We start from the raw sequence: 50,523 nt of genomic DNA, 5'->3' as shown, positions 1-50,523 counted from the left end.
AAATAATCATTTCATCGACGAAATGACGGATTTCATAGCGAAATATCCCATGCGACACTTGGCATTCCATAGTTTTTGTCCATGGTTTAAACCAGGGTTTCATTTGTACCACCTTCGTGAATTCGGGCCGAAATGAGCAATTGTAGATTTTGTCCCAATAGTAGTGGTGTAAAATAATGTAGCATGTACACGTATGGTGTTACGGCAGTGATTTTGAGAATCTCTTCTATGTATGTTTCTCCAGATCTTCTTCCTTGATGTGTACGAAATACACGCTGTATATATTTGTATGTGTTGGCAGAATGATGATAAACTGACTAGGACTAGCAGTACCAACACAGGCATCTGAGACTATTTTCATTACATTATCCATAATTTCAATAATTTGTTGAGGTTTGGTGGAGAATATTTCTAGTGTCTAATGTTATTTCCTAATTTCCTCAAGTTATATAACGTTTTCCATGATGTCTGTGTGTAACTAAAATCCTGCTTTATTTTAGTGTTATTCTGGTGCTTTCCTGAAACTGTACACCTTTACTATAGACTAATGCAGGATGTTAGATTGTGTCATGTAGCATCTGATGTTTTGGACACAAATGTATGAATTATGAGACATTGGGTGTCAGTGAAGAGAGTATAGCCAGTGGTTATAATATGTGTACTGTATTATGCGTAATGAATGGTGTCAGGACTTTTTTTTTTTTGTTGTTTTTTGGGGGGGGTTTACCATATGAGTGTGCTGTGGAATGCACTTGTGTGATTTGTTAATTGCCAGTGCAGGTATACGATGTATTCCAATGTTCAGGCTGATTTGTTTAATTATATTTGCATAAAGATGACTGGTGTAATTGTGGTAACAACTTCTGTGTCTCCAGCAGCTAGCAATGGTCAGGTTATCTTACCCAACTTTGTGTGAAAATGAATGAAAATGATGAGTAGAGATGTTGCAAACATCACTGTGATACTTGAATACTTAGATGGTTTTGTGCCTACTTGACTTGTGGTCACATTGAGGGCAGATAAAATTGACACAAGGCTCATTTACACTGAAAAAAACCCCAGACTTTTATGCGCAACCTAGTTTCTTGTCTATGTTGTTTACAATGACATATCAACTCGAAGACATTTCCATTGGCTTGTCATCAAAACTTTTTGAACATATCATTTAGTGTTTGAGAGCGTGTAAAAGTCATGTGGCAACCTTCTAGAATTTTCCCTAGTGAGCACAGAGCAAGTTTCTCCATTGTAAATGCTGGCAGAAGATTGGCAAAGCTTGAAGAGAAAATAAAAATGCTCTTCGGACATGGGTTTTTCATTTGAATTGTAATTAACACCTGCCAACCCCCCCCCCCCCCCAAAAAAAAAAAAAAAAAGACTGAAGAATAGAAATAAACAGGGTATTTACTGCTAGCATATATGTCCCAATAATTATGAACATGTGTAAAATCTATGTTTAGAGAAAATCAAAAATATGTTGTATAGCATTCATCATTAGCACAGAACATTATACAGTTGTAGTAAAATTGGTAGCATTTTATATGGTCCATGCATATTAGTATCTTACTTTTGTTTTTTGTTTATATTCATGCGGACATGCAAAGCATTTAGTTTAAAAAGTTTGAAAGAATTTGAGTCATCTGTCATCATTGCCTACAGCTGCTTCCAGTAATCATTCCACATCTAGCTTTGTAGAATGAAGATTCTATCATGCTATGTCTGGTCTCACAAAACTTCTTATCTGGTGTTTAAGTAATTATTCTTGATGTTCATTCAAACAGCCAAGTTTCATCCGACTTTGAGTTCTTGCATTCCTTGCCAGCTGGTGCTTCACACTCTAAGCCGAGGTGATGACGAATGTTAATAAGAGCATCTTGATGTAACATATCATCATTGTGTATCTTGTTTTAACTTGGTAGCGCTGATGAGGTTTCATCAGTGTAACCTATCACCAAATGCAATGGCTGTGATTAACAAAGATGGTTTGAATTTAGGCTGTGGATTATGTAAATTTTGAGAGTATAAATGCCCTTGATTCATCACTTACCCTGACAGAGGTCCAGTAAACGAATGTGTGTCATGGTAAGATATGCTTCTTTCATGCTTATTTGAGGCAACAGACTGAATTCAAACCATGGATTTAATTTAAACCACCTTAGTGTTTTCAGGCGAATGTGCATTGTGACGTTATTTCTCAAAGAATTGCACCCATGCATAGTCATTACTTAGTCAACAAAAAGCTTTCTTTTGTATTTTTGAGCAAAATCATTTCTTTCCATAGCAGAGTTGCCTTATATGAATATGACAGTCTTCCTGCAACATAATTGTGTATTGATGGTTTGTTATTACAGTTGTATCAAAATCCTATGCACTTTCTTTTCCAAAGAAATAAAACATGCAATACAGTCATATGGGTACAGATAGAGTGTCTTTATTTGTCAAAAAAGTACATGAAGTTGTCATCGTGAGGAATTCACCCAACAATAATTTCCTTTACATTCAACAATCATATACATATATAGGTACAGTTCAACATATCCAACAAAATAGAGCAATTCATAAAGTTATCAGTCTGTGAATTACCGAATATGAAAACTTGTAAGCGATTGATATACTGGTATGCCTTATCGATCACTCATATATGTACACATACAAATGTCCAAGATTTAGTCAATAGATCAGTTGGTTGCACATAACGTGTGAAAGGGTCACTTAACCGGTGATTAGAAGCTTATGGGTTCAAGTAGGGGACATGTTTTCCAATATTTTGACACCTCATATAATGTAGGATCCAGTTGCTAATCAATAATGGAAGTACGTTTACAAGTGTGACTTTTAGTTCATTAACTATCAAAACAACAAATAAGAAGTGACATACACAATAGGGAGAATAAGGCAAGAGACAATGAAATAAGCCTATCAGGATTATGGCAAAACCAAGCCTTACACTAGATTGTAGTTGTCAGATCGGGTTCGAGACTACAGCAGGCTCAAGATCGGATCAAGCCTTAGTTGGCAAGCCTGGATATGGTCAAGTTGTCCATGTGTGGACTAATACAAACAAAGTTTAATCACAACAGAGTTGTAGTGAATGATTGACTGGTCATTGATCATTGTATGTGAGTCAATCAAAAATTGATTGGGAGTGAGTTACTAGAAATGTTTGTGAGAATTGTAGAAAGAAGAAAATATTGGTAAATAGTGAGATTTGATGGGATATGAGACTGGTTGCTTGTGGGTGTGCAGAGCTGACAGAAGTTTTGCAACTGGTAGGTGAAAAGACTGCGGCTCTACACAATTCTGGATAGCATCTTCATCGAAACGTAAATGAATGTACAGTATAAGAAAGGTAAAAGGAAGTGGTCAACATCTCAACTCTGATGTGACAAGACTTGGAAAAAGAACCTCGCCAACAGGAAAGCATGAAGTAAAGGTGCATTACAGTGTATGTTGGATGGGGGCATGAATATGACAAATGGAAAATTGCCATTGAAGTCATTTCCCATTCGCAAAATTCAGTCAAGTCAGATGCTTTAGACCTTCTAAAGCTGGACATTTTCTATAAAGGTAAAAGAAAGTCTTCATCTCTCAAGAGTAACAGACAGCCAGATTGCAATTTCCATACCCATCCACGCAGCTGCAGACAATGAAAGAGTTTATCTAAATCATCAAGGCAGAAAGAGGCACCATTAGGTGAAGCCATGTTACACACAGAACAAACACGTAAATCAATTTCAACCTTTTGAGGGAAAGATTGGTGGTACAGATAGTGAATCCAGCCCATGACTTTGCGTTTGCTGATGAAACAACAATCCGCCTATGGAAACTTGAACGGAAATGCATGGAGCAATACATAAAACAGGGGGAAACCTTCTGTAAAGAACATCTACACAGAGGTTACCTATTAGTGCTCAAATTTGTTCAGCAGGGTAAAAATTGTAAAGAAGTAAAAAAAATTGCACACTGTTAGTTGTCAATTTTTTTTTCCCCAAAGCATGCATTTGAGTAATTGATTTCTGTGATTTTAGCATGAATGTTAATGTTACATTCTTGATTTGCCTCTTTATGAAAACTTGAAAAGGTTTCCAAACATGAACTTTCTTATGTGCATTTTTTCTTTTATTAGGGACAAACTAATTGCCAGCCCAATGATGAGTGAGATAATCCCTGACCCCCTCCATCTTTATACCTATGAATTTTAGAACAATTGATGAGACAACTTAGACATTTCCTTCACACATCTGAAAATGTAGGAAAGAACCAAAAGAATGTTGACCCATGAAAATGTAAACATATCAAGAAATTTGAACAATTTGTTCAGAGCCTTGGGTATGATTGGTCTTTTTATGTTGACAAAGATAGTGTGTTCAAGTGTTCACATTTTACTGTTCCACAATACAAAGAGAACATATGTATTGAAGACATGTATGGAAAGGAAAACCCCAAAATCAATGTCATCAAAAAGCTTATGATTTACAGCACTAATTAATCATATGAAAGAGGATCTGCATAATGATGAAGTCTTATTTTTTCACAAATAAATTACAGAGTGGGTTCATGACTATTACAAAGCCTATACCTCTCAAGACATGACTCTTTTATGCATGTCTTTGCTAACCATGTGACGGATGCTGGCCAACACTATGAACATCTCTCTCAGTATTCTCAGCAATCACTTGAGAAGCTAACTGATCCCATCACAAAAATGGTACTTTCAGTCTACCAATCAATGCAGTCTGGAGGCTATGCCTCAGAATTCAACATTACCCAGTGATTCAATGGCCTTTATTTTATTTTCTTAAAAAAACAACAAAAACAAACAGAAAATATTATCAAGAATATCAGGGAAACGCCATTTTTAATTTCTACAGAGCCTATGGGAGCAGCGATTGCGGTGCTCAAGAACAGTTATACCCACTCATTGTGCACTTCTTTGACAGTGAAGTACACCGAGTTGTAAGTGTGCTTCTGGAGATAGCAAACCACCATCAAAAAAAAAAAAAAAAAAAAAGGAAAAAAAAAGACCAATGGGCCAGTACACTTTTCTTCTGCGAGACAATGCTTTGAAAGAGAATGGAATTTTCTGGAACAATGTTCTATGCTTCACAGCTGCTATAATGATGGGTGACGGGAATGACATTGCTGCCTTCAACAAAGAAGTTTCCCATGTCTTCGTCTTGGGATGTCTGTGTCATCGGCTTCATTAAGCTGCAGAAAAGGGGGCAAAACAACTAACCATTTTCCCCAAAGACATGATGGTTTCTATCTTTTAGAAATCAAACAAACGTCATGAGGAGTACAAACAAATCCATGAAGTGTGTGGTGCCGAGAATCATACCATACTGAAACATGTCTGTACTAGGTGGTTATCATTGGAGAGGGCACATGACAGATTGCTAGAACAGTGGGTACCACTACAACTAATGGTGTCAATTTTTTTGGTCTCTGGGGTGTAGTTGCTGCGCTTCTTGAGGGATTCCACTAGAATTATTCTATGGCTTTAATATGTTTGTATATATATTAGTGAGTTGTTATATTACATGTCTTAATTTGCCTTTTCAGGGGTCTTATCATACAAGCTTGCTTTTCTAAGACCCCTCCACTTTACATCTATAATGCATCTACATGCATTGTCAATTTATATTCAAATATTCTGCAAATTGTTTTAATCGCATATATTCAGCAATGTATTCCTTGTTACATATTATTGTTCTTATGTGATTTTTGTATTGTGGATACTTTGAATAAACTTGAACTTGAACTTGAACTTGAACAAATGTGAGGACTCTTCTGCTAATACTTCATCAAAGAAACAGAAATACTTTAGTTAGTAACTCCTCCTCGTACTGACCCCAAAGACAGTATTGCCAATAGCTCAGCCAAGAAGTCTTCATCTGCAGTAAGAACTGCAGGTACAAAAGTTCAGTCAAGAAATCAACAAGCAGCATTGGTACAAGCTTATCCCAACGGACATTGCCGACTAGAAGACACTGGAGTGGCAATTCAAGAAGGTTGGCTGACTAACTATCTTCTAGAGAAGAAGAAGACCACAGAAGAAGAAAAGGTGAAGCGCATCTTTGATGCCTTCTTTCAACCGAAAGACATGGCATTCAAGAATTCAACAAAAATGATGACAACCTGACATAATTTCCCCTCTGGTCACTCCTCCTATCAACATAGAAATGCAATATGGACACTGCTTTCAACCAATCTGACTAGAAAACACCGAGGTGGCAGTTCAAGAAGGTTGGCTGAGTAACTACAAAGTTGTATCTTCTAGAGAAGAAGAAGGAGGCCACAGAAAGAGAAAAGGTGAAGCGCATCTTTGATGTTGGTTGTCTTGTGATCGTGTGTTTATGTGGCGAGTCATCTGCGTTCCCCTCTGCAAGAGTGCATGCACAGATTTTTTGTCTGCACATGCCAGTGGCAGTACTCCACTCAAGTATACAGCAGTCAATAAAACAGGTGTGGATTGATTGCTCCTCCTTTCACCAGTCACATATAAACACCGATCAACAAGGATCTAAACGGCGGTCCCCAGATCATGCCAGCAATGATCCGGGGAGTTCCGGGATTTTATGAAGAATATACCGACACCAGTTGCATTGAAAGATCAACAAGTCACTTGATTATGATTAAAACTGATTTATCATCAGATGTCTCCATAAATTTTGTTCAAATGCACACATGCAAATATTCCTGTTGGTTCCTCTTCAAATGCTCCTGTTGGTACAGGAGTGGCAAGAATGCCTGCCCCTGCAAAAGTGCAGGAATGGCATATATTCATATACAAATTGTACCTGTTTGTGCGGCAGGAAAAGACCATGCACAAACAAGCAGCCAGATATGTCTGAGGGATGTTGTACAACAAAACTGAATTTGGTTACAAACTTGTGAATACAAAAAAAAAAAAATTAAAAAAAAATAAATAAAAAGTATGACCTACTTGTGATCCTGCATTTGTCACATAGAATTTAATACCGGTACACTGTATTAAGTGCAAAATAGAACTAGATTGACATAGTACTAGTATATGGCAGGGACACATTCAGACAAAGTCGTTGCACTTTGTTGTATCATTAAAGTCCACGAGCATAACAATTTTGCCAACGAATGTTCACACTGCCCTCAATTCCATCTTTGAGACATTGGGTAAGCAGTGTTGAAGTATGTCCTGGATTCTCATCTGGGGTGGTGGAACTGCTGCCTGATAAAGTCACAGCAATGCCATAGAAAGACAGCCTATGTTGTATCATTCGATGAAATGAGTTTACGGACAGGTCTGTCATACAATATCCCTGTAGAGGGATTAGAGGATTACGGATCCTTAGGAAAAACTGGACGGCCAGCAAATCACACGCTCTGGTATTCATGGTGCGGGGCTTGGTGGGAAGATGGAAGCAGGCTGCTGGGTATTTTCTTGTGTGAGATGCAACATCAGCCTCCAAACTGGAACCTCTCCTGAAGGAATGCCTACAAAAATTGAATGACATTGGACTGGGCCCAAAAGTGATTGTCTGTGACCAAGGGTCAAGTAATGTGCAGCTATAAAAACAACTGGGGGTCACCTGTGATCATCCTTTCTTCTTACACAATGGTGAGAAAGTCTTTTGCTTGCATGATCCCCCACATCTTCTTAAGAGCACCCAGGACAAATCTTGGAAATACATCTTCAGAGATGAGAGTAATGACACTCAAAAGCACATTCGCTGGTCACACATACAACAGTTCTATGAGTTTGGCTCACAGGTGCCAATCAGAAAGGCCCCTAAATCAGCCAAATCACACTTCAACCTGAACAGCTTTTCAAAGATGAGAGTAAACAAAGCTGGTCATGTCCTCAGTCATTCTGTTGCAGCTGGTGTGTACACCTATGCTGCCCTTGGAAAACTACCCATGGAAGTCGTCAATACTGCAGACTTTGTGCAGATGGTGGACAGCTTATTTGATGCATTCAACAGTAGCTTCTTTCAAGATTCAAAGAAAGTGAAAAGGCCATTGTCAGAAAAGTCAACAGATTGCAACAAACATGCAAAGGCCTTACCGGTCCCATGGAAGAAAGAGGAATAGTCAGGCCTAAGCCATACAGATAGCTGAGGCAAGATGGCAAGAAGCCATGGTACGTCTAGACAAAAAGTCGTTTGAAGTACAAACAGAAGATGGACTGTTAGATTATCTGTTAGATAAGGTGCAAGAATTTCAGGGAATCAGAATTTCAGGGAACTGGAAGTTCAGGAATACCTGATAAGTTGAAAGATGGAATTAACGGGGCAAAACTGCTAGCAGAATGGAAATTTTTGGAACCTGTTGCATGCAGCTTATCGTATTGTGGTGAAATCAGTGCATGGACACTTTGTAGTAAGTAACGTGTGCAGTTAGGGGTACCTATGTTTATATAGTCCATTTCAAGCAGGCGAAGCAGAAAGAGCAACATGTTCTCCATGCGCATGATTACCATTTCACATAGGCCATCTAGTACTTGTGCATGACATAGGACATGGTCCACGAACAAAGCGAAGAAATGTTGTGGAGTGAATCAAGACAGAACTACTCAGTTATCACAACCACTAACATAGCAGAATCTGGTAATCCTGCCACAGATTCAGCAATTTCTAACAGAAAGAAGGCAATCCTGCTGATGGAAATTGGACCTGAGCATTATGGCACTCTAACCAATATTTTGGCTCCAGTAAAGCCAAAAGATGCTCCATTCCAGATCAAAATCGCCAGACTCCAAAAGCATTTCTTCCCCAAACCATTGGAGATTGTAGAGGGTTACAAGTTTAGACCCGAATAAAGAAACACGTTGAGGGAAGGTCAGACTTCATCGTTGCCTTGAAGAACTTGTCACTGCATTGCAACTTTGGAGATTATCTTGAGCAAGCACTTCATGCAAGATAGCCTCGCCACACCATCCCACCACAAGATAGCTAGCCAGGACAACCCAATCCCAGCCAACCCGCTCCATCCAAACCAAGCCTGCCCATTCGGCCAAGACCAGGTCAGCACCACCAATTATCCCTGCCTTACAGGAACAGCCACATCTTGAGAAGGCGGCTGGTTGATGTGGAATAACCAGCGGAGCTTGAGCAGCACCATCAAATCAGCATCGAGAGTATATGTCACAATCACTGAAAGATTTTTAAGAATGAATATTAAAGTAGTAAAGGGGAAATGACTGCATGCATGCCTATGTACGTGCAGTTTGCATTCAAAAGACATATTAAAGCATTTGCATTCCTTTATCGTTTTTTTTAGATATAACAGGGGATATTGCATTACCATGAGTCCTACCAATGTACATGTTTGTTACATTTTAAAGGTCAAAGTCATGAGTTCATACAATCTCGACTGTGAAATTATGCTTCATTATTTTTCTTGATCTTAAAGTGTATACTGTACTTTGATTTCTGCCATTATATGTCAGGATAATCATCGGTTCATTTATTACCTCTTTAATTACAGATGAAGACAGGCCTAGACAAGGACTGACGAGTCCAGCCCTTGCAGAACTCCTTAATGTGAGAACCTAAGGTAATACAATGCCTGATTACTGCTGCCTCCCCACTCAAGCTGAACTAAAGGGAGTCTTTCCATGGAATTAAGTGTGGTCACTTAAATTAACAGGTTAACTATAGCATAATTTAGACTTATCAGATTCCTGATTGATAACTTTTTATCAATCAAAATTATCTATATTTTCATATTGAATATGAAAATAATGTATGCAATTGCTAACTTCTGTGGATTTTAGTAGGCAGTTGTATAAAGCATTTGCTCTGCACTCCTGGAAATTCTCCCCCCAACACAAGAGTGCAGATTCATTTCTACGGCATATGTAATGTAAATTAATTGGTAGGCACTGTGAGTACAGATGTGTGTTTGTGTCCTTAAAATCTATTTCATAAGGTATGAACACTGATTGCTCACTATAGCTCCTTCCTTGTGCCCTTGAATACGAGCCTTAAAGCAACTGCTTACAATAATAGAACAATTCACCGAATCTATTTCAAAACAGGCACCTACAGTAAAAGATACCATAAGACCTTATATATCGGGAGCCATAGATTCCTTCCGCCACTATCACCTCTGAGGAAGGAAGAGCGCCGTGACCGACCTGCTCCACAAGATCGAGAAGAGCGGGTCACCCTTGGGATGGAAGTAGAGGCTCTGCCCCCTTCAAAACGACATAAGAGAGCTACAGAAATCGGAAAGAAGGGGGTGGAGCTAATGAGCGAACTGGAGACTTACAGCTTTCTCCAGTATCCTGTGGAGGCCATACAGGTATGACTAATATCAATACATTACATCTTCAGAGCCTATTAGTTTTTTTTATTTATTTTGATTTAGTTTTTATAATCAACAACATATTTTTGAGGGGATGAAGCAGTTGGGGAGTTGACCAAATGTACAAATAAAGACATCGATTTAACATCCATGCTGAAAAACTTTATGGCAGTGATAGTCATGACAAGTACCTATTTTAATTTTTCATTCTGAGTAATATTGTTCATGGTTTATTGTATTTTCATCTTTTGTGTGATTGCTTTATTTTTTCATATTTTGAAAGTAATATATTTGTGGGGATTATCGGGCCCTTAACAACATCACTGTTCCCAATCGCTACCCGATCCCCCACATTCACGATGTCACATCGACGCTGCTCGGTAAGACAGTTTTCTAAAAAATTGACCTTATCCGTGCATACCACCAGATCCCGCTTGAACCATCTGACATTAAAAAGACTGCGATCACGACTCCATTCGGTCTGTTCGAGTTTGTCCGCATGCCTTTCGGACTGAGAAATGCAGCAAACACATTCCAACGGTTCATCGACGAAGTCACCCGTGGCCTCAACTTCTGCTACGCTTACATCGATGAACTTCTCGTCGCCAGCTCCGATCTCGATGAACACGAGCGTCATCTCCGTCAGCTGTTCGATCGACTCTCTTAGCTATGGCATCGTCATCAATCCAGCGAAGTGCGAATTTGGTGTCGAGAAGCTCGACTTCCTTGGCCATCGCGTTGATCACGCTGGTATTCGCCCTCTCGACAGCAAAGTTGCCGCAATCTGCGACTTCCCCGCTCCGTCTTCGTTGAAAAAGTTGTGTGAGTTCCTCGGTATGGTGAACTTCTACTGCTGCTTCATTCCACAATGTGCGGACATCGTCCATCCCCTCACCTCGCTCCTTTCGTCAAAAAGGCCGCAACATTTCGCCCTCAACGACGCTGCAATCCACGCCTTCAATGAAGTGAAATCTGCTCTCGCCAACGCGACTTTGCTCGCCCATCCACGACCCGACTCCCCTCTGAACATGATGGTTGATGCTTCTGATGTCGCTGTCGGTGGAATATTGCAACAGCAAGTTGACAACCACTGGCAGCCGGTCGCGTTCTTCTCCCAAAAACTGAAACCAGCAGAAACTCACTACAGCACATTTGGCAGGGAGTTACTAGCGATCTACCTGACTATACGACACTTCTGCCACGCCCTCGAAGGACAACCGTTTCACCTCTTAACGGACCATAAGCCTCTCACACATGCCCTGTGTGCATCTCTCGAGAGATATTCGCCACGAGAAATAAGACACCTCGACTTTGTTTCTCAATTCACATCAGACATTCGACATGTGAAAGGCACAGCTAACGCTGCAGCTGATGCTTTATCACGCATTGACGTCAACGCCCTCACTGCGTCATCGTCCGCCATCGATTTCACTGAGGTAGCTAGGCATCAACATGATTGCCAGGAACTAGCTGCCATGCGAAATAATCCGACAACAACATCCCTTGAGCTTGATGACGTGCCTATTCCAAATACCGATGTTAAGCTTGTGTGTGACACTTCGACTGGGCAAGCTCACCCATTTATTCCACGCGAGTGTAGACGAGCCGTTTTCAATGCGATCCACGACCTCGCCCACCCCGGAGTTCGCTCCTGCCAACGCCTAATCGCTGAGCGCTACGTGTGGCCTGGTATGAATCGCGATGTCCGTAAATGGGCTCGAGAGTGCACCTCTTGCCAACGAGCGAAAGTGCATCGCCATACCATGGCACCCATTGGTACCTTCGTCGCGTATTGAGGATAGACACACTGGCGAGCAGAGACTCGCGAATAATCATGAGAGAGTTTCTCTACATGATTACATGATAAGGAAACTGGTCGAGGAGAAAACGAAACAGCGGATAGGGTCAGTGACCCACAGAGAGAGAGGGAGAGAGAGATAGTGCATGTGTGGAAGACGGAGAGGTCGGAGCGGAGAGAAGGAGATTGTGAAGGAGAGAGAAACAGAGAAAAGTCGAGCTGCTACATTTCTATTTTGAAAACAACTGTTTCAATGACGCAAATACCAATATTGTCTGAATATGGTATACTTAAAACAATGTCACATTTTTAAAATCAATTACATTAACTTGTTATATAATAAAGACATCAAATCAAATCAAATCGATCACAAATTACCTTGACTTCTTTAACCTGCTTTGCCTTTTACAATGACTATATCGAAAACTTTTCAGTCTTCGCATTTTACAAGCTCATAATCATCTTTTATAATACTTTGTTCCTTTGAATATGAGCCTTGAAGCAACTAGTTAAAATGATAGAACAATTCACACAATTTATTTCCAAACAGGCACCTACAGTAAAAGATATCATAAAACCTTGTATATCGGGAGCCATAGATTCCTCCTGGCACTATCACCTCTGAGGAAGGAAGAGCGGCGTGAGCGACCTGCTCCACAAGATCGAGAAGAGTGGGTTGCCCTTTGGAAAGAGGTAGAGGCTCTGCCCCCTTCAAAACGCCACAAGAGAGCTATAGAGGTCAGAAAGAAGGGGGTGGAGCTAATGAGCACACTGGAGGCCTACAGCTTTCTCCAGTACCCAGTGGAAGCAATGCACACCATACAGGTATAACTAATATTTATATATTACAACACACTTTCAGAGCCTATTAGCTTTTATTTATTTCTATTTAATTTGTTTTAATCAATTATACATTTTTGAGGGGATGGGGCAGTTGGGGAGTTGACCAAGTGGTAGACATCCATTTAACATCCATACTGAAAACTTATATGGCAGTGATAGTCGTGACAATTGTACCTATATTCATTTTTCATTCTGAGTAATATTGCTCATGGTTTAATGCATTTTCACCTTTTGAGCAATTGCCTTATTTTTTCCATATTTTAAAAGTAATATCTTTATTTTGAATACAACTGTTTTAATGACACAAATACCCATTTTGTCTGAATATCGTATTATTAAAACACTGTCAAGCATTTAACCTTAATGAAATTAACTTGTTATACAATAAATACATTTAATCTACATCTCCTAGGTGGACACCGAAAGGACATTATATAAATCTTACATCCAGCATTCTAATGAACCCCACTAAGACAGACACGTTCCAATGTTTTTCTATTGTATATGTGTGCTATGTTTATTTGCTTAGTGTTTCTTTGTAAGTGTTTATTTCTCCTTTTTCTCTGAATTCTGAATAATAACGATGTTGAGGCCGTCGCCACAAAACTATTTCGGGTTATTACGGGAAAGGATATATCCATTGCAATGGAGCTTGGAGAGCGAGAATTCGGCAGGAGTTTCAACGCTCAAGATGTATCGCTCTCCAAAGCACAACTAAGATGTGCTGACAAAAGAGTTTCCAGAATATATATCCCTCCGAATATCAACTGGAAGCCTAAACATAGATGCCAATTACATGAACATCACAGAGATTAGTTACCTGGAAGTGTATGTGCAGTAGGCCCTACTGCGCCAAAGATAGTAAAGAACCATGTCATCTTGGACCATTGTTTTGACTTCTCTCTGTCTGCCCCTTTCTTTTCTTCAGAAGTAAACAAACCATGATACAATTCCTCACAAATCAATTGTTATTGCTTTTAAGTACTGCATTCATTGGGGCCATAGACATTGATTTGCTACACATTAAAACTTATTGGAAGTACATGTCCTTCCTGACCTACCAAAGCCCAAAGAAAAAAAAAATGCATGACATATTGGCGACTGAGCAAGCGTGCACTGATTAATAAAATCTTTAACTTCAATATTCTCCTTTCTCAAAGATCGTCAAACATCATGATGACACAAAATTCCAAGTCCGGTGCAGAAATTCATAAACGTAAATGAATACTATAATAATGATTTTTACAAAAAAATCTCCAATCAAATCCTTTCTGACAGCTCATAACTTAAGGTATCCTGAAATACACCTTGAATGGGTGCCTCAGGAAGGGACAAGAGGAAACCCTGTTTATGTTCTTTGACACGATCACCAAGCTTTGCTCCTATAACCCACCAACTGGCGAAAACATGGACAGGGTTAAGCAGAGACCTCAAGAGGCCTTGGCCTGGCTGGAAAGGGACTTTCCCCAACCATACAGGCAAGATTGATCGTGTAGACCAAATTCCTACTTCTCTGAGAATTTAAACACTGGACAAACACAATGTTCTCATGTAATCATTTATGAATCCAAAATCAAATCAAATCAATCGCACATTAACTTGTCTTCTTTAACCTGCTTTGACTTTTACAATGATTATATCAAAAACTTGTCAGCATTTGTATTTAACAAGCTCATAATCCTCTTTTATAATATTTTGTGCCCTTGAATACAAGCCTTAAAGCAACTACTTACAATGAGAGAACAATTCACAAAATCTATTTCGAAACAGGCACCTACAGTAAAAGATACCATAAGACATTGTATATCGGGAGCCGTAGATTCCTTCCGGCACTATCACCTCTGAGGAAGGAAGAGCGGTGTGAGCGACCTGCTCCACAAGATCGAGAAGAGCGGGTCATCCTTGGGAAGGAAGTAGAGGTTCTGCCCCCTTCAAAACAACATAAGAGAGCCACAGAGGTCGGAAAGAAGGGGGTGGAGCTAATGAGCAAACTGGAGACCTACAGCTTTCTCCAGTACCCAGTGGAAGCAATGCACACCATACAGGTATAACTAATATTTGTATATTACAACACACTTTTCACAGCCTATTAGCTTTTATTTATTTCTATTTAATTTGTTTTAATCAATTATACATTTTTGAGGGGATGGGGCAGTTGGGGAGTTGACCAAATGTAGAAATAAAGACATCAAGTTAACATCCATACTTACAAACTTTACGACAGAGCTAGTCGTGACAAGTGTACCTATACTCATTTTTCATTTGGAGTAATACTGCTCATGGTTTAATGCTTTTTCTCTTCTGAGCGATTGCCTTATTTTTTCCATACTTTAAGAGTAATATTCTTATTTGGAATACAACTTCGACACAAATACCTATATTGTCTGAATATCGTATCATTGAAACACTGTCAAGCATTTAACATTAATTAAATTAACTTGTTATACAATAAATACATTTAATCTACATCTCCTAGGTGGACACCGGAAGGGCATTATATAAATCTTACATCCAGCATTCTAAACAACCCCACTAAGACAGACACGTTCCAATGTTTTTCTATTGCATATGTGTGCTATGTTTATTTGCTTGTGCTTCTTTGTATTTATTTCTCCTTTTTCTCTAAATTCTGAACAATAATGATGTTGAGGTCGTCGCCACAAAACTATTTCGGGTTATTGCAGGAAAGGACGTATCCATTGCAATGGAGCTTGGAGAGCGAGAATTCGGCAGGAGTTTCAACGCTCAAGATGTATCGCTCTCCAAAGCACAACTAAGATGTGCTGACGAAAGAGTTTCCAGAATATATATCCCTCCAAATATCAACTGGAAGCTTAAACATACAATATTCCTCAGCACACCATACCTCACCTGCCACGATTGGAAGCAGGTCAGTACACACGATCAATACAGATTGGCAGTCACATAATTTATGGTCAGCTTCCACTGTACCTACCTAAATCTGTCACATTGTAACAGGTAGTTTGCAAGCACAAACCCTTGTTGGTCATAAAGGAGTCATTCCAATGGTGGTAATCCCTTACCACAGATGCCAATTACATGAACATCACAGAGATTAGTAGTTACCTGGAAGTGTATGTGCAGTAGGCCCTACTGCGCCAAAGATAGTAAAGAACCATGTCATCTTGGACCATTGTTTTGACTTCTCTCTGTCTGCCCCTTTCTTTTCTTCAGAAGTAAACAAACCATGATACAATTCCTCACAAATCAATTGTTATTGCTTTTATGTACTGCATTCATTGGGGCCATAGACATTGATTTGCTACACATTAAAACTTATTGGAAGTACATGTCCTTCCTGACCTGCCAAAGTCCAAAGAAGAAAAAAAAAAAGAAAAAAAAATGCATGACATATTCTTGACTGAGCATACATGTACTGATTAATAAAATCTTTAACTTTAATATTCTCCTTTTACAAGGATCGTCAAACATCATGATGAAATAAAATTCCAAGTCCAGTGCAGAAATTCATAAACGACACGTAACCGAATACTTTAATAATGTTTTTTTTTTTTAAATCTCCAATCAAATCCTTTCTGACAGCTCATAACTTAAGGTATCCTGAAATATACCTTGAATGGGTGCCTCAGGAAGGGACAAGAGGAAACCCTGTTTATGTTCTTCGACACGATCACCAAGCTTTGCTCCTATAACCCACCAACTGGCGAAGACATGGACAGGGTTAAGCATAGAACTCAAGAGGCCTTGGCCCGGATGGAAAGGGACTTCCCCCTAACCATATAGGCAAGATTGATCGTGTAGACCAAATTCCTACTTCTCTGAGAATTTCAACACTGGACAAACACAATGTTATCATGTAATCATTCATGAATCCAAAATCAAATCAAATCAATCGCACATTAACTTGTCTTCTTTAACCTGCTTTGACTTTTACAATGATTATATCAAAAACTTGTCAGCATTTGTATTTAACAAGCTCATAATCCCCTTTTATAATATTTTGTGCCCTTGAATACAAGCCTTAAAGCAACTACTTACAATGATAGAACAATTCACCGAATCTATTTCAAAACAGGCACCTACAGTAAAAGATACCATAAGACCTTATATATCGGGAGCCATAGATTCCTTCCGGCACTATCACCTCTGAGGAAGGAAGAGCGCCTTGACCGACCTGCTCCACAAGATCAAGAAGAGTGGGTCGCCCTTTGGAAAGAGGTAGAGGCTCTGCCCCCTTCAAAATGCCATAAGAGAGCCACAGAGGTCGGAAAGAAGGGGTTGGAGCTAATGAGCAAACTGGAGACCTACAGCTTTCTCCAGTACCCAGTGGAAGCAATCCATACCATACAGGTATAACTAATATTTATATATTACAACACACTTTTCACAGCCTATTAGCTTTTATTTATTTCTATTTAATTTGTTTTAATCAATTATACATTTTTGAGGGGATGGGGCAGTTGGGGAGTTGACCAAATGTAGAAATAAAGACATCAAGTTAACATCCATACTGACAAACTTTATGACAGAGCTAGTCGTGACAAGTGTACCTATATTCATTTTTCATTTGGAGTAATATTGCTCATGGTTTAATGCATTTTCACTTTGGAGCGATTGCCTTGTTTTTTCCATACTTTAAAAGTAATATTCTTATTTGGAATATAACTGTTTCATTGACACAAATACTTCTATTGTCTGAATATCGTATCATTGAAACACTGTCAAGCATTTAACATTAATTAAATTAACTTGTTATACAATAAATACTGTATTTAATCTACATCTCCAAGGTGGACACCGGAAGGGCATTATATAAATCTTACATCCAGCATTCTAAACAACCCCACTAAGACAGACACGTTTCAATGTTTTTCTATTGTATATGTGTGCTATGTTTATTTGCTTGTGCTTCTTTGTGTTTCTTTCTCTATTTTTCTCTAAATTCTGAACAATAATGATGTTGAGGTCGTCGCCACAAAACTATTTTGGGTTATTACGGGAAAGGACGTATCCATTGCAATGGAGCTTGGAGAGCGAGAATTCGGCAGGAGTTTCAACGCTCAAGATGTATCGCTCTCCAAAGCACAACTAAGATGTGCTGACGAAAGAGTTTCCAGAATATATATCCCTCCAAATATCAACTGGAAGCCTAAACATACAATATTCCTCAGCACACCATACCTCACCTGCCACGATTGGAAGCAGGTTAGTACACACAATCAATATAGATTGGCAGTCACATAATTTATGGTCAGCTTCCACTGTACCTACCAAAATCTTTCACATTGTAACAGGTAGTTTGCAAGCACAAACCCTTGTTGGTCATAAAGGAGTCGTTCCAATGGTGGTAGTCCCTCAACACAGATGCCAATTACATGAACATCACAGAGATTAGTAGTTACCTGGAAGTGCATGTGCAGTAGGCCCTACTGCGCCAAAGATAGTAAAGAACCATGTCATCTTGGACCATTGTTTTGACTTCTCTCTGTCTGCCCCTTTCTTTTCTTCAGAAGCAAACAAACCATGATACAATTCATCACAAATCAATTGTTATTGCTTTGAAGTACTGCATTCATTGGGGCCATAGACATTGATTTGCTACACGTTAAAACTTATTGGAAGTACATGTCCTTTCTGACCTGCCAAAGCCCAAAGAAGAAGAAGAAAAAAAAAATGCATGACATATTGGCGACTGAGCACGGGTGCACTGATTAATAAAATCTTTAACTTTAATATTCTCCTTTTACAAAGATCGTCAAACATCATGATGACACAAAATTCCAAGTCTGGTGCAGAAATTCATAAACAACACGTAAATGAATACTTTAATAATGATTTTTTTTTAAAATAAATCTCCAATCAAATCCTTTCTGACAGCTCATAACTTAAGGTATCCTGAAATACACCTTGAATGGGTGCCTCAGGAAGGGACAAGAGGAAACCCTGTTTATGTTCTTCGACACGATCACCAAGCTTTGCTCCTATAACCCACCAACTGGCGAAGACATGGACAGGGTTAAGCATAGAACTCAAGAGGCCTTGGCCCGGATGGAAAGGGACTTCCCCCTAACCATACAGGCAAGATTGATCGTGTAGACCAAATTCCTACTTTTCTGAGAATTTCAACACTGGACGAACACAATGTTATCATGTAATCATTCATGAATCCAAAATCAAATCAAATCAATCGCACATTAACTTGTCTTCTTTAACCTGCTTTGACTTTTACAATGATTATATCAAAAACTTGTCAGCATTTGTATTTTAACAAGCTCATAATCCTCTTTTATAATATTTTGCGCCCTTGAATACAAGCCTTAAAGCAACTACTTACAATGATAGAACAATTCACAAAATCTATTTTGGAACAGGCACCTACAGTAAAAGATACCATAAGACACCATATATCGGGAGCCGTAGATCCCTTCTCGCACTATCACCTTTAAGGAAGGAAGAGCAGTGTGAGCAACCTGTTCTGCAAGATCGGGATGAGCGGGTCACCCTTGGGAAGGAAGTAGAGGCTCTGCCCCCTTCAAAACGACATAAGAGAGCTACAGAGGTTGGAAAAAAGGGGGTAGAGCTAATGAGCAAACTGGAGACCTACAGCTTTCTCCAGTATCCTGTGGAGGCCATACATACAATACAGGTATGACTAATATCAATACATTACATCTTCAGAGCCTATTAGTTTTTTTATTTATTTCGATTTGGTTTTTATAATCAACAACATATTTTTGAGGGGATGAGGCAGTTGGGGAGTTGACCAAATGTACAAATAAAGACATCGATTTAACATCCATGCTGAAAAACTTTATGGCAGTGATAGTCGTGACAAATACCTATTTTCATTTTTCATTCTGAGTAATATTGTTCATGGTTTATTGTATTTTCATCTTTTGTGTGATTCCTTTATTTTTTCATATTTTGAAAGTAACATATCTATTTTGAAAACAACTGTTTCAATGACACAAATACCTATATTGTCTGAATATGGTATCCTTAAAACATTGTCACATTTTTAACATCAATTACATTAACTTTTTATATAATAAAGACATCAAATCAAATCAAATCAATCGCAAATTACCTTGACTTCTTTAACCTGCTTTGCCTTTTACAATGACTATATCGAAAACTTTTCAGTCTTCACATTTTAAAAGCTCATAATCGTCTTTTATAATATTTTGTGCCTTTGCTTATGAGCTTTGAAGCAACTACTTACAATGATAGAACAATTCACAAAATCTATTTCAAAACAGGCACCTACAGTAAAAGATATCATAAAACATTGTATATCGGGAGCCGTAGATTCCTTCCAGCACTATCACCTTTAAGGAAGGAAGAGCGGTGTGAGCGACCTGCTCTGCAAGATCGGGATGAGCGGGTCACCCGTGGGAAGGAAGTAGAGGCTCTGCCCCCCTTCAAAACGACATAAGAGAGCCACAGAGGTCAGAAAGAAGGGGGTGGAGCTAATGAGCAAACTGGAGACCTACAGCTTTCTCCAGTACCCAGTGGAAGCTATGCACACCATACAGGTATAAATAATATTTACATATTACAACACACTTTTGGAGCCTATTAGCTTTTATTTATTTTTATATATCTTTTTTTTAATCAATTATACATTCTTGAGGGGATGGGACAGTTGGGGATTTGACCAATTGTAGAAATACACACATCGATTTAACATCAAAACTGAAAGACTTTATGGCAATGATTGTCATGATAATGATAATCCTCTTTTACAATATTTCATTACTATAGACTTGTTTTAGCAAAAAGTTAAGTAGCCCTTTGGCTATAGCATTTAAAAGTGCACAGTTTTTGGTCAGCATTATACTTCATATGAAAAAATATCAAAATTATGATATACTTTGAGATTTTTTGAGATGTGAGTTGATTTGCCCCCTACAATACACAATTATGTTAGATAGTCAGTGGTCATGTTTTTGTTTTTTTAATAAAGTCAATATACTTGAACAAAAAAGCAATAACAACTGAATTGCCTTGCAGAGACATTCAGTATACTTCTCGCTTATATATTTTCGGAAAGTCACTAAAGGCATAACAGTCAGTTCTCACTGATTTGACAATGTTATAGAAGAATATAAAAAGGAGGAAATTTTACGAGCACCATGACAAAACTCATGATTCGTTGGTGTTCTGAAGTATATAACGAGGAGGTAACTTGCTCTGCATGTTTCCTTGTGTCTTATTTTCCCATTTCTCTCATATCAATATTCTTGCTTATTTCCATAACATTTTCTTCCTTTCACCTCGCTATACAGGATTACGTGTTTTTGTTCTTTTGTTCCGTTAAATATATATACACATATTATACATACAGGCGTTTTACACTCACCTGATGCACCACTTCCCCGAAACAATACGAAAATGTGGGCCGCTCATTTACTCATGGATGTAGTCATTTGAACGGTTTATGGCTTTCTTGAAAAAGAGAATTCTGAACAGAAGGCATCCGGAGGCGACAGCAGTCAAAGCTTATCAGGTATGAAATGGATATATTTTGCTATGCACGTTCTATAGTTTCATTACAAAACTCCACCATTAAAACTGTCGTTAGACAATGGTTTGAAAACAAGGAGAAAAAAAAATGTTAAAAGTAATGTGATAAGAACAAAAAGAGAAGTACAAAGAGAAATATAATGAATTTCGGTCCTGAAGGAAACTCCAATCATTATTGCCACTATTAGTATAAATTCATAATAAGTATAAGTAAGTTGTCACTATAAGTAAATTTATATATTTAACGAATTTACAATTAGCTATTTCAACATTTAGGTTTCTTTAACACCATCTAATATGACCCTTTCAATATTACACATCACATCAAATCAGACTCAAGAAATGACGACTTTCGAATCACTTTGCGGGGCTAAAAGCATTGATGATCTCCACTCACCTTCAAACGGTCAGAATACTTTCTTCTCTTTTTTTTTTGGTACATCAACACATAAAGGTCATGGGCCAAGCCTCTTTTTCGTTCAGGTTCGTTGACATGTTCACATGATATTGTTTTGATACATTGAAAAATAGGAAAGAAATCATCAATTAGGAAATGACTTGCTCACACTTTCAAATCTTGCATATTATTACAAAATATGTATAGTGAAGCTTCACCCAGTTCTTCTTTTGTCATTTGATAACAGTACCAGCCAGGTGAATTTAAAAATCAACTGGAGAAAATATCTTTAATCCACTGGACAATGAATTGGTTTCATGGGGCATTTCGTGGAAAAATTGTTAAAGTTTTGCAAAAAAAAAATATGAAAGAAACTACCATTCAACAGGAAGGATGGGTGCAATGCTGAATCACTCATTCGAGCTGCCTCCAAGCTTTTCAATGACAGGTTTCGGAGAAACAATAAAAGTGAGTGCATTCCTCACTAAAAAAGGGGTCAACCAGAAAATGCCATGTTTTGTTGGGAACAGGTTTAACATCTTGTTTCACAGCACAACTATTTTGTTTACAACAGGAAGTCACATCATTGATTATTTCCGAACAGTCCAGACACCATCCAATGACCTTCACCATGCCTTCGTTAGTGAATGGACAGCGGGTTTGCTTGAACATATACGCTTATGGCACGCCATTTGCCAAATAATGTTTATCAAGAATTCTGGAGTTTTCCTTGCTTGGTCGAACACCCGACTCATTTCCAGAATATTTGGATTGTTGCCAATGATTGGCATCCATGGTTCGGTAACTATCTGATCAATCAGCCCAAGGCAGCGTATATGGCACGCCATTTGCCCAATAATTCCGAAAAACATTGCTTATCGCCGACAAACAGTGTTTATCGACGATAAACAATGTTTTTCAATCGATAAACTAAATTTTTCGCCAGATAAACATAGTTTTTCCAGAAAAACTCTGTTTGTTTATCACTCGATAAACACAGTTTTCCAGAAAAACAATGTTTATCTAGTGATAAACATAGTTTTTTGAAAAACTATGTTTATCGATAGGCAGAGTTATTCGTACGCGAGTGGGAGCTTTTCAAATCCGCACTCGTCTGTACGTACTAGCGCTCGGGTCGCGCCCCGTGCTGTACAAAACAAAATGCAACTTTGCACATGGTACCAAGCCTAGCCTAGTGCATGTAGCTACTGGTATATAATTTGAGCCTTGAGGTTCGGCGATTAAGGGGCTGTGTCGCTTGGTCTTGCAATCTGGGCGAGCAGCAGTAGATCTAGAGACATTTAAATTCAAGGACTTTAACAACCACTTCAAGGTCATTAGCCACTTCAGAGTCTTCAGCAACCACTTCAAGGTCTTCAACCACCACATCAAACTCTCTACCTACCAATTCAACATCTTCAGGTACCACTTCAACTTCTTCAGCCTCTGCTTCATCTGCTTGGAAGACGTATCTTGCCACCTTCCCATTGCTTGATCCATGGCAATTTCCGAATTTTTCACAAAAAGTGTGCCTCAGATCGCTTTATTTCAATTCTAAAAACGCAAACAAATCCGTCGGATGTGGGAGGGAGCACCCCTTCCCACACCCTCCCCCACAGACCTTGTACATACACAGTGATGATGCATACGCAGAATAAGAGCCAAATTTCGTGATTTAGCTTTTGACACTTCCCTGAAAAAAAAAAAATCCTTATTTACTTGCATCATTTATTCATTTTTTCGGGAAAAAAAAACAAACATTTTAAGTAGACCCCTAATCCACCAAAGGTTTTGCACCAGATCACATAGAGAGGTCAAAATGATGTGAAATAAAGTTCCAGTACCAGGTATTCACCTTGCAGCCTTGTCTGAAAAGTTTCTTCTTTCAGTTGATCTTGACAATGTAACAAAGTCAAAGACATTTCAGATCTGCTGGCAAAATGAAACATTATTGATGGATATAAGGGATAGGAAAGAACACCCAGCATGTCGCTAGGGTGCATCAAGTGCTGCAAGAAAATGCACAACTGCAAGAGCTGCAAAAATCAGCAAAAAGACACAATAGCCACACAAACACAAAGGTGGAATCTGCTATGAAGTTAGCAAAGAAAGTAGATGCTTAATGTGAATGGACACCCTTGCATATCTTGAGGGTTAGTGTGATCATATCCAGCCACTGAAAGATAATGGCACCAGAATCCAGTACTGGTTTACCATCACACCAGTTCATTTACCTTTGGTATATTCTTCAATGCATATGATTATCAACAACTGACTTTTTTTTAATTCTTTTTTTTTTTAAATATCATCTTTCAGATTCCTTCTACTACAGACAAGACCAACATATCTCCAGCTAGTGGATCAAGTAAACAGCTTGGGAAAGATACCATCCATTCACCTGCTGCTGCATCTGCTATTCCTTCCACTCTTGCAGTAAGTGCCACATTCTGCAGTGATAGAAATTATTCAGTCAGCATATGTAAATGAAACAAATGATAAAGATATAGGTAACTTATGAATTATTTTGGTGCTATGTGTCTAATCATATAAAAAAAATCATGATTATAATTTCATTTATCCGTCATGAATGTAATGAACTTGAGATTAATTTAAATTGATTTTGCATCATGTAAATGTTGTAAAAGGATTAAGATCAACCAGTATGGTTTCCTGCTGACCAAAGACACTCTGGACTGTCTCAGTGGGTGCTCGGTCAGGGTTCTAACCCCAAAGAAAGACTATGATACCAACTATGACACCAAATTCTCCATCCACATCGGTACCAGAGGAATGCCTTTCTTGCGTCGACAACAGCGTACAGACAGAAGGCCCAGAGATGGAGCATAGTGGATTACAAGACCCACGACTGTTTCAGCGGGTTTTGCCTCCTCCCTGATCAGGCATTAAGACCAAACTCACGGATATCAGAAAGAAGGGAAAAAATGACCCAGTGAAAACCGACGTGAAGTGGAAGGTGCACAGGTTGTCGTCGACACTGGTTTTCCGCCAGGTGGTGGAACGCGCCTACCTGCCGGATGGCACAATTTATGAGTTGAAGTGGAAAGAGAACAAAATCCACCAGTAACAAGCAAGTCAACGCTGACATTTCCTTCCTTCATCATGGATAGGGTAACTGTTCTCACTTCGTTAACAAGTAATGGTATGTTTTATCTAAAACTGGGATGAGCTGTGGTAGTACCTTTCACTGTGTGCAGTTTAACATACAGGCACTGGTCCACACTCATTCAACCCAAACTGGATTCTGATATATTTCAGCAATTTTGGTTTGAATGATTAACAATAGTATTATAACAAAATAAAATAAGAGACAGTAATGAAACAAAGCTAGCCCCACATCTTGGCTCACTGCCGAGATTCAGGAACACAAACCTGGGCAAACGTAGTTTAGGATTAGCAACTACACAGACATGGTAGTTGGTGCTGAGGAAGATCAATGACACACACACACTGATTATGCTGCAGAGGAAGCTCAATGTCACAAACACGGTGACTATGATGCCCCCTTGAGAATGAGAATTAAGAAGAGAAATTCGAGAACGTTTTAGATGCAGAGAAGTCTAAAGAAACTGCAGGAAGATTGCAGGAAAAAGAAGATGAAGACAAATTGAAGACTGAAATCATGAAGATGAAGAAAGTTAGATATAAGTTCATGTTGATTGGGTGTGTTCATAAAAACCTGTAGGCCCGAATCATGGAGGTCCCAAAGATACGGTTGTATAATGTATGGAAATGTCTGACTTTGTATGCAGCTTATTTATTTGGAAGACTGGCAAAACAAGCAAATTACAGAAAACCCAGCATCGTCCTAACATTTCTGCCTGGAAATGGGGACAAAAGACCCACTAAATTCAAAGTCCGTGATTCAGGATGTAAACAGGGTATATTTTGTAAATAGCATGCTTGTAATCTGCAAGCTCTGCTGTCATCCAAAAGCATCACAGGGGAGCTATTGGGGATTCAACTTGATACAGTTCAATGCTATATGCATTTGATAGGGAAAGAGTAATGACAAAACATTTTACATGAACCTCCACAAGTCAGTTCCAGTTACTGCAGAGGGTAGTGTGGTAAAAATGCAATGAGTGCCTTTAAAATATGCAGCTCACACCGACAACTTTCAGACGCAGTGCAAAAATTCCATTAAGTTCACCCCCTGTGCTTTCCGATGGAAAAATTGTACATGAGATGTTAGCACACCCTACACTTTCATGACACTCTGCACAGAAACTTGAGGTAACACTCCCAGAGTAAGAAAAAAGGCCAGGAACTTGAGGGAAAAAGTCCAGAAACGTCTAAGCCATAGAAATAGACTTTTATAACATTCCAATGCACTTTGTGGGATGATGGGTTCAGAAGACAAAACTAGTCACTGGACTAGCTCGGAAAGGTATAAATACCGCAACCTCCCTCCGCAAGTTAAGCCTCCTTCTTGCAACCACTAGTCTTGGGCACTAGACCCTGCTGAATGGGTTGATATGTGGTTGAATAATAGAAGGGATGTGCATGATTTTAATGCACCTTGTGAGCGGTGCTGACGTGGAGAGTTAGATAGGCTGAGTGAGAGCTACTCGACTAAGATGCTGAAGTCCTGCTGATGCATTATTCCCTGGAAGTACACATCATACACATAGACATGTAGGGACAAGAATTGAGGCTCTCGGGCCTCTCCCAGTTTCGCTACACTTTTTGTTTTCTGTAAAAATGTGCATTGCAAAGAAGTGCACAGTACTTCATGCAGTGAATTTATACATGAGGATATGCAAGTTACTGTGGTCATGTGACCCCCAAAAAATGAAATCAATACTTCAATATTAGTTTCTAACAATTCCTTAAATTCTTAATCTGTCTTTGTAATGTCACTTTTATTTCGCACATGAATCAAAGGTTTTGAAAGGTCTTTCAAGTCAAGTATAAATGAAAAGCAGCATGGCTTTTGCCAACGCACTAAACTACCATTGAAAGTCTGTTCACTGGTTCCACAGTTTCAGTTTCTAATAATTCATTGTTTTTGCAGGACTGAATTTGAAAACATCACAAATAGTAATAATGTTAACAATAATAATGTTGCTCCTAGGAGATCATTTCAAAGAATTCACTGGATATGGAAAAATTGAACTCAGTATCACGTTTCAGATATTTGTACTGTTGTTTAGAGTGTACTCCTATTATAACGAACACAGTTATAACGAAATTCCAGTTACAGTGAAGTAAAAATTCAGGCCCCAAAATTTTCAGTTATATACCTTTATATACTTTGTTCGATTAAAACGAAATTCTGATAACACAAAAGAAAACTGCTGGTCCCAAGGACTTCGTTATAATGGGAGTCGACTGTATTTACCAATATGAAATTTGAGTACAGAAATATACTTCACATGATTTAACTAAAAAAAATTAAAAATGGACACACACTGATTAATTGACATCTCACACAGAGAAGTAGATGTAAGTATGAATGGAACAGATGTTGGATGGTTTGGGAAAGATGGATATAGCATTCATCTTGTTCTGTACCATTAATGCATTCATAGCCTTTTATCAATTTACTCCTTTCTTCTTTCGAAAATAGTTGACTCAAACATATATGATTTCACATACAATTCCAATCTTATTATCTAACCAAAGATATTCAATCCTGGAAGCACCATAACTGATATGTTGTTGGGTCTGTCACATGTTTGAATATTACAATCAGCTGAAACAAATGCAAGAAACATTGGCTCTCCACATCGAATTGGTGGATAAACTCATACAAGCAATATGGCATTCCAGCCTCTTTCAAAAATAAAAACTATATTCTCAATTTTGCAATTTGAGGCAAATTGAATGATATCAGTATTCATTTATCAAACTGATGATTGCACATTCATTAGCCAGTCGGCTTACTCACAAGCCAACAGATCATTGCATCCAAGCCTGCCAACTGCTATATGACAGCAAGCTGAGATCCTTGACAGCGTTTGCAATCCATACTTTGCACAAGGCCCAGCATAAACCGATAAGGATATACCTTGCCAACAGAATCTATTAAGCGTGCTGGGAGCTGACAATCTGAAGAGAAACTCATCTTGCCTCCGAGCATTGCTGCGTGCAGACGATACTATCACTTGTTCTTTATTTCCTCTGGCCACCATGATGGTCTCCTAGCAACCAACTCCGTGTCTTCTTTGCCTTCCTGAGACAACCACAGTTTGTCGCCACTGTGGTAAAAGAGCAATGCGTGCAGAAAAATTTGATAATTCTTTCATTATTAGTTTCAAATCATACACACATACTGTACATATTTATCTACAGATGACGTATACGAGGCTTGATCACACACAAATGAGTGATACAAGTCACAAACACAAGGACAAGTTGACATCTAAATTTGAAAGTACTGGTCAATTTAATCAGTTCCAGTTCTCAGTATCGCCATTGCACAGAAAATTTCTGCGCACGCTGAAGAGCTCTGTCACAGATGCACTGTGGGATTCCTCGGTGCCCTTGTTCACTTCTGGTTGTCTCACGCGAGTCGCAGTTCCCATACGATTCAATGGAGTTATTTGTCTGCTTTTCCATTGTTACCCCTTATTTATCTTGGCTATAATTCAGCTTAAAAGAGTTGAAAGTTTCTAAGTTTTATTGATTTGCAGTCACTAGAGTCATGGTTCACTACTGCAAGGCTTCAATGTGCTGGTCACATGATGGAAAGCGAAGAAATCTTCAACAAAAAAATACCTCTGGATAAAGACAGAGCTTGATCTGAGTGCATGTGCAGCCAAAACCTGGGCAAGTTTGTCCCGTGAGCTATCCCATAATGCATCTGAAACGCTGCTCTGCCCACGGCACCTAGGTACTGGCGATACCAAGAATTGCTTTCTGCTTCCTTCCCTCAACCATACCCAGGATCATGTACACACATAAACATTAAAATGTATTTATTGGTATACAAACTAAATACATACCTACAGTAATAAGATAATCTATGGCTGTGCACAACCAAAATGCATTCTAACATAAATCAGAATCTTCAACTTATAGCAGCTTTTCCCCTCTCTGGACACATACATCCCTCTGTATAGAATGAGCATTACTCAGAACATAGGGAGTACTCACATCAGAGCTGTGCGAAGCAAGGCTAAACCATTCTGATGGAGGTGACATCTCAGCTTGCCTACATTCTTCCCTTCATTTGTCTTGATGGTAGAGCCAGGTGGAAACACTGAAGATTCATTCCTGAACCCAGTAGCATTAAAAAAAAAAGGGAACTTAACCAATTTTACATGATGATATCAGATATCACACAGCCACTAAGACCATGGACCTACAACGAAGCATGTTCACTCAGACTTAGAAGATTAAAATGAGAAGTTTTCTAATATTTCTACACACAAGGAATCAGACAAATATTATTTGCACACTGTTGCACCATCACACCTGTCAGCATAATGACTTTGCTTGTTAAAGAAATGACAGGACTAAGGATACACTGAGCTATTACAATACCACTATTACAAAACTGCTATTAGTTTTTTGTTGTTATGATTGCTTGCTTGGTTTCACATTAAAAACAGTGGAAGCAGTAGCCTAAAGTTTCACTTGTTAACTACACAAATTGTCCAACTCGGCTCTCTCAAGGCAGACTCTCCACAAAGATGCTGATTCAGACAGTATGTTGCTTTGAAAACAAGTGAAGGGCCTAACTGAGAAATAACAAAGATATTATTATCCATATGCACATGAGCTACCTACAAACTGGCTCATTACTGCATCATGTCGGCCTGCAATTAATTTTTGATGAGGGTGAAGCTTTACAAATTCGTTCTAAATGAGCCTTCAGCAGCTGGACTAGCATGATTCTTTTGCAAATACCTCCTGAATTCCAAATTCTAAATTGAAATTGCGTCTGTAATCTAGAGTTCAAATCAAATATCTAAAATCCTAACCTGAGCAGCTGGACAGGCATGATTCTCTTACGAATGACTCCTGTGTGGTGAGTCCTAGCAGTCAGCTCTTGTCCGAGGTAGCAGCCTTTGGTGAAACTCACTATTGGAATAAAATATCAGTGGATGAACAGCAAAATGAAATGACTGATATGTTACTGAGTTTGCAGTGACTGACACCATTCCCATTGCATTTTCAAAAATGTATATTTTGACAGCAACCCATTTCTTTTGATAAATGATTTCCTTCCCTGTGTTATGATGCAATGTCATTTATCTTCTTTCACATCTAAACATGACAGGAAAAAGTAATACACTGCACCTCATACTGCTCGAGTGAAAAATATTATTTCAAAACAGTAGAATGTAAGATATCAAAAGTCCCTCCCTACAAACACCAAAGTATTCATTTTGGGGCTAAATCTATCATCCATTCACCTTTGCATGTATCAATCATATATATATTTTCATTCATTCATTTACTTTCACTTGAATAAAACCTCCACACATGAATTAATCTTCTGTTCATTACATTTGTTTTTCCGAAAGTCTTACCTCCATTCATCAAGGCAAGATTGGCTTCGAGGGGAAGTGATTCTCCAGGAGGGAGTTCGTTTACCCCTTCAGCCACACCCCACTGGTAACGGTGTGTTTGGTAGTCTTGTTCTGAGACCTCTGCAACTTTAGACACTGTGTTTGTACAAAAGGTGAGAGAGCCACAGCACTAGGGATCAGTTTACAAACTGCCTGCTAGCTCATGATTAAAGTGTACTAACTTAGTGAATCGATTTTGCGTGAGTCTCAAGCATGTTACCCTTCAGTCAGTTGAGAAAAAGCTGTAGATGTGAGATATTGGAAGGCACTTGTATTATTTACCTGAATGAGAGGCATAGTCAACAGCATCAAAAAGTTCCCTCAAGTACTTATCATCTTTCCTCATTTGTACCATCAACAGAATGTCGCTTTTCATGTTTGCCTGAATTAGCAAAGGCTGTGGCTGATCACAACAGTGTTTTGTTTTGTTTTTCTTTTTTTCACGAGTTTATCTAGGGATGTGTTCTTGATGAGATAATGTCAGTATCCCAAATATCACGATAGCTAAATTTTCTCGTTGCATCAAGGAGTTTAGACCTGAATGCTGTTGAGTTTTCCACACTTTCACTGAAAGACTTTAAATGCTTGTGCTGTTTACATGTGTCATACACATCTTTCTTTAATATGTTATTTTGATAACTTTAAGGAATGTAGTATCCTACATGTATTGCCATGTGGGAGGATGATCCTTTGACCTAGACCTTTGATCCTTGGGTCAGCAACCTTGTGGGAGTGGCAGAGATAGGAGTCTGAGGAAGCTTGTGGGGCAGGTGTTTCATCCTCCTCACTGAAGACTGACCACACATGGTACTCAGAATCCAGTGATGCAATGTCAACCTGAAAAGTAACAACACACAAATATGCCCACCTAATGAAATTAAAGGTATTGTTTACCATTGGGAGCAGTGATTAAAAATATGTTAGAGTTATCACATTTGATGCATATGTGTCGATCAGTTGTATCACAAAACATCCTACCATGTAAAAATTCCGCAATAAACGCTAAAATATAAAGAAATACCACTACTTTTCTCAATAAACCGTAACTGTAGATGGTTTATTCTAGAAACAATTTTATTATAACTATTGTTCATATTTTGCATATATTTAACAATGCTTAACATTGATTATACTGATTAATATTTTTACATTTGTTATTTCTATCCCTGACTCACACTTATTACAAGTACTGATAACAACTCCAAGTTCAGACTGACTGTCACTGACATGTTGTCTCTGAAGATTTACCTGTACATAAACCAAAGGTTTACAGCTACTGGTACTGTGTATTTTGGTTTTTAGTCCATATGGCTTGTTGTTGAATGATAGAAGTAAATTAAGTAGATGTGTCACTCTGGGGATTGATGTTCAAAGGCACAACTGTCATCAAATCATATGACATCAGAAGCTTAGACAGTTTTGACAACTGGAATTATCCAAGCAGAGTTGCCATTTCCTCAAGAAATGGATGTGTCCAGTACCTTCTTTCTGATGCGGTAGATTTTGAGATGCTTCTGCAGTTCTGGTGAGATGGTCGAGTCACACTCTAAGACATATGACAGAGGTTCACCTTCCTGACCTCCACCCCATCGATAGCACATGACATCATACAAGATGCGACCCTGTACAGAATGGGAAGATACTTTGTCCATTTTACACATTCACAAACATTGTGGACTGTTCACAATGATAGGCTTGGTAAAGTTGTTCCTAGCTTTTCAAGGTACATGATACTATTCATAAGGCACTACTAGGAAAGTGACTCAAGCAAGATGGCAACGCAGAAGTTTATTACTGTATTTATATTGAATTGAATTGAATAACTGAAACTGCACTGGTCTTGCACTCGAGACACAGTGAACAGTTCCAGCACGTTTATTTTCATATTTCACTTGACATCAATACATCCAAAAAAAGAATACAAACCAAGTAAGATACAAAATATGTCATACGTCGGGACATGAACAGAAAAAAGTGTGTCAGCATACACAATGTACATAAGACTATTCTCTATAACTTGTGAAATATGATGGAACCGCAAAAGCAAAGCTTGTAAACGCAGGTTCCATGAAAAAATACCGGTGTAAATTTGCTATGCAATCAATGGAGATAGGACACAAAGTAATAATGACGAAACGATTATGAAAGCTAAAATATCAAAGTACAAAGGGAAAAAGAAATAAGAGAATAAAAAGAAAAAGTGAAAAAACAAAACAAAAAACAAGAACCCAAAGAATAAGAACTAAATGAAAATATGGCATATATAATTAGGTACACAAGTATATACGTACACATTATCTATAATCAACTTCATAATGAGTTCAAAATGTTAATACAAATACGGGTGCAGTGATTATATAACGGGAGCATAAACCAGAAATATACATTGAACGAGGATACTGCGCATATAACATATTGAAATATTCTAATCAGACTGATTATATTCATTTATTAACATTAATTTCAATTTTTGTTTAAATGTAAACATACTAGAACAATTGATTAAATCGGCGGGAAGATCATTCCAGAATTTAGGTCCGGTAAAAACAATTGTTTTTTGAGCAAGGAGTGTGCGAGTACGTGGAAGGTGAGTGAAATGATTCTCTTTGTCTTGTGGGGTAAGCATGGACGATATAGTTTTTCTGAAACATATGAGTAAATATTGACATGAAGGACAAAAATAAAAAATATATTGACATGAAGGACAAAAATATCCAATTACACATTAATTTGTACGATGTACGTTACAGCATTTTGATACCTAAGTACTGTGAGTAATTTTATTCTAAGATGTGTTACATCCCTGCTCCACAAAGAAGTTGTTCTCACAGAAGCTTGTTTTGGCACAGTGACAAGTGTTGTCTTAAAATAAAGGGGTCTTGATAATATTGTCTCTGACCATATAAGAATATTAGGATACACCCTTTCTCAAGTGGTGTAGATTCAGGCACCTGTCACTGCTCTGCTTGTAAAATCCTTATATAAACAGTGTAAGTACATGTACCACCTAAATAGCTGCTTTGAGGTTATGAAATCCAAGGAGCAGAAGCTATTACATTTCATGTATAAGTAAGCAACGATAATGATTTTACATGTATACATGTATCTTGCCAGACTGTAGATATGAATACAAAGTCTACTTTTGGGAACACAGAGATAACAGTACTAGCTATAGATAGCTAGCTTTAATGACAAGACAGGATGCTGGTTGGGTCTGGGGTTGACTCACTTGTTTATTGAGAAACATGGAAAAAATTGCCGGCAGACCCTCATCATCCTCCCCGAGTAGTTCCACGTCATTGGTCATGAGACCCTGGAGTAGATCTCCTGCATCTCTCCCTCGTAGCAGGATTAGACTACGACTGACCAGTCTGGTCCCTGCACCCCATGATTGAAAAAATAGGTGGACATTCATTGATTTGCAATGACTTCTTGTCAGAAAAGGCCATCATATTTGGGCTATTTGCCATGTAGATTATGTCATACTCAGATATCAGTTTCAGCATTCATTCACTCTATTCAATTCAATTCAAATCATTTATTTTCATTCTTCTCTTTTTTCCCACAGAATACAACACAGTATAAATTAAAAATTATATCTCTAACGTATACATACAACTTGGCAAATGATATCAAATGATACAAATAAAGTTAAATGCATGCATACTTGCAAAAATAATACAAGGTTATGTTTTAGTCGAGAAAAAGAAAAGAATTGAATGGTCCACTAAAAAAAAAAAAAAAAATTGAGAGGTCCACTCTTCCAGAAAGAGGAATTTATCAAAGGATTCCCAGTGTTGCACATCTAAACGACATCATTCAACAAACAGAAAAACCTATTCATTCCATTGTAAATTCAAATTAATGATTTTTATACTTTCTCTTTTGGGGAGGGTCTTCTTTACAGATTTCTGTTTCTGGCCTACTATGTAGATCACCTCTGAACATACCTCGCAGGGCTGTCGCTTTTTGTTCTGGCACACTGTCAACTGCTGTGCAGTATCCTTTTCTCTGAAAACATGGAGGTGCAGTACAACACCTTTGATAGCGTAGTAGCTGGGAGTAGCCCGACAGGTTTTTGACACATCTCATACACAGGTGCTGGATGGGTGAAGCCTTGTGCACTAAAACATGTTTCAGTGCTTCCATTTTTCTGCATATAGGACGGACTGAAATAGATAAAAGAAGAATGGAATGAAAGTGACAATGGTCTATCATCATTAGGGGCCTACCATTACATGTATCATTATTCATATCATCACTATAAACTAATCATCAATTAAATAAATGAGATTAGCATCAAAACTCTCTATATTCATCACAGGTAAAATTATGAACAGCTCCTAAAATTTCTAGTTCATTATATTTTTTTCGTTTCTTTTCCTTCAACCACACCCACTTTGTTTTTCCCCCATCAAATCACCACATGATTACAAGATCTAGACCAACACCAGGGATAAAAACTAGCCTATTTTTCCTACTGGTCCAAACCTTATATTTACTGGCCCTGCGCTTTTTTTTTTTTTCAACTGGCCTTGACAATGTAAGTTTTGTTATCTTACTGGTCATGTCACACTCAGTAAACCTAGCCATCTAGCAAAAGTTGCTGGTCCAACAGTGATTTTTACCAGTCTGGGACTGTCAGACTCGGACCAGTGCCAGTGTTCAGCGTTGCCTACACAGTTTACTCCTACATTTGTGTATTGGACATTTTTTACAGGATTTAATAATAATAATGTGAAATGCTGCATTTTTTTTTTTTTTTTTTTTTTTACTATCAAAAGACTGGACTGTAGACAAAGACTTGGTTACTCCTTTCAGACACAATTTTTACTCTTACATGCAATTTCATGCTTTGTCCTTTCACTTTTAAATATTTTCTTGTTAATCTGGACTTACAATAAATTTCAGTTCTCGTTGAAACATATACCAAACATCAAGAACCCATAAACACAGAAAATGAAATATAGCATCTAGGTTGTTCTATCGAGTTTACTGTAGTGTACACTAGACGTCTATAGCTATACGCCAATATTTCGTGAGGTTTTTATTTTCAAGAATTTCGGAAGTCAGGTGCTATTTGCGCATAAAGACAGGCCAAATATTGACTTGAATGTGACATGCATGCATACATCTCTCCATTCAGTAGGGCAGAACTGTACTCCACAATGCAATTGCGAATTTAACCACTCGCAAAATTGTACGAAAGCCTGGTTCACACAAGACTCGCGAGAGGTTCTAAATAAAATTCATAGCTATAGGAACCTAGCGTTTACACTATTTGTTTAGACAGAGGAATGGTGAAATCTAGCCCTGATAAATGGCGAGACAGGCATCATTGCATCATCAGCCAGTGGCACCGACTTCATCAAAAATCAGAGACTCCAACTCTCCCGTTTTCGACGGGAGATCTCCCGCCGAAAGCCCATTTTTGCAAAATCTCCTGTTCTCCCGCTTGAGATTTATTTTCTCCCGCCCTGGCTCTGTGTCTCCAGCTTGAAATGATTTCTTACTTATTGCCATTGTATATTGAAAAAAAAAAGCCTTAGAATAACTTTAGATAGCAGGAGAGAGCATCTTGAACCCTAGACCCGGCCCCAGCCACAAGGAACTTTACGCTTTGCGCACATCAAGTTGGAGTCTCCCGTTTGCTTGGGGTTTCAGGCGGGAGAATCTCCAGATCAGAAGGTGCTTGGGGTTGGAGTCTCTGAAAAATCAGTTTCAAAAACAACCCGCGGAGATGTGCTATGGCGTATCTAGCATGCGCATGTCTGAATTGTAGAATTTCTACAATTCTGCAGCCAATACAGCGCAGCTGGTGTGGTGATATACATGTATATTCAACTTGGCAACAGTTCTTCACTAGCAGTGTCGCACTTTCTGTGACAGTATAATTCTATGGTACGGTTCCTGCCTACTTAGTATGGTTGGACCTACTACTCATCGACCGCCTAATGTTTATTTGCTTGATGAGAATATTTAACACTGAAATTTACGTAAAAAACTTGACCTACGTGATTGAGAAAATCCAGCACTATCAAATGCCGTTGTTCCCTTTTCGATTGGAAGTTTCAGTGCAAAAATATCGCCATCGAACTTGCGTGGCCTCGTTTCAGCTCCCCGCAGTAAAGCTCCTCGAGATCGACCGCTGTTTTTGCATTGACAATGCACGCAAACCGAGTTGTATTGAACACCGTGTTCAATTGTGTTGTATGAAGCTTTTTAGAAACTTCCATAGACATTACATTACGAATCGGTGAAAATATTCATTCAAAATTTTGTGAATTTTCGCATTTTCCCACACCATCCTCATCAACGGTCAAAGCCAATCCATTTTTATGTGCTCTGCGCGCAGTGAAGTGCATAATAAGCGTTCTGTGCGCCAATGTATATGCGGTCGGTTTCAAAAAGGGTGGTCAATAGTACTGTAGGGCTACCATACATGCATGCATGCTTTCTGCCACTAACACCAACACAACAGTGTTACAGATTGATTTTGTGGCACTATGATGATAACATGATGAATGAGGTGTGGAATGGGCATTTCATTGTGAGAGGGCGACACTACCAATTGACTACTACTACACTAACTGTTAGACTCAGATGTCCATTTAAACCAACGATAACCATCCATAAATGACCATTCTAACATTCTAGAGTCTACACTAAATGACTAAGTAGCCCTAATTTGAATAGTAGCACAACCGTAACTGAATAACAAACATAACATCCACCCGATATGATCGATGATGCCGAGTGGCGATAGCCTTTTCATGTTCACCACTACTAACTTATTCTAAGTAACTAGTTTACAGCGTTCACCCAGAGCTTATCAATCATGGTTCATGGGAGCGCCAGCAGTGTTATTTCATCTACGACTAAAGCCGGTTTACCCTACCGTATTTCGATCGTCAGAAGCCGCCGATGAAGCTGAAGCGAGTGTACGCCGGTGATACGTCCACGATCGACATTGACGATTACGCAATGTGTATAAAGAACAGATCAATCTTGTGGACCTACCTATTTTAACAGATTCAAAAATAAAACATACTAATCAATACAGAAATATTAATATTATTTTAGAATATATCTTTACTTTTAAATTGCATGAATTTGATCTAATTTCAAATACACAAATTTTAAGTCTTTTTTGTAAAACTAGCACTTGCAAGGTAACGAAACAAAGTCGGCCCCTGTTATGGTCGTCGACCAATACTGTACTGTACTTGACTTTTGATAGTTCGACCTCCTTCTCGAATTTTGCAAAGGTGGTGCAGTGTAGAGTTCTACATTTTCAGAATCTATTTGGTGCACTAATAAAGCAAGAAGAGCATGTAGAACTGGTAGTAAAGTCTTACTGCCGAGTTGTGGATTGTGTCGAGCAATTTGCATCAGCTCGAGTAAATAAGGCACGTGCGCACATATTACATGGACAATTTTGCAGCTGCTCTAGTAAAACGGCATGCACCAGACTCGGATGGAGGCTCGGGGATCGCTCGCTCGGCGATCGTACACGTGGTGAGCTCATTGCACCACCACCATTGCATTGCACATGCACTATGCACGGCGTCGTAGTCGGTGTGTACAAGATACCATCCGAGTAAAATTCTAAACTCTGCTGCAGCATTGTTGCCTTCTTACGACTAAGTCCCCGATCCGAGGAATAGCTGACGACTGTCGATTCTAATCACCCTAACAGGTAATGTAGATCCAGCCAGACCATCCTTCTATCAGTAACAGCTGGTTACGTTTATACTCGTACGATCGTAGCACAGAGACACAGTCAGTGACTTCCGGCACCCGGCATATTTATTAGTGAATAGCGACGTGGTGAGCTAGTGTTTCCACTACTTGTAACTACCACCTACGGCCTACCCTATTCTGAACATAATGACGCGACAGGCAAGAAAAAGGCACCATCGTGGATACACGCATATCAAGAAAAAGTATAGAACCAAGAGGAAGACGAAAGATCTCGATGAAATCGATGAAGACCTCAAGCCACTAAATGCAAAGAAATTGCTCAATCAGGACATTGATTTTGATAAACCAGGTTCTGCGCAACACTACTGTCTTCATTGTGCGTAAGTATTCTGTAAAAATTGTAACGTTAAAGATAATAAAAAGTTTTGGTACCTCAAAAGCTTCCCTGAATTTCCTTGTCTTGGTTTGTGTTTCAGGTTAAAGTACGTTGTCTGTGAGAATTACTCGCCCCAAAGTGCTCTCATGTCTTAGTAATCATGCAATAATGGTTTCGTACCAGAGCCGACGCTGTCCAGCGTCGATAAATATTGTACGAAACCACTAACTGCGACCAGCAGCGTGCAGCCCATTGTACGCATAGCTAACTGCGACCAGCAGCCCCATACGCATAGCGTAATGGGGCTTCGCATTGTAGCATTCAGGATCATGACAGAATTAGTATCGCGGGTAAATGTCAACTTAAAATCCAAAAATTTCTTCGATTTGAAGACTTACCAATTAAGTTGAAGTATTGAAAACAGGCTTCGAACAACGTTTGGTTCTGCCAATAGTCCCTTTCTGTTCGAATTGATGACTGAATGTGACTCGGTCGAGAGGACCTTGGGAGAGCTACATACACTGAATACCATGGCCAGCGCATGCGCACACAAACATCTTACCCGTTCATGGATTTGAAATTTGTGTGCATGTGATGTGTTCGCATGCACTGGCTGTAGTATTCAGTGTACTGTATGTAGCTCTCCTAAGGTCCTGTCGACCGAGTCACATTCAGTCATCAATTCGAACAGAAAGGGACTATAGGCAGAACCAAACGTTGCCCGAAGCCTGTTTTCAATACTTCAAGTTAATTGGTAAGTCTTCAAATTGAAGAATTTATGGGATTTTAAGTTGACATTTACCCTGCGATACTAAATCTGTCATGATCCTGAATGCTACAATGCGAAGCCCGATTACGCTATGCGTATGGGACTGCTGGTCGCTATGCGTATGGGGCTGCTGATCGCAGTTAATTGCATGATTACTAAGACATGAGAGCACTTTGGGGCGAGTAAGTCTCACAGTGTTAGTTATATGAAATGTACTTTAACCTGAAACACAAACTAAGACAAGGAAATTCAAGGACACTTTTGAGGTACCAAAACTTTTTATTATCTTTAAAGCCAGGTGTAAACGGTGTTGTAACCTGTAAATTTATTTTTAGTTTCAAGTAAGTCAAATGCAAGTGAAATGTATTGTTTACTTAATAGCCCGACCAGACGTAGTGTCTATGCAGACGCTGTGTCAAGCCTACCTAGAATTCTACACGTTTAAATTCATCGACCACCTATTTTTAGATCGACCACCCACGCGCAAAGGCTTTCTCACATATGAAATTAACAATACACGTGGGACGGGGCGCAATACGCTGGAACATTCAAACATGCATACAAATCACGAGAAATTAGGGAGATAGGTTTCTACACGTAAATAACCTGAGGAAACGGGAGGAAAAAGAATTGAAGAAAATCCTCATTTACATGTAGATCAATGGTAATTACATGTATTGTTAACATATATTTGCCTGATAACATGAGTGAAATTACAATGAGCGCTTTCCCGCGTCAAGTGAAAATCAAAGTCGGGAAGCGTTTTGGAATAAGAGGGAAAAATGCTTGCCCGAATCTGGCAAGCAAATAATTTAAAAGCCACCCCTTTTCCTCACATTTTCCCTCCAACAACATACCCATGAAATCATGCATACGCAAGCTCAAACCTGAACAACTGTTTAGCGATGTAACAATTGCAACCTTACTGTCGAACACTTTAGTACTGTCACTAACATGTTAGGTACCTCTCATCATGTTCTGTCCTGTACCATACAAATATTCTTTGCCTTGAAAGTTTCTTGTAAAAACTATGGGTCTTGAATTGATGCCTCTATAAAATACCACTCACAGGCGGGGTGGGCAAACTTGACTCCCAAACTGAGACTCCACAGCCACAGCACAGGGGCACAGTGTATACACTGCCTATCTTGACTGAAAGATCGGTCTGTATCTGGTCGTCGGGGAAATGTTCTGCGGAGACTGTGTCTGACTTCATGGATCCCCTCCTGTCTGTTTACAGAAGAGAGCTGATAAAATATTTTTAAAAAATGATAAAAGACTCCTTTTGACAGACAGATTTTTCTGTGTAATGAGTAACTTACTAGATATAATTACATGCATGCATTGTTTCAGTATTCACTATGATCAGTTTTTTATCACATTCAACTTTAGCAGGGGAGCAATATATGTTATCTCTAACTTCCAGTGATTCATGTCAGTATGATCGTGTGCACGTGCATTTGAAGCCTTGCAAAGCAAATTTCAGTTCATGAAATTATGTTCATTTCCTGATTGTATATCCTGATTTTATGTCTTGTAGTCTAGACCTTCAATGCTTTACCTCAAGACTTGTGAAGCAGCACTTTTGTGCATGAAAATGAAAGACAAATAAAGAAAATACAAAAATCTGTAGAATTGTGAATGTGGATCAGTTTGTTTTGCTTTCATTTTGCAAAGATTAAAAAAAAAAGGATTTGTTTTAATGATATTTTGTTGGCATTTTGTTATTCATCACTGTGTGTATCCCTTACATCTATTTCTGTTGATAGGAGATACTTTGTAGACGAAGCTGCTATGACTGAACACTTTCGAAGCAAAACGCACAAACGAAGGTAAGAAAATTTCCTTGGCAAAATTGTATCTTATATCAGCATCATCCTTTCTACTCAAGACTGTACACTTGTGTGAATAAGGGCTCTAAGAACAGTGACATTTTGATGGGATCATGAAAATTCAGATGTTTCTGATCTAGAAGTGTAGAACTGTACTGAACAAATATACATGTATTTTCAGTTACTCCAGTGTGAAGAGACATTTAATGACTATTGAATTTGAATGTTGAAATTCTAATCTGTCTTGTTGGATGTTGCCAATGTGTCATGCAGGTTAAAGGCTCTTGAGCTAGAACCCTACACACAGCAGGAGGCAGATGCTGCAGCGGGCATGGGATCATACCGTCCACCAAAGAAGAGGAAAATGGTGACACAGCAGCCTATTGGCGATGGAGACGAAATCATGAAAGATGAAGACAACACATAACCAGACTCAGAGTATTTCATACACTTCCTGCTTCTCTGACTGTAGATGCTGTGCACTTTGTTGCTTAAATATCTCTTACCCTTTGCAGTACATTTTTTGTACAATGTGCAAAGATAAAAGAGATGTATCTTATTGTATATCTACTGTAGTGTAAAGTCACAGTCTCTTCTGAGATCGATCCAGTAATATTTCAAGGTGTATTAATTCTACCCAGTTGTTATTAACTTCAATTGCCTCATTATGCAATAACTCTGGCATGTAATGAAATACCAGCTGAGGCAGTACCAGCTCAGACAGTGATGGAGTTTGGGTGCCTTCTGTATCCAGGAAACACTAGCCTCTAGCTGATCAAGGCAGTGCCAATTGCATGGAAGGCAACCTTTACCAAAAATATAACATTACATCTTGCCTATGGATGGCTGGACAAAAGTGACTTTTTATTCTCGTGAAACCTGCAAGAGTTGAATGACATTATACAAACATTCGTGTATTACATGGAATGAGGCATTATAAAGGCTGCGTTTATCTCTGTCAAGAGAGAGAGAGAGAGAATCATGTTTCAAAATACATTTTGAATGGCATTTATAGGCCTGTCTTCATCAGCCCGAAGTTTCAAAATACATGTAGTGCGCTATTTTGCAGTTACGAAACTAGCCCAATGTCAAAATAGAAAGTGGTTTGAAATGGGATTCTCATAGTGTAGTGTTCATCTAAACATCATACAATTGCCATTGAAGTATTGTCACTGTGCTACTGCTTTGTGCTGTTTAAAGTAGAGGTTAAACTGCATACCACCAAATATGCCTTCATCATTCATGCACAGACAGTGAGTAGAAAGCATAAATGGTGCTTGCTTTTCTCCACAACCAGAAACAGCTATAAGTTGACCTGAGCGGCTCAGAGATATAAATACGTTTCAAAATGGCAAAATCGCCCTTAGAATAGCTTTTTATAAATAGACGTTTCTAAACGTGTAAGAAAACACTGTTACATTAATCTATTGCCCCCAAATACCTTAAATGTACTTAGGATCGTAATTCTGTATCAGAAAATGTTTCAGATAAAGGCACCCAAAGTAACTATATATGGGGCCTAGCATACTTTGCCCTACAATCATTTTATGTTGCACTACTGGCAAAGAAATGAAGAATTATTGTTTTTATGTAGCTACAATTTTTGCAGTCTGACAAAGAGGGAAAGGAACTGAGAAGAAGCCAGGAGGGATCCAACATCCAGATTGTAGCTGAGAGAGTACAATGACAAACTGAGGAGACACAGTTTTCTCAAATGGTGAATTGTTGGGCAGAATAAAGTACATTATTGATAGATGTTGGTGATCTTAAAGGGATGGTATAGTTATTGGTTGAGAAGGGACTTTGGGTTTCCAACTTTTTTTTTGGGGGGGGATGAAAAGAAACTTTTTATGGAATATGAAAGACAGTGCAATTCTAAGGGGGATTCATTGTATATTTTGATGAAAATTCGAGGTATCTAAAAACAAAGAGGTCCTAATAAAAGGTGGGTTTCACCTTTTGTTGAGACCACTTTGAGTTTGTTTTTTGATGTCGCAGCCATTTCAAAACCAATTTTTATCAAATAAACTTTGAATTCCTCTGGAATTGTATGCTCTTTCATATTCCATAAGAGGTTTCTCATTATTTCACAAAAGGTTAATATCTGAATCCCCATCTCAACCAAAACTATACATTCCCTTTTACTTTGCCTCAAGCAAGCAGGCGTTTTATGTACGTTAGTATGTGATAATTCAGAATGAAGGTCCATCATTTATCTAGTGTGTATGATTTCCCTTTCAAGCCAAACCTTTGGAAAAGGTGTTGTTGACCAAGAAACTAATGGTAGTTTTGATGGAATGGTCACTGAGAACCACATTTTTGGAACCTGTAGGCATAGACATTTTTCATCTTTACCACCTCGGGTAACTCGTGGGAGTACACAGTTCAGCTGCACACTCTGCTTTCCAGACTCTATATATGGAAATAAATACAACATATGTCACCAAATTCCTGTTTTATTAAACACAGTTTGTCTTACATTGAAGTTTAAAAATGAACAGTGTTAAATGATGAGTGAGGTCTGTGTGTGTGTTAATGAATTGTATTTCATATCCAGTAGACTGTTGTTATAAAGAACACAGATACAACATACACCTGTACATGTACACTGTATTTTCATTACAACAGCCCTCTACCTGTCTCACCAGTTGTAATGGTGGAGAAAATAATTACAGTACAGTGTAACAGTATAATTTGCAGACGATTCTACATACTAGTATATTGAATATGTAGAATATATATATATATATATATATATATATATATATATATATATATATATATATATATATATATATATATATATATATATATATATATATATATATATATATATATATATATATATATCAGAATGTAATATCAGAAGTTATGTTAAAGACACCACAGACTTCTTGAACAAGATAAACTCCACCGAAATTACGAAGGGATGCACTCTTGTGACTATGGATGTGAAAAGCTTATATACCAACATACCTCATGAGGAAGGTGTTCAGGCTTTGCAATCCTTCTTGCGTCGTCATTCGGAATATTCTCATGCTGAAATTGACGACTTAGCGACATTGGCAGAATTCATCCTCAAACACAACTATTTCAAGTTTGATGGTGAATATTTTCTTCAAAGCAAAGGTACTGCAATGGGTACAAAAATGGCTCCCGCTTACGCAAACATCTTCATGGCCGAGTTGGAGGAGGACTTTCTCTCAAAATCCCATCTTCAACCCAGTTTGTACCTCCGGTACATAGATGATATTTTCATGATATGGCCACATGATACCAATGACCTCAAATCCTTTCATGAAAGGTTTGATTCACACGATGGTAACATCAAATTCACCATGGAAAGTTCAAAAGAGAAAGTCCACTTCCTTGACGTCACGGTCACTCTTTCCCCAAATGGGCAGAAACTCCAAACATCGGTGTACACTAAGCCGACTGACTCCTTCACCTATCTTAATTATAACTCATTCCATCCTACGCACATCAAGGAGTCAATAGTGTACAGCCAACTATTGAGGTACAAAAGAATAACATCCGACCCTCATACCTACGAATCGGATGCACTGCAACTAGGCAGGCATTTCATTGAGCGCGGTTATCCGATCAACTTGATCAAGAAATCCATGGAAAGGGTGAGCCGAAAAAGTAGAGAGGCTCTTCTCGTACAAAAAAGAAAAAACAAAGGGGAAGAAGCAGTCCCCTTTGTCTCCACGTATCACCCGAAAGGTCGCCAACTTGCCCTTACAATCAAGAAAGAGTGGCCCACAATCACGGTCGATGAAAAACTTGCTAAAATCATGCCTAGGGCCCCCTACATGCACAGAGGCAGCCGCCCAGTCTGAAAAGATTACTGGTGAGGAATCAGCTACCCGGCCCACCTCAACCTAGAGGTAACAAACAATGTGGCAAAACGCGCTGTCAGATATGCGCTCACATAATAACGGATAACTCCGTACAGCTCTCATCTGATTATACCATCTATCCTCCTGCTCACAACTGTGATTCAAGTAACGTTTTGTATTGTTTTCTTTGTAACAAATGCCCTGGAGTAGCCTATATTGGTGAAACAAGTACAAGTTTCAGAATGCGATTCAATAACCACAGATGTACAATCAGGCAACGCCGAACCGGTTTCCCAGTAGCCGAGCATTTCAGCCAAACCGACCATTCCTTAAGTGATCTTAAGATCTGCCTCTTCGGAGGCGGGTATAAATCCGCGGATGAGAGAAAATTGGCTGAACTGCGCGCTATAATTCGTAGCAAGAGTTTTCAGACTGGGCTGAACAGAGACCTGTCATGGCTAGGCAAATATAGTTTCTTTAAGTAGTATATCTCTTTGTCTCTGCGCCTCAATTTAGGCCCAATTCGATAAAGTTTACCGGCTATTACTCAAACATGCCTTTAGAATGTTTTATCTGCATATTTTAATCGTTATGCTCTCTTCGGGTTGCTATATGTTTTGCGCGGCTGGTAAACGATCAGTTTACCAGCCGCATTTTATGCATTTTATGATACATTGTTACGTCATAATTGAATTTAAGGATTTTGCACTCATGAAGAAAGCGCAAATTTTGAGCTAACAACCGTGCGTGTTGGTATGTATTTTGCGCGGCTGGTAAACGATCAGTTTGATTTGAAAATGTCTATGTCTTACTTCTTATGCATTTTATGATACATTGTTACGTCATAATTGAGTTTAAGGATTTTGCACTCATGAAGATAGCGCAAATTTTGAGCTAACAACCGTGCGTGTTGGTATGTATTTTGCGCGGCTGGTAAACGATCAGTTTGATTTGAAAATGTCTATGTCTTACTTCTTATGCATTTTATGATACATTGTTACGTCATAATTGAGTTTAAGGATTTTGCACTCATGAAGATAGCGCAAATTATGAGCTAACAACCGTGCGTGTTGGTATGTATTTTGCGCGGCTGGTTAACGATCAGTTTGATTTAAAAATGTCTATGTCTTACTTCTTATGCATTTTATGATGCATTGTTACGTCATAATTGAGTTTAAGGATTTTGCACTCATGAAGATAGCGCAAATTTTAAGCTAACAACCGTGCGTGTTGGTTGCTAACCTAGCTCATACTCTAAGCTGACAACCAGGCGCGTTTCTTTGTTATTATTATTATTTTCTGTGCTGAGCTTCAAATACAAATATCACTGTTACCCTGAGGAAGATCCGTGCAAGGGTCGAAAATTTGGTTTACAAATAAATGAAGTTGGATTCTAATGCATTATGTCAACTTGTTTGTCTTCATCGTCTTCATGCTCTTATTCCAACACGCGGATAATAATACCATATATATATATATATATATATATATATATATATATATATATTCATATATATTCATTTACAGTATATTCAACATACTTATATTTTGATTTACATGAATGAAAGCATTTATATTATTTTATGGTTAGTCAAAGACTTTGCAAATGATTCTTGATCAAAGCCTATGATGATTAATATATTTTTTAATCAAAGTAATGACATTGATTACAGAGTTCATTCATTCCTCCATGACATTGTGTTCTTTTCATATACGCGTGTAGCTTTGGTGGCTGCCTTGTGCCGTTTGTACTTTCTGTTTGATCAGTGTTGCCTTGGAGCAAAGTAACTTAATACAAGATGACTTTAGGTGTAGGCTAATGTATTGGCATGTTGGCATGTTTATGCACACACCATGCATGGATATGTAGAAGTTCTTGTTCTTGTGCGCTATCCATCTTTTTGCTGGTGCTTTCAAAGATTACCCCTCCACAGATATGTATTAAATTCACAAGCACTAGCTTAAAGGATCATGCATTTACATATTATGAAGTTAATGGGTCAAGCGCCATATTTGAACATTTCAAAGTAAGCACATCATCGGATATAGAGAAAAATAAGACCAGTTTAATGATACCTCACTTGTTGCATAAGAAGAAATATTCTTGAAATTCTGATGAAAATATTCCATATTTTCTTATTATTTTCTTTGTTTACAGCAGATCTTTTAATTCTCGGGGGAATTCTCGGGAGAAATCCTTGGCAAATGATTCTTGATCAAAGCCTATGATGATTAATATATTTTTTAATCAAAGTAATGACATTGATTATAGAGTTCATTCATACCTCCATGACATTGTGTTCTTTTCATATACGCGTGTAGCTTTGGTGGCTGCCATGTGCCGTTTGTACTTTCTGTTTGATCAGTGTTGCCTTGGAGCAAAGTAACTTAAAGGGAACGCAAACCCAAAAAGCAATGTGAATTGAGTGAAAGCAGCAACATTGGTAGAACACATCAGTGAAAGTTTGAGGAATATCGGACAATCGATGCAAAAGTTATGAATGTTTAAGCTAGTGCTTGTGAATTTAATACATATCTGTGGAGGGGTAATCTTTGAAAGCACCAGCAAAAAGATGGATAGCGCAATATATCCATGCATGGTGTGTCCATAAACATGCCAACATGCCAATACATTAGCCTACACCTAAAGTCATCTTGTATTAAAGGGAACGCAAACAAAAAGAACAATGTGGATTGAGTGAAAGCAGTAACATTGGTAGAACACATCAGTTAAAGTTTGAAGAAAATCGGACAATCGATGCAAAAGTTATGAATTTTTAAAGTTTTGGTGTTGGAACCGCTGAATGAGGAGACTACTACATGTAGATGATATGACGTATGAGTGGACAACAATATAAAGAAAATATAAAGGAAATTCCACAAAAATTCATTTTTCATTAAAATTACAAATTCCATCAACTTGATACTGACATATGTTATGGGTAGCAATTATTCCCTCTGCTTTCTGAAAGCGGTTAGTCAAGTGATCTTTCATAATGCTAGAAAAGTGAATTTTTGTTGAATTTCCTTTATATTTTCTTTGTATTGTTGTCCACTCATACGACAGAACCTCTAGTAATCTCCTCATCCAGCGGTTCCAACACCAAAACTGTAAAGGATCATGCATTTACATTATGAAGTTAATGGGTCAAGCGCCATATCATCGGATATAGAAAAAAATAAGACCAGTTTAATGATACCTCACTTGTTGCATAAGAAGAAATATTCTTGAAATTCTGATGAAAATATTCCATATTTTCTTATTATTTGCTTTGTTTACAGCAGATCTTTTAATTCTCGGGGGAATTCTCGGGGGAAATCCTTGGCAAATGATTCTTGATCAAAGCCTATGATGATTAATATATTTTTTAATCAAAGTAATGACATTGATTATAGAGTTCATTCATGCCTCCATGACATTGTGTTCTTTTCATATACGCGTGTAGCTTTGGTGGCTGCCATGTGCCGTTTGTACTTTCTGTAATACAAGATGAGTTTAGGTGTAGGCTAATGTATTGGCATGTTGGCATGTTTATGCACACACCATGCATGGATATGTAGAAGTTCTTGTTCTTGTACGCTATCCATCTTTTTACTGGTGCTTTCAAAGATTACCCCTCCACAGATAATATATTGTATTAAATTCACAAGCACTAGCTTAAAGGATCATGCATTTACATATGAAGTTAATGGGTCAAGCGCCATAGTTGAACATTTCAAAGTAAGCCCATCATCGGATATAGAGAAAAATAAGACCAGTTTAATGATACCTCACTTGTTGCATACTAGAAAGAAGTTGACCTTTTTTTGCGATCAAGCTCCTCATGATTATGTAGTTAGATAGATATATAAATAGATAGATAGACAGATAGATAGATAGATAGATAGTGTGGATAGATAGATACGTAGAGAAAGACATCCAGACAGATGGAGAGAGAAGAAGATAGCTGCTGTGGCTCGGTGAATGAGAACAGGGGGACAACAATCTCGAGGTCACTGATTCGAGCTCGATGACAGCAGCAGTTGCCAGTAGCCGTGTTGGTATATAGGGAACTTTATGCTCTTTGTCTAATCCTCAGAGACTTGGAGCCTTTGGACCCATAGTTGCTGGCCTAAAGATATTACAGTGGACTCCCGTTATAACGAAGTCCTCGGGACCGGTAATTTTATTTCGTTTTATTTAAATTTTGTTATAACCGAACAAATAAACAAACAAACAAACAAACCAAAAAAAAAAAAAAAGCATAAAACGGATTATGTTGCGGCCTGAATTTTTAGTTCGTTGTAAACGGAATTCGTAACCGTGTTCTTGAACGGGAGTGCGCTGTAATAGCGTCCTTTTGAGTCACGTAATATGAATAAAACAAACACCCGGCACACAAATTCAAAGTAGTATAGACCAAGGGAGAGAGAGAGAGAGAGAGGGAGAGAGAGAGAAATAAAGAAAGGAACATAGAAAGATACGTGTAGCCTGTTTCCTCAGACTAGTACCTCTGACCGTAACTGCATTTTTTGTGGGAATGAAATACAACTTTACATGTACATGTAAAATAATATGATATAAAAGAACCACACCGAAGAATGATTAAGATTCTCACGAGACACAATATTCAAACCCATGTGACTCCATGGATGCACTCCCACAATTGGTGTGGGAATTGAAAATGCATGCAATGAGAGGTTTCTACCTGGGCCCTGTTTCATAAAGCTGTTCGTAAAGTTACGAACGACTTACGAGCGACTGGTGATCAGTTCTGATGTGCTATACTTATCAGAATTTCCATAATTCAGCACAAGAACTGATCACCAGTCGCTCGTAAGTCGTTCGTAACTTTACGAACAGCTTTATGAAACACCCCCCTGGTATGTTACATCGCACACCCTGTAATACCCAGTCATGGCGAGGGTGGTGTTGGAGCATGTGATAATAAATGTACCCGTGTCTACAGGTATCTAGTTAGTAGCAAACCGTACGATGAACCCTTGGCTTGGGGAACATTTGCGAGACACTGGTTGCCATAGTAATGTACATGCAATAGAACCCAAAATAATTATGCTGAGTCCTGTGGTGATGTCGAAAATCTCGAAATTATCAGTGACGAGAGCCACACGTGTCTCTAATGGTTCCTTCGAGTAAGAGTGTGTATGTCCAATGAAGAATAAAGCTGATCGAATCTAAGAATCTCTCCGCCACGACCGGTATATGAACCGGTATACAAACATTCATTTTGTAGAAGAGAGTTCTTAATGGACAAGGTAAATACATCGCATTCACATTCACTCATTTATAATGCACGTTTTTAGAGTATGTTGTCGTTGTAGGCCCTAGTCAATTATTGATATTAAACTAATGGATGGGGATGATTTGAGGAAAAGCAGCCAGGGGAAAATAAGATAACTGATGGAGATGTATGATGAAGTCTCTCATGATAAAGAGACTGCGAAAACTGTATAGAGTTATGAATTCGATCCGCAGTCATCGCAGCATGAATAAACTACGATTTTCTTCTGTCAGACTCCATTATCATTGTCAATAATGTGTGTTCACAGTATTTTTCAGATGTTGGATAAACTGGGCATGTCTTTCTTTTCTTCAAATGGGTACCCCAAGTTAAACGATCAATTTTATT

The 50,523-nt window shown here is 38.4% G+C and overlaps 2 protein-coding genes across 3 annotated transcripts; one reads left to right on the top strand and one right to left on the bottom strand.

Moving 5' to 3' along the window:
- Window positions 1-7,327: 7,327 nt before the first annotated feature.
- LOC140228268 (putative transferase CAF17 homolog, mitochondrial) lies at window positions 7,328-34,525 on the bottom strand. Of its 2 annotated transcripts, XR_011901223.1 has the most exons (9): window positions 34,321-34,525; window positions 33,600-33,748; window positions 31,852-31,992; window positions 31,033-31,207; window positions 30,332-30,466; window positions 29,780-29,879; window positions 28,950-29,069; window positions 27,742-28,051; window positions 7,328-7,470 (listed from the first exon to the last, which is right to left on the bottom strand). XR_011901223.1 is itself a non-coding variant. In XM_072308494.1 (8 exons), the coding sequence occupies exons 1-8, from the start codon at window positions 34,517-34,519 to the stop codon at window positions 27,955-27,957; spliced, it is 1,116 nt and encodes a 371-aa protein (XP_072164595.1). In that variant the 5' UTR covers window positions 34,520-34,525; the 3' UTR covers window positions 27,606-27,954. The 2 variants fall into 2 exon arrangements, 1 of the variants encoding a protein (XP_072164595.1); XM_072308494.1 differs by lacking the exon at window positions 7,328-7,470 and having other exon boundaries at window positions 27,606-28,051.
- A 3,263-nt stretch (window positions 34,526-37,788) lies between these two features.
- LOC140228267 (zinc finger protein 593-like) lies at window positions 37,789-43,723 on the top strand. Its single transcript, XM_072308493.1, has 3 exons — window positions 37,789-38,454; window positions 40,989-41,051; window positions 41,325-43,723. Exons 1-3 carry the CDS (start codon window positions 38,261-38,263, stop codon window positions 41,476-41,478), a joined length of 411 nt encoding a protein of 136 aa, XP_072164594.1. The 5' UTR covers window positions 37,789-38,260; the 3' UTR covers window positions 41,479-43,723.
- The last annotated feature ends 6,800 nt before the right edge of the window (window positions 43,724-50,523 follow it).

Source organism: Diadema setosum, chromosome 5 (genome assembly GCF_964275005.1).
Source record: "Diadema setosum chromosome 5, eeDiaSeto1, whole genome shotgun sequence".
Taxonomy (NCBI): Eukaryota; Metazoa; Echinodermata; class Echinoidea; order Diadematoida; family Diadematidae; genus Diadema; species Diadema setosum.
Note: the sequence above shows the minus strand (reverse complement) of the source record. Positions and strands in the feature narration are given on the sequence as shown.

Bases quoted from the DNA above. Each gene is read 5' to 3' on its own strand.
- LOC140228268 (XM_072308494.1), bottom strand. From the start codon at position 34,519: ATGGAAGCACTGAAACATGTTTTAGTGCACAAGGCTTCACCCATCCAG. The intron at 31,993-33,599 runs GTGAGTCAACCC...CATTCTGTACAG, and splicing joins CCATGTTTCTCAATAAACAA to GGTCGCATCTTGTATGATGT. The intron at 29,070-29,779 runs GTTAGGATTTTA...TACTGGGTTCAG, and splicing joins ATGCCTGTCCAGCTGCTCAG to GAATGAATCTTCAGTGTTTC.
- LOC140228267 (XM_072308493.1), top strand. From the start codon at position 38,261: ATGACGCGACAGGCAAGAAAAAGGCACCATCGTGGATACACGCATATC. The intron at 38,455-40,988 runs GTAAGTATTCTG...TTCTGTTGATAG, and splicing joins CACTACTGTCTTCATTGTGC to GAGATACTTTGTAGACGAAG. The intron at 41,052-41,324 runs GTAAGAAAATTT...TGTGTCATGCAG, and splicing joins AGCAAAACGCACAAACGAAG to GTTAAAGGCTCTTGAGCTAG.